The sequence below is a fragment of the Miniopterus natalensis genome, chromosome 2, assembly GCF_054644295.1.
Source record: "Miniopterus natalensis isolate mMinNat1 chromosome 2, mMinNat1.hap1, whole genome shotgun sequence".
NCBI lineage: Eukaryota > Metazoa > Chordata > Mammalia > Chiroptera > Miniopteridae > Miniopterus > Miniopterus natalensis.
Window position 1 is genome coordinate 140,453,242 of NC_142082.1, and position 69,123 is coordinate 140,522,364.

Here is a 69,123-nt window from a genome sequence, read left to right on the forward strand (position 1 = left end):
ATCTGAGTCCATCGCCTCCATTTTGCACATGAGGAAAGCCAAGGCTCAGGAAGGTTCTACAGTCAGTTGGTCACAGGGCTGCCCGGAGAATGCAGGTTCCCTGAGCCTCACCAATGTCGCTCCTCCTGCTCTCGGCGTCCACCCCCTCAGCCCACAAGTGAGGAAAGGGAGGCCCGCAAGGGTGGTGACGCGCCGAGGGGACACGGTTGGTGTCTGGCAGAGGGGCTCAGCCTTTACAACTAAACACACTCTTCCCAGCCTATCACACAACTGCTCTCAGGAAAAAATGTCCTGCCCAGTAGAGACCAATGTGCTGCTTTGAACACCTGATGGCCTATGAAGTGTGCCTACGGCTCGTAAAAGTATAATTGTCATAAATTTGACACATCCCAAATGAAAGACTCTATTAAACATTCACTGCTTAGTTAGCAATGATTTCAGTGGCTTCTTTTTTAAGAATTTAAAAGGCTTTTAAAGAAGTGTTTGGAAGACTCATGATTTTTGATGTCAAAAGAAGCTGTCCAGAGAGTTCTGAACAGTTTTTTCCTTCCACTCCTCTTCTCCCTCCTCCTCTGCCTCCCTCTCCTCCTTCCCCTTCCCCTCCCCTTCCTTCTCCTTCTTCCCCTCCCCCTCCTTCCTCTCCTCCTTCCCTTCCCCTCCCCCTCCTTCTCCTCCCCTCCCCTCCTTCCCCTCCTCCTTTCCCTCCCCCTCCCCTTTCTTCCCTCCTCCTCTTCCCCCACCCCCTCCTCTTCCTTCCCCTCCCCTCCCCTTCCTTCCCCTTCCCCTTCCCCTTCCCCTTCCCCTTCCCCTTCCCCTTCCCCTTCCCCTTCCCCTTCCCCTTCCCCTTCCCCTTCCCCTTCCCCTTCCCCTTCCCCTTCCCCTTCCCCTCCTGTTCCCTTCTCCCTTTTCCTCCTTCCCCTTCCTCTCCCCCCCTCCTCCTCCCTCTCCTTTTTCTTCTTCTTCTTTGGAGGTGGGTGGATAAAAATTCCTGTAGGAAGCAGTCATCCAGAATGAAGCCCTTTGGCCATTCCTTCCAAAACAGGCATTTTTGGTACCCACAGATCTGAAGGCATCTTGAGGAGCTTTGTTGCTAGACTGAGAAACTTAGGTCTCTTGAAGTAAGAAACTATTTGGTCTTTAAAAACTCCACTTGTTTCCATGCTCTTCTCTCTCTCTCTCTCTCTCTCATTATTTTTTGTTGGGGGGAATATTTCTCCACCTGCTTCTTCCTACCATTATCTTCAGCCAACCCAACACAGGAAGCCTGGAGAGCAATAAGGAGGTCACATGGGGGGGGGGGGGGAGGCAGCTGTAAGTGATGGGGCAGGGGGAGGTGGGGGCTGAGGGTGGGAAGAAAAGTGTGGACTGAAAGCAGCTGATGAGACTCCCAGTGGGCACGTGGCATGGGGACACTGCTGAAGAAATGGCAGGTGTCCAGATGGAGGCACTGGCTGTGAGTGATAGCTGTGAACGCAGCAGCCCAGTATAGAACTAACAGGAAGGCTCCCCAAGAGTGAGAGGCAGGGTGAGAAGAAAGCAGCATTAAATCTGGGAAAACCTGGAGGGATCTCTGAACTGTGACTATGATGACCACATTTTTCTGAAATCACCAGGACTGGATGGAATATTCTATAGCTGTCTTGTCTTTCCGTGTTGGGGTGGCTATATATATGGTAACAGGCAAAAGTAAGAATATCGGCGCCTAGAACAAGGGTTGAGGCTGGGAATGGCAAGAACCTTCCTTTGTGGCTCTCTCTGTGTGAATGCAGACATGTGGGTGAGAACACACATGCACACATGTCAGAGTGTTTCAGTAGCTGGACAGCATTTAGCAAACAAGGCACACCCTCTGGGGCCTGTCGTAGCCATGATGAGAACTGAATTCATTCAGCTGTGGACTGATCCCTTTCAGAGCCGAGCCAGGTTGTGTAACTTCCTGTTGCCTGGCTCAGAGGTGCTGGGACCCCATTAGAAAATTGGAACTACATGTGACTTTTTGGTCACCGCAGAGGAAAGTGATGTTTGTTGAGTACTTACTATGTGCCAGGCATGATGCTGTAGGCTTCCTTTGTTGGTTGCTTGGTTGCTTCATTACTTTAACCAACATGAAAGGACCCCCTGTTGTGTGCTGGGCTGTGTCCCCACCCTCATTCCTCCTCTGTTTCTGGGGTCTGCCTTGTTTCTGAGCAGTGGTACCTCCTGCCTTCCTGATGAGCCTGGCAGTTTCTGAGTTCCAAAATGGGCTTCTGCACAGTGGGGCACTGGGTGCTTCATACTGTTGGTGGGTCTGGCTGCCCACGAGCCTGGCTTCTCAGTCAGAATTAGTTTGCCCAGGGCACAGTAAAATCAGTAGCTATCGGGTTGGTGGTCAGAAAAGGGGATGATTGAAAAAACAATTAAAAGGGAGGTGTTGGGTAAGAAAGGAAGAGGGGCCCAGGGCTATGATGGAGAACTGGGTCAGTGGCTGGGACTATAGATGAGCGAGCAGTTTTAACATATCATTTACAAAGAAATGGCCTGGAGGAGATATTGAGCAAGCCACTCCTGTTGGGAGCCTGGAAGTCTCCTGTCCCACCTTCCCTTGGAGCCGCCGGAGCAGTTCTGATGGACTGCGCCGGGCTTGGCAGGCCGCGCGGGCTGCAGGGCCGGTGCAGCTGCCTCAGGGGTTTCTGCTGCAGGCCGGCCTGTGGACAGCCTGCTGCTGGCCATCCTCTCTCTTTCTGAACTGTTTTCTTGGTGTTACTGGATGTTATGGGTGTTGGCCCTTTGAGCAGCCTGAACTCAGCAGCAGGAGCCGGAGGAGAAGGGTTTGTTGTTTGTTTTGTTTTGTATTTGAAATGGAAACACTTGGTTTCCATTCTGTGGTTGTGTGAACAGGGAGCTTGAGAGACTAGCCTTTCGGGCCTGTGGAGGGAAGCCCTGGTTTGGTGTGGGGGGAGGTGGGACAGAAAGCTGAGACAACGTCCAGGTGAAAGCTTAGGGAACAGGTACGTGTCACACTGTGAAGGCTCAAGCATTGCTCGCATCACATTTGCATCAGAGAAAAGCTGCAAGTCCAAACCCCAACCCCTAGAAATGATTTTTGGACTGGAGACTTATTCCCTGAGTGACTGCTCTGTGCTGAGGGAATGGAGGTTTAGGGTTGAGATAAATATGACCTTGGCTCTGATGGGCAGAAATTCAGGGGCATGGCTCATTGTAACACAAGAGACTGTGATGAGGCCATAAGGAGGTACACACCGTGCTAAGGGAGCAGATGGGTGGGGGAAACTAATTCTTACCTGGAGAATCTTGTGTTAGCATCCACATTTATTTCCTACTGGTGAAACACTTCACCCCCGCTCTGCTTAACTCTGGGAGCTTACTTTTCTGTTCTTCTGGCCAAGGGAGCTACCCAGCCAGGGCCAAGGGACATGCTTTTGAAAACCTACGAGGAAAAGTATTCGGGAGCCTGGGCTTGCTGGCAGCTTGTTAAAAGGATTTTGTCCTATAAGTTCCTTGTTCTGCTCTCAGAGACAGCAAAGTGAAAACCCATTACATCATCAGGTCAATATCCTTGCGAGACAGTGGGGATTCAGTACAAATATTCCCATTTTCTAGATGAAGAAATTGAGGACCATGGTGGAAGTCAGCTGCAAAATCACAGCCGGATCAAGTGTCTTAACTCCCATTTCACTCCCTTAAAGAAGACAGAACTTATTATCTAGACAAGCACATTGACATTATGTAAAAGGTGAAGTTAAAAAAAAGAAAGAAATAAAATGTTATATAACACTTACATTGCATTCTTCCACCCACCACCTTTCCAGAGAAGAGACTCTCCCTCTTCAACTTGACTTTCAAAAACCAGTGAATGGGTCTAGAAAAGGGAGGAGCCCAGTGGAGACCCTGAAAAGGGAGACCTGCTGTGAAGGCAGAATTACAGAGCACAAAAACATGCAGAGTGTGTGCCCTGCACAAGCCTGGCGTACAGTAGATGCTCAATAAATGTTAAACCCGCCCCTCTCCCCGCAAACTGACGTGGCCTTGGCACAGTCAAGATGGAGTAATGGACAATTAGGGCGTAGTTCAGATATCCATAGATAATGACACATTTGACTTTGGATTGAGGCTTTCTCCAAAGCTTTTAGCTTTATAATTTATTTGCATACTTAGGGTTATATAAGCCCAGTTGAGGAAATAACTAAAGGAGACACACGGATTTGCTTCCTTCAGCATTCTCTTATTGCAAATCAAACCTTTCGGATAACTGGCTCCCTGTTCTTTACCCTCATTGCCGCCTCACCACGTAGTTAAGACATAGGATTGGAGACCTGGGGGAGGTAGTGCGAGAAGGTAAATCACACTGAGTTTCTTTTGTTAACTAGGAACTGTGCTTGGCACATGCATTTATTATCTTGTTCCGTTTTTACAACAGCCATGCTCTTCTTCTTATTCGCTTTTCATAGATGAGGAACTGAAGCTCAAAGAGGATTGTGGATTATTCAAGGTCATTTAACCAAAATATAATGAAACTGGGACTTAAACTCAAAGCTTGTGTTTTGATATGATTGTGTGCTAACTCTGTCCTGGGATCTGTGAAATACAGGATCTGTAACTTAGGTGACCATGTGGAGTTCACGGTCACAGCACGTGAAAAGAAAAGATCTCTTTGCTGCACCCGAAATAATGATACCCAACATTTGTATTGTGCATCATGGTCTCCAAAGCACTTCAGATGAACTTCCCATTTTATAGCCAAGAATACAGGACTGAGTTTAATTCAATGTCACAGAGACAGTAAAAAGCAAAACTGAAACTCAAACAGAATTTCTGACTTTAAATTTAATTCTGGTTCTCCATAGTGCCTCTCACTTGTGTTTGGCCACACAGACAAAAGAAGGACTGGGCTTGAGGCTTGAGCTTAGGTGTGGATTCTCTGTGCGCTTGGTCAGTTGATGGGCCTCCTGATATTCCTCCAATCCTGGGTATCATGGAGGAGCCTGACTTCTTAATGGCTCAGCAGAATCACTGGGCAAAATGTGACTATTGACTGACTAAATCAAGCTACGCTTGGATCTTGGAGTTGTGGAAAGCCTTTGATTGCAACCTTTCATTGGGTGCCCGGAGTGAGACAGGCCCAGAAGAGGAACTTTCCTTAAGACCCTCAGCTCCTGGTTTTCATGTAGAAAAATGACAGAGTTGATGGTTAAAAAATCTGGTTATAGGAAAGAAAATTCTCTCAACAATGCCTGGTTATCATGCATTCTTGCTGTGACACAGGAAGGAAAGAGTTAAGGTAGTTTGAAGAACGACAACTCTTTTGCTGTATCCTAGGCTAACTTCTTTCTGTGAGAGGATGCTTATTTCCCCACATCACATGCAAAGGCACTTGCTGGGGCAGAGGGAAAAGCAAGGAGAACTCTAACCCTGGTATTGAGGGGGCTCCCATAGCCTCTAAACCTGTTACCTCCCTTACCAGCTGAACGGGGGTGGCGAGCCTGCACAGGCCCGAGTGGTAGCTGGCCTCCCTTGGGTTGGTCCAGGGCAGGGAGCAGCATTCTGCAGGAGGTCCCTTTCAGATTGAGAAACCCACATTCTGATCTCCTCTTCTGATGATTTTACAAAAATCAAATTGCATGACAGATGCCTAGATAAACAGGAGAAGTTTGCAATCAAAGCAAGTTCTGGGATGGGGCTGATTGTAGATTTTTAATGGCTATTAGCTTGATAATCACACACCAGGAATAGCTTCCAGGCAGACCAAACCCATGCATAAGTGGGCCCACACCCATGCACACCCAGCACCTAGTTAGCAGAATAAAAGGGGACCCTGACAGTCTCCCTATAGCAGAGTTGTGTCTCCAGCCTTAACTCTTCTCAGGGACCTTCAACTTTCCTTGCTGGGCAAAGGCATCATGAGTTGTCAGATCACGTGCAAATCTCGAAGATCAGGAGGTGGAGGAGGATTCCGGGGCTTCAGCAGTGGCTCAGCTGTGATCTCTGGTGGGAGCCGGAGGTCAGGCACCAGCTTCTCCTGCTTGAGCCGCCATGGCGGTGGCGGAGGGGGCTTCGGTGGAGGCGGCTTTGGCAGCCGGAGCCTTGTTGGCCTTGGAGGGACCAAGAGCATCTCCATTAGTGTGGCCAGAGGAGGTGGAGGCTTTGGCTCCGGTGGTGGATTTGGTGGCAGAGGAGGTGGCTTCGGAGGTGGCTTCGGAGGTGGCAGCGGCTTCGGAGGCGGCGGTTTTGGAGGAGGCGGCTTTGGTGGAGGCCGCATGGGAGGTGGCGGTGGCTTTGGAGGTTTTGGGGGGCCTGGTGGCTTTGGGCCTGGAGGATACCCTGGTGGAGGCATCCATGAAGTCTCCATCAACCAGAGCCTCCTGCAGCCTCTCAATGTGAAAGTTGACCCCGAGATCCAGAATGTGAAGTCTCAGGAGCGGGAGCAGATAAAAACTCTCAACAACAAATTTGCTACCTTTATCGACAAGGTGAGTCACGAGAAGCTGGGACCACCCGCTGCTTGGGATGCCCGGGCTTCCAGTGCTAACTGAAAAGCAAATCAGAGATTTGTTTCTTTCAGGAGCCATCAGTGTAGCCTTACAAGCCTGGGCTATTAGCATTGTCCCAATGGGAAAGATGCTCCTTCGTGGGCTACATCTTCCATAACAGTCTGCATTTAAGAGTTATTTGTGTTTCTGGCTTTGTTTTTGCCTAAATGAATATTTATGGAAAATTCTGAAAATCACAGAAAAGGTGATATAGATAACTAATGGACTGATGGGTTCAGGCTATGTGACAGCAGGTTCTGGACGGGATTGGTCTCTTCTTCTGAGACCGTCTTTCCTTTCCTAGGAGTTATTACTCTATTAAATTCTGGGAAGCTGAATCTGAAATATCTGCTTGGGGATGAATGGAATTCCTGCCTTGAAGAAAAACATTCTCAGTTTTGAGACCCATAAAATCTTTATTGGTGTCACTTTGAGGTGTTATAAGGTTTTCTTCTATTTCAAGGCAGTTGAACCTGTCTAAGGAATTTACAAGGCTCTTAAAAACTAGACGGAGGAGCCCTGCCTTCCTGTGCTCTCACACTCATCGCCCTTAGGAGCGGTGCCAGTGGATGCCTGCTTTTGGTTTTCCCCAGAATTTATGGGACCTTTGCTGGGAATTCAACTAGGTTGGAAGGGAAATGGCCTGTAGTCTGCAGACAGACCAGTGGATGGTGAAGTAGGAAAAGAGAGTTCTGTGCATGGAGAATTCTGGGTGTAGTATTAAGAGTCTGTAGAGCTTTCCCAGTGTGGAGGCAGGGAGCTCATAAGTGCTGTCTGGCAGGTTATGGCCTCCAGCTCGGGAGGGTGAAGCGGTGTAGACTTGTCCAGGTCCCGGAGCAGAGCAACCCAGAGCTCATGTCTTTTCCTTCTGGTCATGACAGGTGCGGTTCCTGGAGCAGCAGAACCAGGTGTTGCAGACCAAATGGGAGCTGCTGCAGCAAATTAATGTCAGCACCCGTTCCACCAACCTGGACCCCATCTTTCAGGCGTACATCGGCCAACTGAAGAAATATGTGGATTCGCTCTCTGCGGAAAGGACATCACAAGATTCAGAGCTGAACAACATGCAGGATCTTGTTGAGGATTATAAGAAGAGGTAGGTGGCAGAGTAAAGACTGAGTGGAGATAAATATTGATCTGAGCCACTTGATTATCCCCCTGGCAAGCCACTCATCTCCAGGTTGCACTTGTGGTGACAAAGGGGAGAGGCATCGAGATCTTTGCCAGTTTCTTGTGAGGAAGACATTTAGGGCTTTCGAAATCATCTTTTTTTACAGGTTTGAGAGTCAACTTACAGGAAAGCATCCTCATTTAAGATATCATAGTTTCAGTATAGACAATTAAAAGAGTACTTAATATTCCAAGAAAACAGAGTATTTTTGGTGAATCCACTAGAAAAAGGCATAGACAATAGAACTAATCTAACAGTTATGTCCTTTGGGTCCCAACAGGTATGAGGATGAAATCAACAAGCGCACAGCTGCTGAGAATGATTTTGTGACACTTAAAAAGGTGAGCAAGAGAATGTCATGGCTGGGGTGGGAATGGGGGTGCCTCAGAAGCCTGCTGTGTCTGAACGGACAGGCTGGGGAACAGCTCTGAGTGAAGAGAGCAGTGGCCAGGGAAGGGGGGGAGGTGTGTCCATCACTGGTTCTCTTGGAAATAAAAGCGTTTCTGTAGTTCAAGCTTCTGGACACAATTTCAAAGATGTTGTGCCATTTGCTAGAGCCCTTTGCATCAGTAACTTTCTTAGGACCTATATTGGATCATGAAAGATGCAAACACAGAGAGCACTTAATTCTTCTAGAGAGCTGAGGAAAGAATGGGACCTCCCTTAGAATGCCTGCTGAAAGAGGCTGTCGGTGGTGCTGACAGAGGTTTGAGCTAGAACGCAAAAATGTGGGTTTTTACAGAGGCCTGGTTCCTACAGAGACTTTGGTATGAAATCCAGAGAAATTCAGGAGAGGTTGGGATGGACAGACAAGATGGGAGAGTTGAGGACTGTTAAAAACCACAGAGGCCATTATGTTCCACAGTGTATCAAGCAAGGGGAGAATGGTCGACAAAGCTTGGTCTCATCAAAGCTCTGATGGTCTCAGGGGGTGTGATAGTGAACATGGGCATGGAGCCCCCAGGAGAGGGGCATAGTAGACTCCATGCCCTACGAGGTCCCATGAGAACATCGCTCATCTGGAGGTGCCTGGGATATTGGAGAGCAGTTAACAGGGACTGGGCGGAGTGGAGAGCAGAGAGAGGGTGGGGCCCATACCCAGAGTGCTGCATGGTTGGTGAATGAGTGGGGGGCATGAGTTTCACCAGAGGCCCCTTACCTTTCTTACAGGATGTGGACAATACCTACATGGCCAAGGTGGAGCTGCAGGCCAAGGTAGACGTGCTGAACCAGGAGCTTGAGTTCATGAAAGTCCTCTTTGATGCGGTAAGGAGGCTGCTCCTGGATAGAACCTTGCTTCCCACCCTTCCCACCAAAGGAAAGTCCTTCCCAATTGGTGAAAAGGAGATATAGGTGGGGTTTATGGACTGGCTGACTTCAACTTGCCATCATTCCAGGCTGCTAAGGGGTTTCTATGGTGTAGGTCTTAGAGAAAAGAAACTTTCTCTGATGTCACAGGAAGTAAGGCTCAAGAAAGACTAGGGCCACTTCCCCTTACTCCATTCCCTGATATCCAGCTCCCTTTAGGAAAAGACCTGTCCTGTTCCCATTCCTATGTCTAGTATACTTCAGAGGTTAAATGTAACACACCTCCCTGCTCCTTGCCCGAGTAAACATATATGATTCCTGAAGCAGAAAGTAAAATTTAAGGCATTTTCCATCCACCAGCTTCTTTCTGGGGGCACTAATCAGAGCTGCATAAATGGTGAAGGCCGTTAACTAGGAGCTCAGAAGTACAGAACCCTCTCCCACAATTCTCAAGACAACCTTGGCAGGGGCCCAGGAATGGTGGCTATGGCACTTTAAATCCCATGCAGTGCTGAGTCTGAAACTCTGTGTATTTCCCAAACATCAGGGAAGGGGTGCTGCCCCACTGGGCAGGGAGCCATGGCCAGACTTCCTGTATGTTGCAGGAGCTGAACCAGACACACCAGACCATCACCGACACCAATGTCGTTCTGTCCATGGACAACAACCGCAACCTGGACCTGCAGAGCATCATTGCTGAGGTCCAGAGCCAGTATGAGGAGATTGCCTACAAGAGCAAGGCTGAGGCCGAGGCCCTGTACCAGAGCAAGGCAAGTACTAGGAGCTTGGGGAGAGCCAGAGCTTTTCCTAATCAGCCTGAAACTGTACAATAAGAATTGTTGGCATTTTTATCTAATAGAAGTTAGGCATCGTTCCCCAGAAAAAGTGTCCACAGTACCTCACATGCCCTCAATCGAGATTGGCGCTGAGTCCTTCTGGGGGTGTAGATGGTTCCCCGCCTCCCACCAATGCAGCCATGACACCTGGCTTGGTTGACCCTCCCTGGACAGTATCAGACTTTCCCTGACTCAAGCCAAGTTTCCTCCCAGTTGCAACCGTCTTTCTCTTCCATACAGTATGAGGAGCTCCAGGTCACTGCTGGGAAACACGGAGACAGCATGAAAGAGATCAAGATGGAGATCAACGAGCTGAACCGCATGATCCAGAGACTAAAAGGGGAGATCGACCACGTGAAGAAGCAGGTGGGGCGTGGCCCTGGGGACTGGTGCAACTGCACTGGTTGAGCAGGGCTTGGGGTGGGGTGGGGGCTGTGTATAGGTGTGTGTGTGTGTGCATGTGTGTGTGTGTATGAGAGAGAGAGAGGGAGGGAGAGAGAGAGAGAGAAACTGAGATGCTCTAATCTAGCTTATGCCCATCCCAAATGCCTTGGGGTTTAACATAATTTAAGGCTTATAACAATTTTTACAGTGGCTTAAGAGGCATTCTAAAGCAAGGAATAGTGCAGAGAAAAATCGTGTCCACTTTTTGATTGCTTACGCTAGTGAAAGGGAATAATTACAAATAAAGCAAGAGGTCTTTGGACTTGCGTGGATTGCAGCCACAGCTTCCCACTGCAGCACAGCCCTGAGCGCAGCCGCTGCGTGGTGGAGGGGCAGTGGGTGTTGCAGGGAGCTGGCACAGGGTTGGACATTAGCTTTGGAAGAGGTCATGTGGGACACAGAATCTCTTCCATAAACAGCAGAATTGGTGAAGCAGGCTACATCAGATGTTTCCATTTGCAAGTATAAAACGGGATAACAATTCTGGCCCTGTGGCGTGAGGATCAAAGGTCTTTATGGGGAATTCATAAGGGTCCAGTCAAAGGTCACTTGGGAAGACAGTGCCCCAGAGACAGCAGCAAGTCTTAGCACAGTTGTTTGCAGCTTGCATTAACTCCAAGGTAGGCCAACACTTCTAGCGCCAGTGTTTCTGGCTTTCCACACCCTAAACGCTTCTGTTCCCTTTCTGCCAGGCAGACTCCATTCTCTAAAGAAACCTTTTCTCTTTCCGTTCTAGTGTAAGAATGTGCAAGACTCCATTGCAGATGCTGAGCAGAGGGGAGAGCATGCCATCAAAGACGCCAAGAACAAGCTCACTGACCTGGAGGAGGCCCTGCAGCAGGCCAGAGAGGACCTGGCCCGGTTGCTGCGTGACTACCAGGAACTCATGAACACCAAGCTGGCTCTGGACGTGGAAATTGCCACCTACAGGAAGCTGCTGGAGGGCGAGGAGTGCAGGTGAGGGGCTCTGGGAGGGCAGAAAGGACCCTAGTTCGCCCTCCCTTCTCTCTTAGAGCCACGGCTGGAGGCAAAGGCAGGGAAAGCAAGATGAAACAGGGCTTTCTGACGGCTGAGAGCTCTGCTTATGTCCAAGCAGAGATTCAGGACATAAAGCATTATTTTACAGTGGTAGATTTATCGATGTGGAATGACTAAGGAGGCAGAGTAAGTTAAACGAAGCTAAGCAATAAGTTAATTGTGGCCTTTTCTGAAAGAGAAAACAAAATGCTTTGAAAACAGGTTCGTCCTAGACAGTTTGAAACCTTGCTTTCTGGGTCTGTGGGGTGCATTGTGGCTTGGAATGGGGAGACGGTGGATTGAAAGGGCAGAATGGCTGGGGCATGCTCACTCAGAGCAGGAGCCAGACTTAATTCTTTGCAGGTTTCTGGAGGGGTAAACACAACCATTTGTTAACCTCCCCAAAAGGAAACCTTTCTCTCCAATGTGTTTGAAAAAGTTGGTCTGTGTTATTAGCCCCCCTAGTGATTTAATCTGGTCATAAGCAACTAGAAGGGGAAAGCTGCCCTGGGCCCCCAGCAAGCCAGTATGACAGAGAGGGAGCTGCTTGGCTCGGGCTGTTCTGAGCCTGTCTGTGCGGCCAGGCCTCCTCTCCCCAGCTTGCAGAAGCAGTGGGAAAGATTTCAGGTGAAGCAGAGGAGGGTGGGGCAAGAGGGTGGGACAGGGAGGCTGTACAGAGCTGCAGTTCATTCTGAAATGAACATTCACACAGTGAGGCCTCATTTCAAAATTTCTGATGTGACTTGGATTTTGAATATTGGACTCCCTAAGATGGATTTAAATACAAAAATGGGGTGCAAAGTCAAAAGCAAATTTGCCTTTTGATCATTTTTATCAGAGCAGAAAACTCAGATGGGTTGTGATGCCAGGCAGTGTGGAAACGGGCGGCTGGTTGCATCTCTGATCTGGCTGCATCTCTTCTGTGCTGGTTGCAGCACAGAAGAGGGGGGGCTCTTTAGGGCTCTGGGGGCTGATGTCAGAGGTTCCCTGCGCATTTGCAGGTGGCACTTGGGAAACAACATGTGTGCAGACCTGAGTGCTCTGCCCTGATTCTTTTCTCTCTCTCTCCTACAGGATGTCTGGAGACCTCAGCAGCAACGTGACTGTGTGTAAGTTGAAGGGTGGTCCTATGGGTGGTGTGTCGGCTGAGGCAGGCTGAGGCAGCCAGAACTTTCTGCGGTAACACCATCTCTCTCTGCAGCTGTGACAAGCAGCACTGTTTCCTCAAACGTGGCATCCAAGGCCGGCTATGGAGGCCATGGTTCTGGAGGTAGAGGATCTGGTTCCGGAGGCGGCGGCGGCGGCTTCAGCTCTGGAAGCGGCAGTTACGGCTCTGGAGGCCGAGGGTCCGGCTCTAGAAGTGGCGGCGGAGGGGGCTACGGCTCTGGCGGCGGCTCCAGAGGAGGCTCTGGAGGAGGATATGGTTCTGGAGGAGGCTCCAGAGGAGGCTCTGGAGGAGGATATGGCTCTGGAGGAGGCTCCCGAGGAGGCTCTGGCTCTGGAGGAGGTTACGGCTCTGGAGGAGGCTCTAGAGGAGGCTCTGGAGGGGGATATGGCTCTGGAGGTGGCTCTAAAAAGGGAGGGGGAGGTTCCGGCTCTGAGAAGTTTGGCTCTGGTGAAGGTTACTCTTCCAATGTGAGCTTCTCTTTTAGATAAACATGGAGCCCTCCTCTTGATTCTCCCACTCCAGAATGTAGAAGCTTGTCTCTGTACATCTAATGACAGCAAAGCAAACCTTGTCATCCGCCTCTGATAGCATTTTGGGGGAAAGGGATGCCCACATAGAATTTTTGAAATATCTCCTCTCCAAACAAATTAGTTGAAGCCAGTGACACCCTCTGTCCCCTGGGGAAGAATCTGCATTGCCTAGGTGTGTGCTTTCAGCCCTGGCCCCATTCCCGGGCCCTCTTTGCATTGCCCACTAGGGGGTCCTCCTCCCACCCCAATAAGTATTCTGTTGAGCACCCCACTTCAAAGCCTGCGCCTTTCCTCTGGCAGTGCCCCCAGGGAAACCTGTGTCTGTGTATATAGCCTGCCTTGCTGGCTTTGCATCTAACGTGCTGTGGTCTTGGTGTCTGCACAATAAACTTCATTTGCAATTCACAGCATGTGATGTGTGTTTCTTGTCAAGCCTTGGCAGAGTGGGTAGCCAGGAGCTATTACTCACTGCTGTCTGACTTCAGACACCAGAAAATGGAGAGATTTGGGAATGGTAAGAGCGAGGCTTCCTGGAGGAGGGCCGTGTTGCCTGAGGCAGCATGGCTGGGAAAAGCCCAGGGATTCTTCCTTCTGGAAGCCTTTAACAAATGGTGATGAAGAAGGGCTAGCCCTGGAGTCAGGGGGTGAGTGTGATGTTCTCAAAAAGGTGTTAGTCAGGCATGGGGACTGTCATATTGCCAGGAAATCGACAGGGGGATTTGTGAAAAATTCTCTTTTCCAGAAACAGCCACTCTTCTTGAGCATTTCCCATAGGCTGCCCCCAAACTCCTACCCTTTCTGACAAAAGCTCTGATCTGAGGCCCCTCCTCCTTGGGGCAAAGCAGCTGAGCACCCAGCTCCCATTAAGGCTGACTGCAGCTCTGAGGCTCCAAGCAGAGTTGCCTCGGCCTGACCAAGGTCCTGGGCTCTCTGTGTCCTCCAGTCCCATATCTAGTAGGAGGCTCTCAACAAGGCTAAGGAGACTATCTGGGGAAGTCTCTGGGACTATAAAGTGAATTCCAAAATAAGACACTGCTGTTTTCACAGACCACCCCCCCATCAAAGAAGTCTCTCAATACATTCAGCAGATAATGGGCCCTTCTTTTCTCTGCTCATCCAGAGCCCTCTGGGAGCCTCTGTCCCTGGATATCCCAAGCAGGGTGGCCTCTCCTGTAAGTGTGAAGATGATCTCAGCCCTCTCCCCTCAAAGGCCTTATCACCTGACCGGGACCTTCTGGGGAGCTTAGGAATGGCTGGGCAGGTGGGATGGGCCCTTGGAGTTGATATTAGACTGACCAGAGTTGCACAAATGGGAGCTGGTAGCTTAGGTTGGGTCAGATGCAACAGATGTGGCTTAAAACAGCTCAGAAAAAAATACTGAGGGATTCTTTTCTCTAATTCTACTCCAGCTTCAAAACCTCGGTGAGGCCTTTGTTGAGTCTGAGAGCCTCTTCCTGTTCCTAGAGGTTGTAGAGATGTTTTTGAGAAATGCAGTGGGAGGCATCAATAGGCAATAAGTGGCTTCACCTGTCCCCAGACCAGCCAGCCCCAGCTGTGAGGGTGCCGGGCAGAAAAAGCTCTGAAGGCTGCAGGTGGCAAGGTGACAATACATGAAGCTGACTATTCTAGGGTGATCTGGTGCTCAGAGAAGGGCCCTTGGTCAGGTGGGAGAGGTCTGGGGACACAAGGTCATAGACTGGGAAGAAATGCGAGAGGCCGGGCTGTTTTAGGTTATATGTATCATGTAAACATGAACATGGCCTTAAACAGGGACTAGCATCCCAGACACTTAGGGCTGGAAGGGAGTTTTAGCAGTGAGAGAATTTGAACCTCAGATTTAGGTCAGAAAACAGGTAAGATGCCAGGTGGCATAGAACCAGGCCTCCACCCCTGACTCATGCACTGTTGGAGGCTTCAGGGATGGTGAGCCCTTTGATAACTTTCTGAGGGCAAAGAAGCTGAGGCAGGTAAGGGGGAAGATTTTATTCCTAACTACTTGAATTCCTGAGACTCTCAGTAGTGTGAGTTTCCTATGGCTCACAGCTCCTCACTCCTACCCCACCTGGAGCACAACCCTTGTTTTCAGATCTTCTCAGACACATGTTACTTTCATGTCAAACTCTGAGCAAAATTAGCTATGTAGGTTAATGTGGAGATACAGGCCTGAGGCTGGAAAGAAATCTGGCTGTAAGCTGGTAATGGAGTGAGGAGCCAGTTCAAGGAAGAGATTCTCCTTTCCCTTCTAAGACTCGCAGGAGGCTAGTCCGGAATCTGGGTCATGCCCCTCCCTCCGGGCCTCTGCCCATCTTCTCCCAAATCTGGTAATTAACTTGTAAGGTTCCGGGTTTCAAAAAATAGATGGATGCAAGCATAAGGTTTTATGAGCTCTATTTCCATAGGTAACTGGGCTAAATATTTATATTCTGATGATGTTGCAGAATATATCCCTCCTGTGGTTCCCTCCCTTTCTCTGCCTGGGAGTCTAGTATGAATTAAAATCAGCCTCTTTCCGCCCCATCACTAAAGTCTTTCTTCCCTGTCATCTTAAATGAGAGTTCTTGGACAGCTCACCTCCTCCAGGAAGCCCTGTTGAATGGAGAGCACAGGCTTGCTGTGAAGTGGGGAAGGCCTTGCACTGGGAGTCGGGGGACTTAAACGCTGATCTTCATCTTGGGGGGAATGATTGTGGGACAGTACACTAATCATTTCTTCTCCCAAGGCTGATTTCTGCATCAGTTAAAGAAGATGGAATGAGGTTGTCTCTGTGTTTCCCCCCAGGCTCTGATGAAAAAACCCTTGTCTGTGCTGCTGGGTACGCTCATTCGATGAACCTCCCCGACAAGTGGGGGATTTGGGACACAGAGTCAGGAGAGAGGCTTAGAGACACAGTGTGTGGATGGGTGTGAGAACCTGAAGCTCTGTGTTGTTTTCATCCTATTTCATTTCATTTGATGTATTTAATTAAAATATTTTAAAATTTGAAGATCTAATTAGCTTTATTAAACGATTTGTGAATTGGGCAGCATCCTGTCTAGCAAGTAGAGAGGAGGCCCTCATCCCATTTCATTCTAGTTCAGTGTTTGTCTGTTGGACAGCGACTGTGGGCAAGGCACTGCCTTTGGCTATTTTGAGGGTACCAACACTCCTAAGATGCTGCATCCCATAGGGAGTTTACACTCCAGTTAGGGGATGGATGAGAAATTTGCAGATAACTATTAATACAAGAGCTACTCTGGGAGTAGAAGTGGTGCATTAAAATCACCTGGGAACCTCATTTAAAATTCACATTTTTGGTTCCAACAGCCTTAGTGCTTTTCCCTTAAGATTGGGAACAGGCAAGGACACCTGCTGTTACTACTCCTATTTAGTATCATACTAGAATTCCTAAGTATGCAATAATGCAAGACAAAGAAATAAAAACGTATAGGTTGGGAGGAGGAAATAAAACTGACTTGATTCATATATGATGTGATTGTCCATGTAAAGATCCCAAAGATTCTACACAAAATCTAGTAGAACTAACTTGTGTGCTTAGCAAGGTTAAGGCTACAAACTAGTAATAAACAGTTGGAAATTAAAATTAATAAAGCAGTGTCATTTACAATGGCACCAAGAAAGCATAACATTCTTAGATATATAAGTAAAAAATTTGTGTATCATCTATATGTTAAAAACTAAAAAAAAAAGTAATGAAAGAAATTAAAAACGACAACATACACCTAAGTTGATGGAGAGATATACCATGTTCATGGGTTGGAAGAATCATATTGTTAAGATGTCAGTTCTTCCCAAATTCATCTATATGTTTGATGAAATTGCAATAAAAATCACAGCAAGATTTTTTTTTTTTTTTTTTTGCAGAAGTTGATAAGTTATTCAAAATGTACACAGAAATGCAAAGTACCTGGACTAACCAAAATAATTTTTTAAAAAATATGTCTTTATTGATTTCAGAGTGAGGAAGGGAGAGGGAGAGAGAGAGAGAGAAACATCAATGGTGAGAGAGTCATTGATCAGCTGCCTCCTGCACGCCCCCGACTGGGGATCGAGCCCCCAACCCGGGCATGTGCCCTGACCGGGAATCGAACAGCGATCCCCCGGATCCTAGGTTGATGCTCAACTGCTGAGCCACGCTGCCAAGCCCAAAATAATTTGAAAAAAATATTGGAGGACTCAGACTAAAATGGCCTACAGTGGTCCCCCCCACCCCGCACTTCCCCTTCCCGCACCCCGCCACTTTCCTGTGTGCGCCAAACTAGATAGGTTAGCCCGCCTCCTACCTCAGCGTAGGCGGGAGCGTGTGCGGTAGATAACTCCTTGCCCGGTTGTGTTCGGGGCTCAGGCTTTGCACTTGGACTCCTCTGGGCCCGCCGGCGTAGAATAAACCTCCTGAACCCCGAGCCTCCGAGTGCCTCTTGGTCTTTCCCTAAGGTGACCGTCTCCGGTTCCGCACAAGACTACTTGATTTCAGGACTTATTATAGTAATCAAGATAGTATGGTGTTGGCCCAGCTGGCCTGGCTCAGTTGGTTGAGCACCGTCCTGTTCACCGAAAGGTTGCTAGTTTGATTCCCAGTCAGGGCACATGCCTGGGTTGTGGATTTGATCCCCAGTTAGGGCACTTATGGAAGGCAACAATCATCCGACATTGATGTCTGTCTGTCTGTCTGTCTCTCTCTCTCTCCCCCTCCCTTCCTCCCTCTAAGCATGTCCTCAGGTGAGAATTAAAAAAAGAAAAATGTAGTATGGTGGTGGTTAAAGGATAGATACATATATTGGTGAAACAGACTACATTCTAGAAGAAACAATAACAGAAATGCTTTGTGACCTTGGGTTAGGCACATGAACCATAAGAAAAAAAGATTAAAAACTAAACTTTATCAAGATTAAAAACTTCTCCTCTGTGAAAGACACTGTAAAGAAAATTTTTAAAAAAGCACAGCCTGGGAGAAAATATTTGCAAAACACATATCTGATAAAGGACTTGTATCTAGAATGGACTTGTATCTAGAATATATAAAGAATTCTCAAAACTCACCAGTAAGAAAACAAGCAAATGAATAAAAATGGGCTAAAGATTTGAACAGACACTTTTTCAGAGGAGAGAGAGATGGCAAATAGACGCATGAAAAAATGCTCAACAGCATTAGTCACTAGGGAAATGCAAATTGAAGCCACAATGAGATACCACTACAATCTATTAGAATGTCTAAAACAAACAATACCAAGTGTTAGAGAGGACGTGGAACAACTGGAACTCTCAGGCATTGCTGTTGGAAATGCAAACTTTTACAGACACTTTGGAAAACAATTTGGCATTTTGTTATAAAGTTCAATATACACTTACCCAGAATACCCACTCCTGGACAGAGGAGTGCATGGTTTCACATTTCCCCAGCAATGCAGGGGAGTTCCAACTGCCCCACCTCCTCTCCAACAGGTATTGCCAGTCTTTGACATTCTAATGGATGTGTATGTTGTCTCATTGTGGTTTCGATAACATTTTTTCTGATGGTTAGTGACGTTCAACATCTTGTGCTTATTGGACATTTGTACATCTTTTGGGGAAGGTCTGTTGAAATCTTGTACAGATTTTTATTGGGTGTCTTGACTTGGTGAATTGCTGGAGTCTTTTATGTATTCTGGATGCCAGTCCTTTCTCAAATATTGGAAATATTTTTCCCAGTGCTCAGCTCATCCTTTCATTTTCCTCATCTTGCAAAGAGCGAAAGGTTTTAATGTTGATGAATTCCAGTTTATCAACACTTCAAAATATTTTGGGCTTCTGGTGTCCTATCTAAGATATCTTTACCTGCCTAAAGGTCACAAATATTTTCTCCTGAAATGAAAACCTATGAAGGAAAAGGGAAAAAATAAAGAGTGTTGCACAGTCATATTCTGCCTCGCTTAGGAACCCACAGTCCCTCCTCCTGCCACTTTTGTCATAGTTACTCCCTTCAGCCTTGACTTGGCCTGTCTTCCCACCTTTGTCTCACTTTTACCCTTCTTGTCTCCTGTGACCCATCTCAGGCCCCCTCCTTCCCAGCCCTCACATCAAGTGGGGCTCCCCCAGTGTCTCTATAAGGACTACCTTCTGCTCCTGCTCCCAGTTTCCCCCTAAACATGCCCAAGGCTCACCACCCCGGCAGGGCTCCCAATCCACGTCTACTCAGTATTTATGGATTCAATATCTGATTCAATTCAATATTTATGTATTAAATTCTAGGATCAGTCAGCCTTGATTCAAATCCTACCTCTACTACTAAATGAATTGCATCCTTTGGGCAAACCACTTAATCTTCTGAACCTCAGTTTTCACTTCCAAAAAATGAGAATAATCGTAGAGCTGTTGTGAGGATTAAATGAGATTGCTGCCAGAAAAAGACGCGTGCTGAAACATTTATCTTTGCAAAATACCAATGGTAAAAATGAACATTTATTTTCATTCCTCGAATGGCTTATATAACACCCTGGTTAAGCAGCAAGGACAGGTGTCATTATCGCCCTATTTGACAGACAACAAAACTGAGTCCAAAGAGTCAACACCTACAAAACTAGGAAGTGGTGAAGCTGGAATAAAAAATCAAGGCTGTGACCTTGCGTCGCAAACCATTTCCACCGCACCCCCCTGTTTTCGTCCTCTCCCTGGATCTCCTCCCAGTGATGGGACGGAGGTGCTCACACTGAGGCCTGGCTGGGCAGGGAGGGCACAAGATTACAGGAGGGGGGACATCGCAGCTTCTCTGCTTGGTCTGGAAGGGGAGACCCACTGAGAGAGCGGCCCCGCCCCGCCAGGGCACGTGTGTACACAGCTGTGCACAGTGACTGCGGCCACACGCAGTCTCAGGTGGAAGACGAAGATTAAGGGTCCGAGGTGGGACTGCTAGTCAGTGTGGGCCCCGCGTTTTCCTGACCTAAGTGAGAGGAGACGAGCCTGAGGCCGGAGCATTCTCTCAGGAAGCCGCCCTGGTAGCTAGGGAGGGACCGAAGGAGGGGACCGGGGTCCTTGGCCGTCTGAGCTGCTGGAGGAAGGGCTGCTCTCACTTCCCTCGGAGGAGCTGGCAGCCCCACAGGGCTCCACTGCTCCTGTCATGGAGGCAGTGTCTGCTGATGATTTTAAACTTGGGAAAATAGGAAATTAAAAAATCAACTATCACATAAAACAACTATTGTTAACACTTTGATATATATTTTTTGAACATATTTTTCTAAAATATTTAGCTTTAGTCAGTTTTCAAAAAGAAAATAGCTATGCCCATAGTTGACCTCCAGCCCTATTGCAAACCTATTCCCCGCCTTGGGCTTAGTGGTCACATCAACTACTCAATTTTTTTTTTTTTTTTATATCTTTATTGATTTCAGAGAGAGGAAAGGAGAGGGAGAGAGAGAGAGATAGAAACATCAATGATGAGAGAGTCATTGATTGAGCCCACAACTGGGGCATATGCCCCCACCGGGAATCGAACCCCGATCGCCTGGATCCTAGGTCGGCACTCAACCACTGAGCCACGCCCGGCCGGGCCCGATTACTCAATTTTGATTTCTCCTTTTCTCACTTAAAGTTAAAACCAATGATTTTTATGTTGCATAAACAAACCCTGTAACCATAATTTTTATTAACTATGTCCATTGATGGACTTGATTTACTTAACCATTTCCTATTCTTTTTTGGTCATTAGTTTTGGGGGAAATTTTTTTTTTGTAGGAGGCCAAAGGAAGTCCCACCAACCATAGAAAACCCGACTGAACGGGTCTCTCTGAATCACCATTCTTTCTCGATAACTATTTCTAATTCATCAGTGTCATTCTCCTAAAGCTTCTAGAAGATCTATCGTGAGTTTCAATACCACTCTGTTAGAAATTAAAAATGTTGAAATATGAACAATATCAAAAAACACCCTGAGAGCTTTTTGGGTATAAATGCATACACCTCATGTTACTGAGGTCAGCTGATAGTTGATAAATAATAATAAACAAACCCTGCTAACTAAGCAACAATTATTTGATATATTTCCCAAGTAGATGGTGCTATTTATTTTCTTGTCACTTTTAGTTTATGGGAGACAAACCCATGATCCTATCCTTGGCCCGCTGCCAACTCCAGGAAATATATAGGGGAGCCATCCGAGCTCCAGCAGAGAAACACTGAGACGCCCCTTCCCATCTTCTCGGTGTCACTCTCTCCCCTGAGTCACCATGAGCAGGCGGGTCTATGGCTTGAAGGGCCAGAGTGGAAGGTTCAGCAGTGGCTCAGCCATTCTGCCAGGAGGGTGCTGGACATGGGCAGGGAGCTCGCTGTCGGTCCAAGAGAGCAGCCAGCACTGCCAAGGTTACGCTGGGAGGGGAGGTTACAGTAGTTGGAGTCTCGTTAGTCCTGGTGAGAGCAGGAGCATCTGCCCCAGCGTGGCTGGAGGCTTGGCCCATGGCAGCAGCCTGGGGAGCCTCACTCTGCGGACGCTGGCTGTGTGGTCTTAGACAGCCACTTTTTATCTTATGGCCCTATGTCTTGTGGCCTTATGGAGGGATTTGAGTAGAAAGTTCCAAAGTTCCCTTTGCATCTAGGGTTCCATGCTCACCTCCAGGCAGTCAAGACCCCTGAGTTCCATGGTGGAGAGATGACCCAGATGGATGGATGGTGTGGGAGCCAATGTTCCTTTATGGTACACTTCAGGGAGATGCCCCTGAGTGCTGTGTGTGAGATGCATGTTCAGCAACCTAGAAGGCATGTAAGGATGCCCACAGCTGCTCTAATACTCCCTCTGTCTCCCCACAGTGGTGGTGTCAAGTACAGTCTCCACTCCCAGTGTGACCGTGTCTGGCTTCAGCTCAGGGGGCAGAGTCTCCGTGAGGGGAGGTAGACCCCTCAGGAAATCCACTGTAGCATCTGGGTCTGCATGCAGGGCTGTGGGCTCTTCTGGGGCCAGCAGGCACTCCCAAGGACCCGGACCTTAGGTTAGGAATTCTGGAGACATCAGTTCTGGTGGTGGAAATGAAGAGCCAAGTTCAACAGGAAACCAGGGCTCCAGCTCAGGGCACAGAAACCTGTAGGTTTCCCTTCCAGAGGCAAAGTTGAATCTCTGGACCGGATCTTGTGGCATCCATCAACTTGAGTATTTCACAGAGTACATACCTGGTGTGGCCCTAACTTCACCTTTGGTAATTTGGAGACAATCTCCTGGGTCAAAACAAGTTCTTTTTGTTTTTTGTAATCATACATCCAATGGTTGGGGCCCCATGAAAACCCGTCACATGCAGTCTCAATGGCTGACAGGCTGTTGGTCACCTTTCTCTGCCTTGCCCTGCATCCCCGTCACACTCTTAGTCCAGCTCTCCCTTTCTGCGGTGCCGAAGACGAAGTTCTCCTCTGTCTCGGTCCTGAAGCACAGCCATGCACACTTCCTTTTCTATGATCACTATCGGTTCTCAGTTATCCACCTTCACGGATGTCAGTCATTATACTGATAATCTGCAGCCATGGTTTATCAAGAACTTGTTCTGATGTGATTTTCTAAAGCCCCATGTGATCCAGTCTGGGGCATCAGGACTCGGCCTTCCATAGATTCACAGGCCCTGGGTGAAGACATCTCTCTACCACGGGACTCAGGGGGTCCTGACAGCCTGGAGGCGGGCATAGGATCTTAGATGCACAGGGAACTTTGGATGAACCTTAGAACTTTCTGCTCAAATCCCCTCCATGAGGCCACAAGACAAGAAGCAGCTTGTCCAAAACCACCCAGTCAGTGCCCACAGACTGAGGCCAGGGCCCCGGGCTTCGGCTGCGAAGAGGGAGAGAAAGACCCACGGGGATCTGGAGGGTGTCGGCACACCAGTCTACCCCCCGCCCCCCAAGAAAGCCACGATGGATCATCCGCCTGAAAACAATGTGAGCGGAGGCTGAGGTCATGTGTCCCCCCTTCTCCAGGGATGACAATAAAAATGGAAGAGAAGCCAATATGTGTTCTGATAGTATCCCAGATGGAGTCCAGTTTGAAATAAATGTCCAGCATGACCTGCTGGGCGACAAGGGTCATCAAGAGAGCCCTGGGCCACCACTCTCCATGGAGATCTTGCGTCCTATGTTTTTTTTTTTAAAGAGTTGCCTACTTCTGCCTCCAATGCCGCCTTAGCCCTCTCCCTTCCCCACCACACTTTCCAATAAACTACATGGGAAATTCATCCGTTAGGGACCTTTTGTGCACTGGCCAGATGGGCTCTGAGTATTGTTCACCCCCATTCGCCACCCTGCAACACACACACACACACACACACACACACACACACACACACTCTCTCAGGTTCTCCCCACTCGGTTATCTCTCTGGCGGAAAGCCATGCCGTTTCTATTTAGCTTTGGAAGGTGGGCAAAAATGACCCCTCCTTTCCCTCTTTATTGGGAAAGCTCCATTTTAAAAACATTTAACTTCAGGTTCTTGAGCCCTACTTGGCAGCCAAGCTGGAATCATTATTGCCTAATTAAGGGTTAATAGTGTTGCTATTGTTGTTATAAGGATTGTTATCAGGCAAATGGCCAGAGGGTGTTTAGTGGAAGCAGCAGCTTCGGGCTCAGGTCTGGAGGCAACTCTGTCGCTTTGTCTCCTGCTTCCCCCAGAAAGCAGTTCCCAGCCCAGCACACCATGGAGTCCAGAGCGTGGGATTGAGAGGGGTCTTCCGTTCCCTGTCCGGAGCACTTAGAGGAGGGAAGGTGGCCAGGGAGGGTTGGGGATAGCTCAGTGTCTGAGCAAGCCCTAGGCTCCTGGAGTGGTAGCATTCATTCGATAATCATTAATTTAGCACCTACCATGTGCCAGGCTCTGTTCTAGACATGGTTACAAAAGGTGACCAAGACCGTTGTCTACTGGGAAGGTGGGCCAGTGCACGTGCACTCAGAGTGCAGTGATATAAGTGTCATCTCGGGGACGTGCCTGTCAGGAGTAAGGGGTCAGACCAGGCAGATGGGGAGACGTCCTTGATGAGGAGCCCTCGAAGCTGATGCCTGAAACTGGAAAGATGCGGAGGAGTTAGCGGGGTAGGGAGTGTTTCAGATAGAGGTGCTCTATCCCCTGTGAGGAAGCCCAGTCTAAAGTAGGCGGTCAATAAATATAGGCTGAATAAATGAAAAGGAAGTTGACAAGAGCATGGCTCTTTGGCCCTTTTAAGGGAATGAGGTCTGGCAGAGCTTGGAGATAAAAGTGGCGGGAGAGGTGGGCTAGGCCAGATTACGAGATGAGAGCCTTTCTGGGTAGACTGACCAATTTGCTCTACTTTCCTGGGAGGGGGATACAATGGGAGACATCTGTAGTCCTGTCAACAATAAATAAAGAAATAAAAAAACTCCAACCCAAACTGAAAGTCCCACGTCCTGAGAACTCACTCAGTCCCAGGCAAACCGGGGCCGTTCGTCATCCTGTTGCCACGTTACTTCAAGAGATTTGGACCCCGTTGCGCAGTTTTAAGCAGTGGGGTGGTACAGGGACAGGGTGATATCTAGCTGACAGGGTGCACCCGAGCCTGCTGTTCATTCCCCAGTGTCCTTTCTTCTCTTCTGCTACCAGAATAGAGCCTGTAGATGAGACCTGGCTACCCACCAAAAGATTACCTTTCCAAGCCTCTTTTGCAAATAATTCTGGCCATGAAACCAAGTTCTGGACAATGGAATGTGAGCTGAAATTATTCACTGCTCTCGATTATAACCTTAAAAGGCAGAGCCCCTGGGAGTGGGTCCAGGCTCCAGGGAAAAAAGTGTGAGGAAGGATAAGAAACTCTACAGGCTCAGGCCCCGCCCCAGGCCTTTTGACTAAGAATCTCAGAGTTGGGGCAATGGAATATTTTAAAAAGATTTCAGGCTGTAATGGTTAAGTGCATGGGCTCTACAGCGGACTGCCTGGCTTCCATTCCCGGTGCTCAGCTGTGTGACCTTGGCCAAGCGACTTAACCTCTCTGTGCCTCAGTTTCCTTACTTGTAAAAACATGTTAATTGTACTTCCTTGATACGGTTATTTTGAAGATCAGTGTGCTAAGAGCTGTGCATGGCACATAATAAGTACTCAATAAATGTCTCAAGATGATAACACCTTGCAAGACTATAGTACAAGGTCACAACCAGGACATTGACATGGATACAGTTAAGATATAGAACATGTCCATCACCATAAGGATCTCTCCTGTTGTCCCCGGTACACCCACTTTCCTCCTGTGACACCCTTTCTTTACCTCTTGTAACCACTGATCTGTTTTCCATTTTTATATTTTAGGAATGTTATATATATGGAACAGGTGGGGACAGGTGGAGGTGGGCAAAGTGGGGATAAATGGGGACTAAAAGAGACTTCGCTTGGAGTGATGAGCACATGATGCAGTGTGTAGATGTTTTATTGAGTTGTACACTTGAGGCTTGTATGGTTTTGTGAACCTATGCCACCTCAATAAATTCAATTAAAATTTTTTAAAAAAGAAATGATATGTTTTAAAATTTTTCTCTTGAGACTCCTTTGACCCATGGGTTTCCAGTTTGATTCCTTGTGGTCAGAGAATATACTCCATAATTTCAATTCTTTCCAATTTGTTGAGATTTGTTTTATGGCCCCAGTATAGCATATCTTGGTATATGTTCTGTGGGAACTTGAAAAGAATAGTTATTCTGCTTTTGTTGGTTAAGATACTCTAAAAATGTCAATTAGATCCTTTCACTTGGTAGTGTTAGTGAGTCCTTTTATATCCTTGCTGATTTTCTCTCTAGTTGTCCTAGTGATCGTTGAGAGAGGGATATTGAAGTCTCTAACTTACCGTGGCTTTGTCTATTTCTTTTTTCAGTCCTTTCACTCTTCGCTTCATGTGTTTTATATTATAAATACACGACTTAAGACTGCTGTCATCCTTTTACCAGTTTAAGTGAAGTGAAGAAACCTTAACTCTAACATCCCTTTACCCACTCTCACTGATCATATAATTTCTTAAATATTTCTTCTAAATACATTTACAGTCACATCAGACAGTGTCATAATTTTTGCTTCAACGATCAAACATAATTTAGAAAATTCAAGAGGAGAACAGAGGTCCATTGTGTTTACCCCTATTTTTATTACTACGTTCTTTCCTTCTTCCTGGTGTTCCAGGGCCTCTTCTTTTATCATTTCCTGATGAAAGAGACCTCCCTTTAGCCATTTTCACAAGGCAGGCCTGCTGGCAAGAAATTCTTAGTTTTCCTTCATCCAAGACTGTTGGGGAACACCTGTGCGGTGGAGCCTCGGGCCCCGCTCTGCCCTGGATGCGGCGGAGGGGGTGGCGCTGCAGGGTGTCGGTGGCGCTGACTGGAGTAGAGTGGTTACTGCCCGTATGTTTTCAGTCTTGCTGCGCTGCCCCATTCCTATAGCTTTGGCTAGAGAGATTAGACTTTTGTTAGTTGTTTTTTTTTTTTGTCTGTTTGCTTTTTTTCTTTTTTTTTTTTAACACCTGTGCTCTTCCCAGTTGCTGCTTTCTACTGCTCCGAGTCTGGAATATATGAAACAAATGGAAACCCAGGGAGCTCACCACCATGTCATTCCCTGGCTCCTGGGGTCCCCAGCTGGTTGCCTTCTTCTCTCTACCTTTCAGAGTCATCTTACATTTGTCTTACGTATAATATCCAGGCTTCTAGTAGCATAAGTGAAGCGGTGGTGTTCACACTGGCTCCCCAGCTGAAGCCGTGTAAGATAAAGTGTGTCTGCTCCATCTGTCAGGGTGAGAAATACGGAATATTCTTTTACAACGTGATTTTATTGCTCCTGGGGATGGGGGTTAATTTCCTGTCTCCATCAGAGACACCTGCCCGAGAGGCCGGGGTGAAGGCTGCGACAGCACCGCCCTGTCGGGAAGCAGGGCTGACTTAGGGATTGGGTGAGATTAATAAGGACTCAGCTGGCATCGCGTTTCCCTGTGGAGAGCGTGGCGGGATGTGATATGTAAGGACCCACTATTTAAAAAATCACTTAAGAAAGTTTTAAAGGCAGGTGCTAAGGACTCTGTCCCTAGGGAGGATGATTTTTGGGGGCCCCTCAGAGCCTTTTTGCACCCCAGGACTTCCTGAGAATCCCTCTGCCCCGTGGTTCTGGGCAGTGGGTAACTAGAGGGAGGGTGGGACTTGGCCTCAAGAAACTTTCGGGCTGCGGGGAAGATGGGCACACGCCTGGAACGCAGGTAGAGACACCGAGTCAGAGCAGAGAAGCGGTACGGTCTGGGGAGCCTGGGCAGATAGGAGGGGCTGGATTGAGACGTGCCAGAGGTTTCCCAGGACGCCCTGGGGCAGGTTCGCAAGGAGAGAGGCCAGGGTGGGAGAGAGGAAGCGAAGGCCGGGAGAGTGAGGGGCTGGCCGCACTAACGCTCACCCACCGCACTGCTGAGCTGGTGCTCACAGCCTGAGCACTTGCTTTCAGCCCTTAGGGAGCAATATTAAGGCCTGTGGCAGCAGTTTGTAGTTCTGCAGAGACACAGGTCTGACTCAAGTCTCCCTCAACTCTGGCGTGCTGAAAAGAGTCAATTAAGGAGTGATTCTGGCTGGAACACAGCATCATCTTCACAGCACAGCTTTGTTGACCTTAACTGGTGCCTTATGAAGAAATTGCAAAGGGATAAATCCTTGTGTCTAATGAAAAAAGACTGAAAAGATTGCCAAGTGACATTGCTGGTAGCAAAACTGAGACTAAGAAAATGATTATTCTTAACTAGAAAATAGCTGTTTTATATAGGAAAAACATTAGAGGTAGAATGCTATTGTGTTAGGATGTACAGTATAATACAGCAGAGGGCATCATCTCTGCAGAAATAGACAAGAGGGATTGGTGAACTATTCGTTCCAGCACTCTGGCTAGTGAAGTAATGGCATTTTTATGGAGGAAATTATGTACTGTGAATATATTTGGGAATTGGGAATACTTTGGTAATGTCAACGATCTAATGAAATCTAAGTGTTTGCCCTCCACCTGAAATGGTGAAGTAGGTTTCTGTCTTATTAACTGATGACCCCAGAGCCTAGGACAGTACCCGGAACAGAGTCAGCCCTCAATAAAAGTTTGTTAAATGAGTGGATGGGTGAATGAATGAGCAAGTGAATGGCTGTCTGTCTGGCTGGACAGACAAGTAAGGCCTGCATAGTAAGGCCCTTCTGAATGGAGACAGAGCCCAGCCAAGGGAGTTCCTCAAGGCTGGGGCCTAGGTTATGTTGGGTGTTTGCATCCTTTGGAATTCATGCAAAGAAGGCTCATGAAATGTTCGCTGTCCTCAACTGTCTGAGGCTTGGTTTTCCCATCTGTAAAATGTGGACCATCACAGCTCCTCCCCAGGTCAAATGGATTAAATGAGCTTCTATATGCTGAGAATTTCTTAATGCTGTAAAGCACCAATGTCAGCCACCACAAATGGTGGCAATACCATTATTTCAAGGTCAAGGGTGAGGGTGGTGAGGAGAGGCAGGAGCAACGTCAGTGTGTGCAGGGCAGCCTGGCCAACACAGAGGAGCAGGAGATCTGCCTTGGAGGCCACAACAGGGGCTGGCAGCCAGAGGGCTGGGTTGTATTCCTACTCCTGGCTCATTGCCCATGGTCCTGGCCACCATGAGAACTGCCTCCAGGAACCCTGGGAAACTTGGCTGTGGAGTCTCTTCCTAACCACATAAAAGCGGTCCCTGAAGCAGCCCATCTGATGCTGGTACAGCTGTGAGATCTCTCACAGATGACACTGTCAATTAAAGGTCTCCCCTCTGCATCTCCGCAATCTACCCTCTCCCTTCCCCACTCTCTGGGGAAGGGCAATTGAGTCTGTGACAAACCTCCCAGCCAAGATCTTTCTAGGGATACTTTGGCCAGGTTAAACACCCTGTGTTGATTAGATAAGACTCAAATTACACGAGCAAAGCTTGCAAACCCATCACTTTGAGGGTTTTCAAGTTATTTACCTGATATCTCTAATTTTGTTGGGAGAAAATGATTCCTTGCTCCCAGGCAAACTAAACCCACAAATTAGAGCAGTGGCTCCCTCTCGAGCCCTATAAAGAGGGAGACCAAGATCGCAGCCTGGTGACTTGCATCTCAGCTAAGGATTAGCTTCTTATTCCAGCTCTCTGGCCTTTCCAGCATGAGCCGCCAATTCGCCTGCAAGTCGGGAGCTGCTACCAAGGGGGGCTTCAGTGGCTGCTCGGCTGTGCTCTCAGGGGGCAGCTCGCCCTCCTACCGGGCAGGGTGCAAAGGGCTCAGTGGGGGCTTTGGCAGTCGGAGCCTCTACAGCCTGGGGGGCGCCCGGAGCATCTCCTTCAACGTCACCAGCAGCAGTGGGCGGACAGGGAGCTATGGGTTTGGCCGAAGCCGGGCCAGTGGTTTTGCTGGCAGCATGTTTGGCAGTGTGGCCCTGGGGCCTACGTGTCCGTCTGTGTGCCCTCCAGGTGGCATCCCTCAGGTCACCATCAACAAGAGCCTTCTGGCCCCCCTCAACGTGGAGCTGGACCCTGAGATCCAGAAAGTGCGCGCCCAGGAGAGGGAGCAGATCAAGACTCTGAACAACAAGTTTGCCTCCTTCATCGACAAGGTGAGACTTTCTGGAGAAAGCTGAGTACAGAGCCCCTTCTTCCTTCCACTTTCACTGCCCTCGGGGCTCCCTGTCTTAGGTAGAGGAAAGCAGGTCACCCCCCAGGATGCAGACACAGCCAAAAACAGGGCAGGGAAGAACTGGACAAACCCTGGACACCAATGCTGAGAAATGAGATGGCCGGAGGGGTGGGAGGAGCTAGAAAGCTTAGTCTGGGAAGGTCTCCTGGAGGCAAGGAAAGTGGGATGAGTTGAGAAGGAGGAGATTGATGATGTGTGAATCTTAGAAGCCAGACAAAGGAGAGGCCCATGGCAGCCTAGGATGTCTAGAATGCCATAAGGCCCAGTTCCCCTTCTCTTGGGACCCGGACCAGCTCAGACTCTGGTCAGAAGACAGAGTCATAGCCTGTAATACATCCAGACTATAGGGTGAGGCACATGGGGATCAGCAGTGCACTGGAGTAGAGGTTCCCCAAAGTGGTCCCTGAACTGGCAGCATCAGCATCACCTAGGCACTCATTAGAAATGCACATTCTCAGGCCCACCTCATGCCCACTGAACCACAAACTCTGGGGGTGGGGCCTGAGAATGTGCATCTCTAACAAGCCCCCAAGGTCACACTTGAGTTTGAGAGCCACTGATGAACAAAAAGGCAGGAGTGTCTTGGGAAGGACACTTACTGAGCTTCAGGGTGTAGGGGGCGCTTCCTAAAGGTGACAGTGAGGTAGGGTGGTCAAGCCTGAGCAGGAATTTGCCAGACAGAGGTGGAGAAAGGTAACTCAGGGAGAAGGAGCAGTCACATGCAGCATGGGGCTTGTCTGGAGAGCGGGACACCTGGGTTCATGTGTGGGCCAGGTGAATGGTGGCAGAGGAGCTGACCACATTGTGAAGAGCATAAGAAAGAATTTGGACTTGACTCTGTATGTGATGTGGAAGCACCAGAGGGTTTTCTGCAGGGAATGGCATGTTGATAGGCTGCCACTTGAGAATGCTGGGGAATGCTCTGAGGTCACAGAAAGTTGGACAAGAAAGCAACATAGGAGGGGCTGAGGCCCCAGGTCAGCTGAGCACCGACCTTTGGCTGGGCTGGGAAAGGCCATGACCAAGGAGACAGAGAGTAGGCAGAGCATAGGTTGGGCCACTGGGTCTGAGCAGAGCCACCCAAGAGTATGAGGCCAGTTCAGGCCAGTTTACATGTCTAAGGACTTGCCTTACAGCACTGGCCCAGGCTGACCATGGGCATTGGACCGGTGCAGGGAAAATGAAGATGTTGAGGCCCCTCCTGATCATAGAGGCTGCTCCCAGAAAGAGAACCTTTCAGTCAGACAAAGGGCCTGGGCGAGGAGGAGCATGAGGCTTACTTACCCTTTAAGCTAATGCAGCGTAAGAGAGCACAGCTACCATCCGGGAAAGGAAACCCCACAGCCTTTCCCCATGACTGAGTGTCTGTTGATCTGGGTTCCAGGTGCGGTTCCTGGAGCAGCAGAACCAGGTGCTGGAGACCAAGTGGGAGCTGCTGCAGCAGCTGGACCTGAACAACTGCAAGAACAACCTGGAGCCCATCCTGGAGGGCTACATCAGCACCCTGCGGAAGCAGCTGGAGACGCTGTCCGGGGACAGGGTGAGGCTGGACTCGGAGCTGAGGAACATGCGGGACGTGGTGGAGGACTACAAGAAGAGGTGAGCTGGAATCCTGCTCCCCAGGCTGACCACCTCCTGGGCTGGGCTTTCCCAGCCTGCACTGAGACATCTGCCTCTGGCCTCAGGAGCATTGAGCTCAGGTGGGAGTGGCCCATCTTGACCTCTTCTGCTTGGAGAAGACTTTCCTGACAGGCAACCACCTCCTGGGCACATTTTCACCTCTCCCCATTTGAGAAACCTCAAGTGTGCCTACCCCACCACAGCCTCTTGGTTCCCGAGCTCACTCGTTTTGCCTCTAAGTTCCAAGAAAACTACCTGGCATAACAGGGAGCTGGGATTTCTGTTGGGCTTCCTTTCTTATTTCCCTCAGGTCCTGGATATTTAGGCCATGCTTCTTCTTCCTTCCCCAGGGGACAGTTCTGGCTACCTTGGAACTCATGCTTGGATATGAGGTGGAGTTATTGTAAGGGTGTCACACAGCTGGGTGACAAAGGAATCGTGGCTGAAAAGGGCAGCAGAATGTTCATGTGATTTGGACACTGAGTGGGAGGAAGAAGAACCTACTCACTCTCCAGGCAGCAGAGGAAATCTAGATCCCAAACCATCCGGCCACCTGGCCTTGGGAGGGGATTGCTTCAAACCCTGCCCACAGATAGTCTCGAGTTGGACAGATTTGCAAAGATGTAGAATAATACCTGTTAAAAGATACGCAACATGAGCATCTTCTTTCTCTTTTCACGATGAGAACACACACACACACACACACACACACACACACACACACACACACACACATCCTGCTCATTGTGTCACTTTTCCTGCAGGTATGAGGAGGAAATAAACAAGCGCACAACTGCTGAGAATGAGTTTGTGGTGCTTAAGAAGGTGAGGAGGGGGTGCATTATCCCTTGGCCACCCAAGGAGTGGAGTGTGTAGGGCGGGGGAGGTGACATCGGAGAGGAGACTGAGGTCTGTGCTCCCTACAAGGGCTTGGAGCAGAAGCGCCAGATGGAGGGATTTGCTGCTAGGGACATGTTGGGACACCTTGTTGTTTATCTAGAGCACATCACTTTGTCAGTCCCTCTGTTTTGTGTAAATGGGCAGGAACCCAGACATGGATAGTCAATCCCCAGATCATGCCCACTTTGGTTTTGGTAACAGGATATGCTTTAAGAGGGGCTACAGGCTACCTTCCAACTCTTCCTGATTCTGGCAAATTGCCGTGGTTGCACTGGGCTCTGACTGCTGAATGACAGACTGTGGGGAGGTGGGGGAGCAGGACAGGGCTCTCTCCCATACCTTCTTGTTGAGAAATAGAGGCAGTAAAATTACTCCATTTTTGGATGGAGCAGAAGGAGTTCAGAGGCACCAGGAACTTGTTTAAGGTCTCACAATGAGTCCTGGGTGGAAGTCAGGTTCCTGCCCCCTGGGTCTTGACTCCATTCCCTGAGGCAGCTCGTCACAGAGCTGGTGCTGGGGTGCCAGTTCCCAGGAGAATGCTGTCTGGGTTTGAAGAAGGACGACGTCAGGGGCTCTCTGGATTCCCTTAGGATGTGGATGCAGCTTATATGAGCAAGGTGGAGCTTCAGGCCAAGGTGGACGCCCTGGATGGAGAGATCAAGTTCTTCAAGTGTCTGTATGAGGGGGTAAGGCTCCCCCCCCCCCCCCCAGCTCTGTCTTCTGGAAGGACAGATGTGAATGAGCAGTTATTTACTCATCAGTAACTTTAAGAGCCCAGGAGATCTCCGGTATTTGGATGCTGGGAACTTTGTAGATCAAAGGCAAGAGTGACATCTATCCTTATACCTCCAGATGATGGGTGCCATGAGTCCCAGCCTGGCCTCCAGTGTCCCGCTCTCATATCCAGGAAGCCGTGGGTCCTTAAGGGGTTCCCACTGACCTTCAGTGGAACACATTCTCATTCTTGCCTATCTTCTTTCTGCCACTTGAGGCATTTCCTTGGATCTTGGTCAGGAATCCCCGGTGATGGGGGTGGAGAGTCCTCAAACCCTTTCTACTGCCTTTGTGACCATCTGGCTTCAAGCCTCAGCCTGTTGGCCAAGCATCTGTGGGCTCCTGTGTCCTTAGTGTCTCTTGTGTGGTGTCCAGGCTGTTTCTCCTCCACCTTCTCTACTTCTGAACAGTCTCAGGTGACAGACACGTGGGCTATTTTCTACTTGGGCTGCTTTAAGCCTACTTAGCAGTTTTTGGGTATGGTGTTGGAACCTCTGGGCTGGGGAGCTCCATTTTTATAAGCTTTGGAGAACGCAGCTGCAACTGTTTGGGAGGGTTTGGGGACTCCCCTCCTGGGATAGGGCCATCACCTTGGTCTCTTCCTCTACTCACAAAAGACATTTCATGCTTCCTTGTTTCTCATTCAGGAGATCGCTCAGATTCAGTCCCACATCAGTGACACATCTGTCATCTTGTCCATGGACAACAACCGGAACCTGGACCTAGACAGCATCATCAATGAGGTCCGCGCCCAGTATGAGGACATCGCCCTGAAGAGCAAGGCTGAGGCTGAGTCTCTGTACCAGACCAAGGTGAGGCTGCACACCTCTCAGAGTCACGTGTTCCGAGGCCTCTGGTCCAGTCCCATGGCCCACCATGGCCCACACACTGGCTGGGAGCATAACACTCACCCTGGCACTGGGGGAAGCCCAAAGGGAGGAGAAGATGACATTTTGTCTTTAGGACCCACTTAGACTATGGCAGCCATGGGAGGACACACAGAGCTGAGTGCAAATGAGTGTGGTACAAAGTCATGAACACGGGGAGACAGAGGTTAGGGAACTAGGATCAGACGGGGCAGATCAGGAACAACTTCTGCAGGTAGAATTTTGAACTGAGTCTCAGAAGGAGGAAAACGTAGGTAGTTAGCATCTCAACTCCCTTGTTAATTATAATAAATTAGGGGGTCTCTTCAGTGTGATATGAGATTAGGTAATTCCTACCTTTTCATTCAAGTCCAACTCTAAAAATAAAGGGGGTGTTTGAGTTCCTTAGATCTTAACTCCTCTAATGGGTTGTGGGTGGGGAGATAATTCTTTAGATAAGGTAGTTTCTCAGATCTAGTCCAGTGTGGTAAGACCTATGCACTGGTGTGGCAGGTCCTATGGGGACAGAAGTGCACCCAACCAGGGGATCTGGGAGGCTTCTGCAGGAAGTGATTCTGTACTGACTGAGTTGGAGCTAGCTAGGGAGCAAGGTGGGATGGATAGGGAATGGTTTTCCAGGTGGAGGGAGAGATTCATGCAAAGACTCAGAGCCTTGAGAGCATGTGGGACATTAGGGAACATGGGACTGTTTGGCACAGATGGAGAGCTAGGTAGGCGATGGGCAGGGGCTGCGAGGAATGAGTCTGGAGAGGCTGGTGGATGCCTGATCTCAAAGCATCTTGATGCCATACTAGGAGTTTGAATTTGACTTTGACTCTGACGGGTGAGAGGCAGAGGAGTACTATAATTGGGGTTAAGTGTTATAAAGTTTCAGTGTGGAGGGTATGGGACTTTCAACGGTCTTTATGGCCAAATCTAACCATCAGTGAGATCAGCTGTGCTTAAGGAGAGTAAATAAATCCAAGCATTGAGTGGGACGCTACAGATAGGCCTGGTGAAGTTGGAGACCCCTACCCACCCTGCCACACTCCCTAGGCAAAGACACAGCCTGCCAGGTCCTGAGTCAAGGTCGCTGCTTTGGTCTCTGTCCCCCTAGTTCCAGGAGCTCCAGCTGGCAGCTGGTCGGCATGGGGATGACCTCAAACACACCAAGAACGAGATCTCAGAGCTGACCCGGCTCATCCAAAGGCTGCGCTCGGAGATTGAGAATGTGAAGAAGCAGGTGAAGGGGCTTTAGGGGATCCTGGCTCACTCCCTAAGAGGGGTGAACTGCCCATCACACAACTTCCCCATGCTCCTCCTTTTGGTTCTCCATCTCAGAACCCCCTTCCTCAAATGGAGCCCTTCCTCTCATTCCCCACACTTAGCCTCCATCTGAAGATTGGGAATAATTGGAAGGATCTTTTCAGAAAGCCAGGGGGCTGAGGACACCACCCCTCTCAGTCCCGGGCTGGCAGACTCCAACACCATGGATGCCCTAGGAACTGGGTCAGGAAAGAGGAGGGTACAACCACTGTGAGCAAACTGGGGGTGAAGTGAGGCTCAGAGTGCCTTAGAACTCAGGGGGATGCTACCTCCTGGCCCTCAGTGCTCCAACCTGGAGACAGCCATCGCCGATGCTGAGCAGCGGGGTGACTGTGCCCTGAAGGACGCCCGGGCCAAACTGGACGAGCTGGAGGCTGCCCTGCACCAGGCCAAGGAGGAGCTGGCCCGCATGCTGCGGGAGTACCAGGAGCTCATGAGCACAAAGCTGGCCCTGGACATCGAGATCGCCACCTACCGCAAGCTGCTGGAGGGCGAGGAGTGCAGGTGGGTGATGGGAGGGATTGTAGAATGTTAGAGCTGGAAGAATTGCTGGAATCCTCTGACTCAGTATCCCAGAGTGTGAGGGGCAGACTGCTGGAGGGACTGGAGATACTTTTCAGGTCACCCTCAATTACAGCCTGAAACAGCACATGATCAGATGACAGAGATTTTCTTTATAGTTCTCCTAGTCTTCAGTCTGGAGAAAAGCTCAGCATGGTGCTCGGCATGATACCTGCCACTTGCGAGTATCCCTATTTATAAGGAGTGCAGATCCAGGTTCAGTCTCTGGGCAGACCACACATCCAGCAAAAAAAAAAAAAATTTTAAATGTTTAATTTTTATTATATTTATTTTCATGCATACTGTTTTGTTCTTGTTTGGTCAGGTAGTAGGTACTGGTTGTCTATTTATCCTGGTGATATAAAACTTCCTTTTAAGAGAAGCATCTTTTTGTTATAAAAGGCAGAGTCAATGGAAAATACTAGCTGTATAACAGTATGAGTTGTACATGGTCGTAGCAACACTTGGGAAGATGGTGCATGAAGCACTGATGTTTAAAAACCCTGTTCTAATTTAGCACCATTTTACACATAAGACCTGGAGAGGACAAGTTACTGGTCCTAAAATCATCGAGCTAGTCCACTAGTGGCAACTCCTGATGCTCATATTTCCACATGGGCTTATTCAGGCTGTAGGAATGAAAAAGTGGGCTAAGGAGAAACTTGGCAGGAGGGTCCCTGGAGGTGGTGTTGCTACTGGGGGCTCCAAGGTTGCAAGTTCATAGGTCTCTAAGTGGGGAGAGTAGACTGAGGGTGGAGAGGGAAATGCTTAGAGACACTCATGTGCAGTGGGCGCCTGGACATGAGCTAGTCTGGCTGAGGGTCTCAGGCCGTGGTGAGGGCAGCGGATTCCCTGTGATGGAGAGTCACCTGTGCTTTTCTCTCTGTGCAGGATGTCTGGAGAGTACACCAACTCTGTGAGCATCTGTGAGTATTTCACTCCCTGGAGGAATGTTTTTAGTCCATTAACAAGTGCAAACTAAGTGGGTGCCTGCCTCCAGGACCCTGTGGGACAGCCCCGGCTCAGTCCGCCAGAGCTCCATTGTAGTAATCACCTCCCTTGCTGAGACCTGGGGCTTCCGCTCTCATCACATTCTGGTCTTTCACACTGGCCCTTTCCCCCAGAAACCTCTCCCATGGGCCCCTTCCCCCAGAAACCTCTCCCACAGGCCCCTTCCCCCAGAAACCTCGCCCATGGGCCCCTTCCCCCAGAAACCTCTCCCATTAGCCCCTTCCCCCAGAAACCTCTCCCATTAGCCCCTTCCCCCAGAAATCTCTCCTGCGTGGGGATGAAACTCTCAGCTTTCTCAAACAATGGAAGCCTGGAAGCCGTGAGCAGGAAGAACTGCACCTACTCACTGAGCACACTAGTTTTAATGCTGGCCCTACTGGGCTCAGCTCGGTCTCCTTCTAAGATAGGTCAGCAAAAACGCCCCTAAACCAACCAATCAGGAAGTTCTTCGAAAAAAATTAATATTGTCTTCTAAAGCTAAATGCAAGACTTGCCTGGGCATCATCTGTTCTTCAGGGGAAGTCCTTGCTACTCCTGTTTGTTCAAAGAAGAAGTTGCCGGATTTGGGGGTCCTGTGGGATTTGGGCTGTTTCTCCTGGTGCTTGAGCTGCTCAAGAATTGAGTGTGTCTCACTAAACTCAAGTTCACGATTGATGTGAAGTATTTGCTCAAGGAGGAGACGTTTAAGTTAGTCGGGACTGGGAGGTTGGAGGGGACTTAGGGCTACCCCTTTCCTGGGACACACACTTACTCCTCCCTCCGTTCTCCTCAGCGGTCATCAGCAGCTCCACAGGCGGGACCCCTGGCGCAGGGGCCGGCTTTGGGTTCAGCGGTGCGGGCACCTATGGCTACCGGCCCAGCTCTGTGGGCTACAGCATGCTGTCTGGAGGCTGTGTCACTGGCAGTGGAAACTGCAGCCCTCGTGGGGAGGCCAAGACCAGGCTGGGGAGTGCAAGTGAATTCAAGGACACCCCTGGGAAGACCTCAGCTCTGAGTTCCCCCACCAAGAAAACCATAAGATAAAGAGAAAGACAGCTGACGCCTTGCCCTGGTTTCGTCTGCACTCCCTTCTCCAGAAAATTCCTCTGCCACATTTCCTATTGGTTTTCTTTGCCACTGGCATCTCCTCTCTTTTATTTCTCTGCCTGTCTTAATGTCAAACCAGGATTCTGGCCCATCCTTCCGCCTCTGTACCAAGGAGCTCCCTAATCAGCCTCCCCTTCCTGAATCCATGTCCTTGCAGAGGAAGGATTTTCCTCGAGGGTAACCCTTCCTGCTGCCCCTTCCATGTGCTGGTTTAGGGAGTTATTTGGCATGCGCTCCATGGGGACAGGATTGCAGACCCACTGAGAGACCTGTAAGAACTGTCTCCTGTGAGAACAACCCCAGCTCAGGGGAAACACCTGGGTGTAAGTTATACCTTGCATGGTCCCTGCAGATTCTATAGCCGGGAGTACCCCTGCAGGCTGGTGCCGTCAGTGAAGGCATTTGTGCTGTCAGTATGTGGGTTCCTGTCCTTGTTCAGACCTTGGCTCCCTGCTTCCCGTGTTTCACCAATAAACTTGTAAAACTCATGCAGGATCAGGATGCTTCTCTCTCCTAAGGGAATCCTCATCTCAGGCCACGTCTCTTCTATATGTGGAGGTCAATGACCTTGGAGCCTGGGGCATCTGAGGTCCAGTGTGTTCCATAGAGTCCCAAATTACCTTTAGATCTGAATAAAAGAGATCCTTGCACAACTGCCGGATCCCACTGTCATCTCCACTGAATTTTGTGATACTCAGGATTCATCTCTGTTCCCATCACCAACAGATGCATCTTCTAAGCCATGCTTTCCTTAGGCCAATGCTCCAGTGAATGGGCAATCTTTAGAATATTTAGATTATCAGCAAGGAGAGGGAGCCAAAACTTTTGGCAGGATTTCAAGCTTGTCTAAAGGTAGCAGAAGGCCAGTTCCAGAAGCCTGGGGCTCAAGTTATGGCTGTTCTCCTGGAAAAGGCCAAAGGTAGATTCTCTTTAACATAATGACCAATGTTTTCTTGATCCTTGGAAGTTTCAATGGGTTGAGTATGGATGTGAATGTATATGTGTCTGAGTTGTGTTTAAACATGGGGCCACCTCTGTTACACACACCACAGCTTCCAAACCATTCTGTGCTCAGAAGATTTCTCATAGGTCCCCAGGCCATGCTGCTGCTGTCAGGATGCAACAAGATACAAAGAGCAAGTGAAAGGCTGGCACACATTCAGGCTGGGCTCACAGGGGCACCTGAACAGGCTCACAGTAGATCCAGAGAGAGTCCTAGACTTCAAGTCAATAGCTTTGAATTTAGATTCAGACTCTGCAAGTAACCGGGATCATGAGCAAAGCCTGCAACCCTTTGGAGCTTCATTCCTTTAGCTATAAAATCAGCAGAATAATACCCCTCGATTGTTGTCAGCCTAAAATGAGACAATATAAGGGTGTGTTTACAATGCCTGGTGCAAAGTTCATGCTTAATAAAGGTTAGTGGAAACAGAATCTTGTCCTCAATCTTTTTGGTTTAAAAACGTGACTTCAGAAAAGGGAACCCGCAAACACTGTTGGAAGGATTGTAAATTGGTGCAGCCACTGTGGAAAACAGTATGGAGATTCCTCAAAACATTAAAAATAGAGCTACCATATGATCCAGCAATTCCGCTTCTGGGAATTCATCCATAGTACTAGTAATAGCCAAGATATGAAAACAACCTAGCAGTCCATCAATAGGTGATGGATAAAGAAGATATGGTGCACACACACACACACACACGCACACACACACACACACACACACTCACACTCACACTGGAATATTATGCAACGATAAAAAAGAATGAAATCTTGCCTTTGTGACAACACGGATGGACCTAGAGGGTATCATGCTGAGTGAAATAAGTCAGACAGACAAATACCATTATGATCTCACTTATATGCAGAACCTAACAAAATAAACAATGAATAAATAAAACAAGGCAAAAGCAGACCCATAGATGTAGAGAACAGGCTGATGGCTGCCAGAGGAGAGGGGTGGGTGTGGGTGTTGAAAGAATAGAGGCACGAGGGGGAGAAAGAGCATGAATTGGCCACAGAGCTGCATTGCAGATGCGCTACAGGTAAAAAACAACAAACCCCAGACTTAACTTCATTAGCTCACTGAAAGAGGTGTTCAGCTGCCAGCAAAGCAATTCACAAAATTCCAGCTTTAGAGAGAATATTATAAATAACATGCCAGTTGACACACTGCCCGTAGGAGAACTGGCTGACAGAACAGCCTCAGGGAATATACTCTTGGGGTCGGTGAAGAAGCTGAAGCCAGTTCAGTGAACGCTATTGTCATCTATCATGTACCTGGCAGGTGCTAGTGCTGGGGATAGAGTGACATATAAGCCTAGCCCATGCCCTTAATGGAGACATAACTATAATAAACGTAAGTGCCACGTGGTGAGATATTGGCAACAAAAGAAGACACCGAAGCAGCGCAGAGGAGAGTGGGGTTCTTCGGTCCTGGACTGAGGAGGCAGCACGTGCAGAGTTTGCAAAGGATAAAGCTTACTACCTGGCAGAAGGAGGGAGCGGGCACTGTAGCCAGAGGCCCTAGCATGGTGACAATAGGTCATGATTGCTGGGCACGAGGTGGAGACCGAGGCGGGTCGGCAGGTGGAGAGGGGGGTGCGGCGGCACCTGGAGCTGGGGAGGCAGGAAGCAGCCCCGTCAGAGGCCCTTTCAAGTCTGCTGAGGAGCTGGGATTTTGGGCTGCAGCGCTTGTGGGAGAAGCTAAGACCTTGGGAGTCCTCCTCTGCCATTTACTGTGTAATTTAGGCAAGATACTTCTGCTTCACGAGCCTCAGTTTTCTCATCTGTAAAAGGGGTTAATAATAGTTCCTCATAAAATTATCATGAGAATTAAATTTAATGAAAGAATGTATGAGAATTATTTAATTCAGTGAATGGCACATAGTATGCTGTTAAACCATTGTTACTCTCATCACTCTTAGTATTACTAGGATAGACTATTCTTTCAAGAACTAAGTGAGAAGGGAAGCAGAGAAGGTCTAATAGTGACCAGAAGCTTCTGTGATGAACATGAACTACAGATGAAGAGCACTGGCTACTAACAGAGATTTCTACCGTCCAACTTCTAAGCTTAGATCCGGATAATTAGCATTGACTGCCTCGACAGACAAACCCTGAAATATCAGTGGCTTAACTTAATAAAAAAGAGGTTTATTTCTCACTCACAGTCCAAGGCAGGCTAGGGCAGCTCTCTTGAATGGTTTGCCCAGTAGGACCTGGGCTCTTCTGCAAGGCTACAGGAGCAGGGGAAAGAGAGACGGAGGAGGCACATGGGCTAACTGCATCACCCTAGAAGTGACCCATATCCATACCATTCACATTTAATTGGACCCAGTCCCCCAATGAACCCCAAAGGAGGCTGGGATATGAAGAGAAGGACACTTGGTGAGCACTTGTAGTTTTGGGCACAACCTTCCTCAGGGTAGATAACATCGGTCATCAGCCTGAGAATTCTTTCTCCCTTGAGCAGTGCTAGGATGATGTTGGCACATGCTCTCGAGTTTAGGCAAAAAGCTTCCATTTGGTTTTGACAATGTAACCCTGGGCATATTGCCATAAGCATATCAGACTGCATAGTATATTCATTATATGCAGATCTCTTTCATGTTTTGAGATGTAAGTATGTTTGAATACAGGGAATTTAAGTTGATTTATGGTGAAATGGAGATAACTTGCTCAGTGTTTCTTAAAGTATATATTCCTTTATTTCTGATACTAGGACAGCCTTCCTCCCTTTTGTCACTGGCTTTTAAAAAAATAACTGATTTATAAATATATTATATGATCATATTAGAAAATTCAAAAATATTAAAAAGTGGAAAAAATAAACCTTATTCACAATTCCACTTCCTAGTCACTGTGTGTGGAAAAGACTGAATTTAGCAGCACTCTTTGCACAGCAGAAAGCACGAAGCATAGCCGGGCAGGCGTGGCTCAGTGGTTGAGCATCAAACTATGAACCAGGAGGGCACAGTTTGATACCCCGTCAGGGCACATGCTGGGATTGCAGGCTTGGTCCCCAGTGGTGGAGCATGCAGGAGGCAGCTGATCAATGACTCTCCTCACTGATGCTTCTATATCTTTCTTCCTCTCTCTGAAATCAATTTTTTAAAAAATCACGAAGCATATTAATGATTCTAAAAAGTCTTGCAGTAAGTCCCTTTAACCTTTTTTAACCCATCATGGAATCCACCCCTATACATTTCCCCTACATAATACATAACAATTTCCCAAGAACTCGTGTTCCAGGCAAAAAAGACCCAATATAATAGGCAACACATTTGCAAATGCTCAATACAGTGGTTTTCTCTACTTTACGTTGCTGAGCTCTGGTGTCAGAAGGTTGCTGTTACCCAGCACTAATGGCAGAGGTGGTCGCCAAGGGCCTGAGAGGCAGGTGCAGTGAGAAGCCTTCCTCTCAGGCTTCTGTCACCTTTTGATCTGCCCACACATCTGATTCTGCTGGAACTTGATGTGTCACTGTCTCTTCATAATCTGTGAGAAAGGTGAGCTGGGTTTGAGGGTTGTGAGGAATTCCTGATTCATCCAGCTAGTCAACCCCTCCTGGGGAGATAAGCAAAGGTCATCTTACTTGTTCCCTAACCCTGGGCAGAAGTGGTGTGGTCCCAGACGGATGGATGTTTCAGTTCCTCAGAAAGTTTCCAGAAAAAAGGAGGCTTCAGAGGCTCCCTTTGACAGCCAATCCTATGTAAGTTTTTCCTGTTTCAATTTTAATCCCCTTCTTACTTTTTCTATTATCAATGACCAGAATTAATAAACTCTTTCTTGTGCTTGCAGGAAAAATAAAACTGGCTAAAATTATGGGTGAGCCTGGCCGGGCGTGGCTGAGCTGTTGAGTGTTGACCTAGGATCCAAGCAATTGGGGTTCGATTCCCGGTCAGAGCACATGCCCGGGTTGCGGGCTTGATCAACGATTCTCTCATCATTGATATTTCTATCTTGTTCTCTCCCTCTCCTTTCCTCTCTCTGAACTCAATAAAGATATATTAAAAAAATTAAAAAATTAAAAATAAAATTATGGGTGAAGGGGGAAATTTTTTCATGAAATAATGGAAAGCATAACCTTGAGCTTCTTGAAGGGCCTGCTGGTCACTCGGGCTTACTGACATTGCCCCTCCCCTCCTCCAAGGGGGTGAACTATAGCATCTCTTCTTAGGCAGCACAGGGGGCCCAGCTTCCTCCCCATGCAGGTTCCCCCAGACTCCTCTATCTGCTCATCTGTGGCTGGTGCCATCCCCATCACTCACGATGCCCCACAGCCTTGTCCCCCAAGGGGTAAACACCTTCACTGTCATTATGCCCTGTGATTGGTTCGGTGGAGGCTGTGTCAGCCAGTCACCCTCAGGTTACTCCATCCGTGAGGGCCCACAGGGAGCCCAGGCTCCCGGGTACAGCAGAGGGCATAGCAAGGAGCCTCGCCCTAAGCTCCAGTCGGCTTCATACTCGTCCTGAATGTCCCTGGTGCCAAGGCCTGGGCCGAGCATGGGAGCAGCAGGGGAGGGGGAGACTGATCCAGGGAGCTGCCAGTCTGATGGGGGAAATGGGACACACACTTGGGACTCAGGCTGAGCAGTGAAGAAATAGACTCCAACCTGGGGCTGTTTCTAAGAGAAGAATTGGAGGCACCTTAAGTTGGAGAAAAGGAAGTTGGGTTCGATCAAAGAAGGATACTCCTGTGCTTATATGGAATGAAGCTCTAGAATCTGGTTCTTAACTTCAGATCAGAAGAGTCTTCCTCAACCCTTCTTGGCCTTCTTCCTAATAGTTTGTCACATATTGATCCAAAATCAGAGATGCCAGGGCAGGAAATGTCCTGACCAGAGGCTCCTTGGGTTAGATGAATATTCCTCTTCTGTTATTAGGGAACCCGCCCCCCCGAAAAATACCTTCAGGAAAGACCACCTTCCTAGAGCTTCCCCACACCATCTCCCAGGACATCTTCCCACTGTCCCAGATAGTATCTCCCTGCTCTTATTCCACAAATGCTTTTCTGGAGAAACATTTCAGCCACAAGTCACCCCCTGCACTTGTGACCAGGGCTCTCAGTGACTTTAAGCCTGTCACTGTGCCCTGCCTCCCCCAACAGACTGAGAGTTCCTTGCAGATAGGCCAGAAGCTTCAACTCCCCGGACTGCCTTCCAGTGCTCAGGACCCAGCCGTCCTCATTCAGAAGCCAAAGGAAGCGGCAGGGGGCAGGCTAAGGATGATTCTCCGGAATATCCTTGACCCGGGTTATGTCCTGGAGCAGAACCAGCCGGGACATCTGCTTCCCGGAGCTTCTCTCTTCCCCTCCCACCAAGAGCGGCCAGACCCGCTGGCAGCTTCCCCAGGAGACCTGGGCAGCGATAACCCCAGTAATTGGAGGGCAGCGAGTGGAGATAAGGCAGCCAAATTATTATAATGCAGGAGGTGAGCAAAGCAAATGCAGGGGTCTGGGCCACTTTATAGGGGATTTATGGGGACTTCGGGGAGGAAGAGACAAAAATCTCAGCGAGGGGGTGGTAATTTCCTAAATGAAGAACCCAAGAGGCCCCCAGGTGGCCTAAATGATGTTTCGGACCCGCAAATTAGGCTGACTCCAGCCGGCCAGGCCCGCGCTATTTAAGGGGCGAGCCCGGGCAGGCGGCCCAGCGCCCTCCGCTCCCGCTCCTGCCTCGCATCCCGCGCCCGGCCCGCAGCGCATCCTCGCCCCGCATCGCAGCCTCGCCCCGCAGCCTCGCCCCGCAGCCAATCCTCGCGACCATGAGCCGACAGCTGCTCCCTTTCCCCGGCGGGGAGCGCCTGGGCTTCAGCGGCTGCTCAGCCATCATCTCGGGCAGGGTCAGCAGCAGCTCGGCCTCGTTCCGGGCGGGCGTCAAGGGCGCCGCCTTCGGCAGCAGGAGCCTCTTCAGCCTGGGCGGCGGCCGGCGCCTGGCCCTGAGCGCCTCGGCCCGCGGCGGCGCCTTCGCGCTGGGCCACTGCGCGGGCACCGGCGGCCGCCTGGGGGGCTTCGTGGGCACCGTCTTCGGCAGCGCCGGGCTGGGCCCCGCGTGTCCGTCCGTGTGCCCGCCAGGAGGCATCCCTCAGGTCACCGTCAACAAGAGCCTCCTGGCCCCCCTCAACGTGGAGCTGGACCCCAAGATCCAGAAAGTGCGCGTCCAGGAGCGGGAGCAGATCAAGGCGCTGAACAACAAGTTCGCCTCCTTCATCGACAAGGTGGGTCCCGGAGCGTGGCCCTGTGCTGGTGACGGCTGAGCGCGGGGGCTCCCTTTGCCGCGGACGGCTGTGTAGGAAGGTGGGGGAGTCACTTACCCTTCCTGCCTCCCTTTCCTGATCTGTGAAATAGGCACAAGAGTGGCCCTTACCCAGGAGGGTTGTAGGGAGGCGAGTTGGATGTGTGCCGGGTGCTTAGAGCAGTGCCAGGCACACACTCCCCTAAACCACGGCTTCCTTCTTTCTTTGCAGGAGACCCTGGGAAGGGGGGTGGTGTCTGGGGCAGGAGATGCGTGGCATGGGCCCTCCGAGGCCTCTCAATGTCAGACAAGGAGGTGGGGGACACATCCAGGACAGGGACACTGGTGGGACCCAGGCGGGCGGGTGCTACAGGACATGATGCTTGGTGAATGGGGAAGGACTTGGAGGGTAGGAAGTGGGACGAAGTTGTAAGCCAGGGTGATTTTTAGAGGAGGTGTTCAGAAAGGTCCAGAAAATTGAAGGGTGAGCCTGAGGGAGAAGGTTTAGGAGGGCATGTGAAGTTACATGTGTGTGGTGTTATATGTGTGGAGGGTACCCAGGGACTGGGGTGACAGGGAAGATATCTCTGGAGATTCTGAAGTAGTGACCCCGATGAATGGGGAGGAGAAAGAGAATGGGCTTCTCTTCTCTCCACCTGGGGCAGAAGGTCTAGATCATGAGTGACACGGGACATAATACAGTTTCCTCTGTGCCTGGTGCTGTCCCAAGTGGTTCTTGTTTATCAATGTGCACCCCGTGGTTCTGTTATCATGAGGAAACTAAGATAGAAGGAGGCTACGAACCGTGGCCCAGTGATAGATCAGACAGCAATAGACTGTGTCCCTCACCGAGGTGCTCGGGAAGGGGAAGGGAGTGGTTGGGCGGGAGAAGACAGGAGTAGAAGAAAGGACAGGCGTCGTTTCTTCCCCCGTGTCAGTCTGATCTTCCCTGCATATTTCCGCCTCTCCCTCATGCCAAAGAGATGGGTGGGAAGAGGAATGCTGCTAAGGAGCAGAGTGCCTGAGTTTATTTAGTCCAAAAATGTGAAACCCTTGGTCAAGTAGGAAGGAAGCTTGTAAAGATGTGATAACCCACTTTGAAAACCAAAGAAACAAGCCCACCAACAGCCATTTAGGCTGCACATGAGAAAGAACTTGCTAACCGCCAGAGTGGCTTTCCAATGCCATCCCCCCTCATTGCTTCCCATTTTCCTTCACTCTGAAAACACCAGCATTTATAGCAAAAGAAGCTCCCTCAATCACAAGATAACCCACGGGGGCAGTCACAGCATTGTTCAAGCCCACTTTCCGATTTCTTTTAGATTGGATCTTGTTTCTGGTCCTGGAGACCCAGATAGGCATGTCCCCCTCACCGAATGTGCTCTCTAATGAGCCTTGCTCTTTCCTGCCCCACTCCCGCCCCAGGATGACTGCTTCTGATTTCCGGGGCCCTTTCCCCACTCTTGAGAGGCAGCCGCATGGGGATTCTGGGTTATGACCACCTTTGGGTTCCAGGTGCGGTTCCTGGAGCAGCAGAATCAGGTGCTGGAGACCAAATGGAGCCTCCTGCAGCAGCTGGACGTGAACAACTGCAGGAAGAACCTGGAGCCCGTGTATGAGGGCTACATCAGCACCCTGCGCAAGCAGCTGGAGACGCTGTCGGGGGACAGGGTGAGGCTGGACTCGGAGCTGAGGAACATGCAGGACCTGGTGGAGGACTACAAGAACAGGTGAGAGGAAAGGCAAAGAATACGCCCCTGAGGGTCTCAATTACAGATGAGGCTTCCATTTGGAGCCAGGATTTTTGCCTTCTGAGATCTTTTGCTGATCCCATTGCAATTTCCTTTCCTGAGGGGAGGGAGAGAGATTGACAAAATGAGGCCTAGGAAAGAAAAGAGCTACCCCAAATGGTGCTCCAAATTGCCTAGGAAGTGCTATGCTTAATTTTTAATATTGGAAATGGAGGAGTGGGAGGAAGAGAATTGTCTCAAAACCAGATGGACAACCTACGTGCTTCGTAGCTCCTCCAGGGTGAGGTTTTCTGTGGAAGTTCCCAGAACATGAGACACTCCACCAATCTTGGAGCAAATCTTAAAGCTAAGCAAAAATGAGGTTTTAAAACTTTTTCATGATAAGGCATATCTGCACTGCCGAATGCCACCATCAAAGAGAATAATTGGGAATGTACTTGGAACCAGAGATTCCCCCTCTCCTCCCAAGTTGTGCCAATGAGGACAGAGTGACACATTTGAGCTCAGTGTCATCTGATATTTGGGTGGTTTGCTTCCAGGTGCTAGGATTTCTGGGTAGGTGACTCTGCCACAATTCAAGGGGTGGTGATGGTCAGAGCTGGGCAATTTCTCTTGTTCCACGTTTGATCTGCCTGTTCATCCCTATTTTGAAGTCCCCCCACCCTGCCTACTCCCCTCACCCCCACCAAAGCAGAGCTCTGGCCTGAGCCCTGCATGGAGATCCTGAGGGAGGAGGGGACATGGTCCCTGACCTCTGGAAGCACACAGATTGTGAGGACAGGCTAAAAGAACACTGTCAGACAGCTCCTAGCCAGTGGAAATGGACTCAGTGTGAACTGAGATTGAATGAAAGTAAGATGGGAATATTGGAGCCCCATGGAGATTCGAGCAGAATTCTGGGGAGAAGAGAGGGCTTCCTGGCATAGCCCAGATGTCCAGTCAGAGGCATCCAAGGACTGTGCTTGCTCTGAGCCTTTCGGAGTGGAAAGACCAGGTATTCCGAATTACCACTCAGTAGTCGAGTGACCATGGGTGAGTCCCTTGATCCTCTGTGAAGTTCAGTTTTAATACCTCTGAAAATCAGATACTGATACCTGCCTTGCTGCCTACAAGAGCTATTCAGAGGGAACAGCCAGATAGTAATGTATTAAGGCATTTTCCCTTGATGTCGGAAGTCTTGGATTTGGATCTTAATTTCATTATGAACTAACTTTATAACCTCAGGCAAGTCTTTGCCTCATTTATAAAATAGAGAAATAATAATAGAACCTACTTTATAGGGAGGTTGTGGCTATTAAATGAAATAATGTATGTGAAGACTTTAGTGTGATGTTTAGCCTGTAGTAAGGGGTAAAAAAAATATCAACTGCATTTATTATTATTATTTTAAAATTAATTGTATCATTATCTTTGTCACCTGTGGGTTCTTAGCCACTTTTTTGGTACCTCTCTTATGATATATCATTAAAGATCCTAACCATAAGCCATCTTTGTGTTAGAATTTTCAGTGTACTGACCTTTCTGTAAAACTATGAAATTCTAAGCCCTGGCCGGGTAGCTCATTTAGTTAGAGCATCATTCCAACACACCAAGGTTGTAGGTTTGATCCCCAGCCAGGGCACATGCAATAATCAACTAATGAATGCATAAATAAGTGGGACAACTAATTGATGTTTTCTCTCTCTAAGTCAATAAAAAAGAAAAAAACTACCAAATTCTAGAGGACAGGCAGTGTGTGTCTTAAGCACCACTGTTTACTCTGGCAGTGGTCAAAATTTTTCTCATAGACACTCTAAAATAATTTTTATTTTACTTATTAATTTTATCTTTTAAAAAATACATCTTTATTGATTTCAGAGAGAGGAAGGGAGAAGGAGAGAGAGAGAGATAGAAACGTCAATGATGAGAGAGTCATTGATCGGCTGCCTCCTGCCCCCGCCCCCCTACCTGGGATCGAGCCCGCAGCCTGGGCCTGTGCCCTGACCAGGAACTGAACCGTGATCTCCTGGATCCTAGGTCGATGCTCAACCGCTGAGCCATGACTGGCTGGGCTAAAATAATTTTTAAGTATTCACAGTTTAAAAAAATCTCCTCATAATCTAAAAAGGTTGACAAATTTTTTTATCATAAATTTAAGTCATTGCAAAGGACATAATTTCCAGTATATTATGTATATTGCCATTTACAATGATAAGGGCTACATGAACTCATTGAAATGTGTCCACTTGGATCTAGGTGTTATGGCAGTTTAATACCCACCATCATTTACCTAAAAAATTAATAGAACACCATAGAAAGCCCTTTTCTATGATATTACTGCCTCTGATTCTTCATTCAGTATATTTGACTATTTATATCACATTTGATAATCAGTGAGGCAGATAAATAATCACAGAGTATTTCATGGAAAACCTTTTATCTCAAGATTAGAAAAAAATAAACTTATTGTAAATACAAAAAAGTTAATGTGAACAAGCTCTGCTTTAAAAATTACAAATTTTACCTTGATCCTTTCCTCATTTGAACTCCAGTTTTCATGCCACTTTCCCCACATGATTTTGTTCCAATGTAATGTATTTTATGTCTCAAAGTCTCTTGTTCACCCACAAAATCTGCATTCTACTTGAAATTTTGGAAATTTTCTTGTGATCATATATTTTTAAACATCTAACGATTATTCTGGGTTGAGTTATACAAACAACAAGATGTATTACTAATTTTGTTAAATAAACATTAAACATCAAAAAGTAAAAAATAATTTTGGAAATAATTTCTTAATGAGTTGAACAGGGAAGATTTTTTTTTCTCCCCAGGTAGCTTAGCTATTCAGGTATGGATAGTGATTCTTGCTAGAATTAGACAGGATTCTAGTCCTATATTTTTTCATTCCTAAGTGCTAGGAAACTGCTCATTCAAATAGATTTTAATGGGAGGAGTTTTGCAAGAGCAGTGTTACTCAGTTCTTTGAATGCCTTTCTAGTTTTTCTGCTTTTTTTCTTCTATAATACTTATTTTCCAACATGCTATCTAATTTACTCACTTGTTATAGTTATTGTTTTTCTCTTGCAGTCCATGAAGGCTGGGATGTTTGTTTAGTTCATTGATTTATCCTCAGTGCCTGCGAAGTACCCACATTCAATGGTTGGGTGTCAAAATCACAGTCTGACTCATTACTAAAGAGCCTTTTTAAACAGGCTCTCAGCTCTCAGCTGACATCTCAGTTCCTTCTTTATTTTTGTTGAGAACAAAAATGGAAAAACACCTGACCTGTAAAAAGGATTTGTTTCCTAGTCAATAAAGTCATTTACCTTCCAAATTTCTGGGAAGTTTTTCAAAATCACAGTTTTACCAAGAGCGATCAAATGATCACTGTTTACACGACACACTCTGTTCCTCAGGGCATTGTGTTTAATTCAATAGACCAGAAAGGACTGGGAACATGAAAACACTGTTAGTATTCAATACATCTTTGCTAATTTAAAAAAATAATGTTTTATTTCACTTTTTGTAATGTGTACCCCCTTCCCACACACACACTTTCCAACACTTTAGAGCTGCAGATTGAGCTCATTCAGTTTAGAGAAAATATCTGCCATCTAGCTTAATTGGAAAGCCAGCTTTCCTTGTTAAGCCAGAGAAAGAGGAGTTGCTTTTTCTCAGAAAAAGTCTGATTTAATTTCCAAATTCAAATAAAAATATAAATATGCATTTTGGGGACTATTATAAAAATCCATCCAGCAAATGGCTAAGAAGTACATCTTGTAAGTAGATTATTGAAAGAATTCAAGGTTTAAATGATGTATATTTATAATTATTATTATTAGAAATAATGTAATTATTATTTTATTAACTAATTATTTATGTTCTAAAACAAGATGAATCAATATATGCTTTCTCATGGTTTAACTTTTAATTATGGATTGTAATGTGTTTTGCAAATTATAAGCTGTTTATAAAGTCAATAGTACTACAGAATGCACTATTTTTCTTTATCAATGTATGTGTGCATTGAACTCTGGTGTTTGGTTTCTATAAGTAAATAACAAAAAATCATTTATAGCAAATGAATGTCTTTAATTTTGGTAGCCATAATGACCAAAGTTTTCCCATGTATTTTATGAAATAAGAAGATGTACACTGCTGAAAGCCAGTCAGTCCGCAACTAGCATGTGCTTTTATTTCTCTTAGTAAGAGGAGGATAAGGCTGAACTTTTTCTAAGATAATATGAGATAAAGATCGATTGTAATAGAAGCAACTATTTCATAATATAATGTGATAAAAAAGTTTTAAATTATCTTTTGAATAACACACATGGACTCTGAGATAAATCATAAAATTTGTTTTCTGTGTTTTATGCAGTATAACTAGAAAAATCTGGCAGCTTTCAGAAAATGTTCTGGTCCCATTCACTAACATGCACTACTCCAGCCACCCAACAAGGCTTTTTTTTTCTTTTTTTTTTCTTGGCAGTCAGCTACATGCCTTAGGAAGGAGTAAAAGCTGAAAAGATGTGTTCATGTTAAAGTGTATGAAAAAATCCATTTTCTAGCATTAATTACTTCTTTCCAGTGTCTGTGTTGTTTGTTCTTACAAATGTCCTGTAATACATCCTTTGACAATAGCAAGGGAGGGGATAGTGAGGCGAAACGATCAATACTCTTACTGCCCTAATCCACAATATATCTGTATTAGGAACATCTCACCCCATCCAAACACCTGTTTCCGTGACCTTGTTCACCTGGACAGGCATATGAATGGGAAACGGGTATAACATACAGCTCGGAGGCCGCATAGTGTTTTGTTTGGTGCCTGCAAGGTTTTGCACGCTGGGCTCGTGCACAGCACTGAGACGGCAGGTGGAGGAGGGGTGCGCCTTTCTGCCGTCTCGGAGAGGGCAGCTGCGAGAGGGAGGTGGGCAGTGGAACCTGCCTGATGGCCCCCTCACAGATGAATTCCCAGGCAGATCCATTTTAGGGCAGTCTGCATATGAACTAAGGAGCTGGAAAATTATTCCTTTAAACCTGCCCTTGTCACATTCCCTTGAGGAAGGCTGTGTATGCCCAGGGGTACATGGCTCCGGTTTGTAGACCACTGCCCTGCAGCTCTCGGCACAGAGGTGGTCACTAACTGCTAAGTGAGCATTTGCAGAACTGAATTATCCCAGTGACCATCCTCTCTCCTTTCTCTTGCTCCCTGAAGGTATGAGGTGGAGATTAACAGACGCACAACTGCTGAGAATGAGTTTGTGATGCTCAAGAAGGTAAGGGGATCAGGAAGGGCTGGAGAAAGCCTGGAGGGCTCCCTGAGCACTTGGCTCAAGAAACGGACCCTTAGTCCCTTGGGCAGGGTCTGAGATTCCAGTTTTCCTGCTCTTCTCTCCAAGTCCCTTGCATGCTTCTCCCAGAATCTGGCAGTTTGAAACCCACACTTCTGGTCCACCACGGCACTGCCCATTAGTTGGTTTGCTCTCAGGGATGGGACCTCCCTGTGAAGCATGGGGGTAAGGGGTGGAGAGAGGAGGGAACCTGAGGCTTCTTGTGGCAGGGAGGGGGGAGGGAGGAAAGGAAAGAGGCAGGGAGGGGGAGAAGGAGGGAGGGCAGCTGGCGCTCACTGTGTTCCCCAGGACGTGGATGCCGCCTACATGAACAAGGTTGAACTCCAGGCCAAGGTGGACTCCTTGACAGATGAGATCAAATTTTTCAAGTGCCTCTATGAAGGGGTAAGGACCTCACTGACCTCCTTGCATGGTATACCCCTCTTACAAGTGGTTTTTGGGCCTTGACCCAGATGCTTTTGTGTACTGAAGGCTGGCAGAGAAGCCTTTCAACTTAGTGCAGCTGAGGCTCTACTTATGTGCTGAGCGATGAGGTGGGCTTTGAGGAAACCATGATGAAGAAGAAATTATTCCTGTCCTCCAGGAATCCACAGTCTCAGAGATGTGAGCTGTGCTAAAGCATGAGGGGCCTAGAGAAGCAAAGGTCATTGACAACTCCCTAGAGGTCTCTGAGTGCCACTTAAGAACTTTAGACTTGATTGTATGGGGGAAGGTTGGCTGTTGCTGCAGAGAGTGCGGGATGGGGTGGCAGCAGTCCTGAGTGCACGGAGGAGAGGGTGGTCCCACATGGGCTGAAAACCCAATGCGTGCATCTTAACACCCAGCAGGCACTGGCACTGTTGGGCTCTGCTAGGGAAGGGCAGAAAGGGACAGTGAGGGTTTTACCAGGGAGGATCAGGAGACATGCTCCCCTCAGGGAGATCCTCTAACTGGCTCCACTCCCCTAACTGTCCCCCAGGAGATTGCTCAGATCCAGTCCCATATCAGTGACACATCTGTCATCCTGTCCATGGACAACAACCGGGATCTGAACTTGGACAGTATCATCGATGAGGTCCGTGCCCAGTATGAGGAGATCGCTCTGAAGAGCAAGGCCGAGGCTGAGGCCCTGTACCAGAGCAAGGTGAGCTGCATGCCAGGTGTGCCGAGGCCCAGTGACTACTGCCCTCTCACCATGTATGCATGTATGTGCTTGTGTGTGCATGTATGTGTTTGTATGTGTATTTAGGCTGAATGGAGATCTCCTTCGTCTTAGAGTTGGGCCTTGTCATCTCTCTCCCCTCCTCCCTCCTTTGATTGTGTCTACACTGCTTGGATAATGTGAACAGCATGTGGCCCTCCCCGTCCATGTTAAACACCCTTAAGAAGTGGATGCTCAACTGTCCTGTGCTCTTCTTCTCTTGTCCCCCAACCTCAGATCCAGGAGCTGCAGGTCACAGCGGGCCAGCATGGGGATGACCTCAACCTCACCAAGGCTGAGATCTCAGAGCTCAACCGGCTGATCCAGAGGATCCGTTCAGAGATAGGGAGTGTGAAGAAGCAGGTGGGCTCTATGCAATGAGTCAGCTAGCATGGTTTATTGAGCATCAATCCATATGGGACCAAATATGGAAAAGGGCCCCTCTTTCAGGCATTTGTAATTCATCAGGAGAGGACAGTCTGAGCAGGTATGGAAGGACAAAACTTCCACCCAGTGTGTGGCACGCCCCCTAAGTGCTGTAGGAGGCTGAGGGGCTGGAGCTGCCTGCAGGAGGTGGGATTACACTGGGATGACAGGCAGAAAGGAGAGGGAAGGGGCCTGGTGAGGGAGCCAGCAGGAGCAGTGGACATGAGCAGGCACGTGCATGGCATGTGTGCAGGGAGGAGAAGCATAGACCCCGAGCAGGAGGTCCATGGCCCAGATGGGTGGGGTGGCAGAGAGCAAGACAGCTCTGGGTAGAAAGGGCTGAATTATGGGCGCCTTCAAAGCTGGGCAGTGGGGTTAGACCCAATGCAGTAGGTAAAAGGGAGGCATTGGGAGGTTTCACGTGATGAATCTGCTGGAGGAAAGAGGGCTGGGCAGTGGATTTTAGAGAAGATTGGGGAAGAAAGAGCCTCCTACCCTAGCCTTGGCCCAGGGCTCTGCTCCCTGTTCCAAGGATGGGACACGGTTTTCTTTGTTCAGGCAGCTGGGTCCTAGGTGTCTCGGCTGAGGTTGTGAGCCGCTCACCCCCAAAGCCATGGGTGTTTGCATGGCTGGGGGTCTACCTGACAGAGAGGGGTGACACCACCTGGACAATAGTCTAGAATTCCATGTGGCCTCAGGAACTCCAGAGGAAAGGGACATACCTGAAAGAGAAACCAGACACTTAGATCCCACCAAAACCTTAGCCAAGTGACCAGAACACACACGTGAGACTAAATAGCTTAGGAAGCTCCCCTCCCCTACCACCCTCACCTCCCCCAGCTTTCACATGGGCGCCACAGAGCCCCACCTGCAGCTTCCTCCTGCAAGTTATGTTTCCACCCAACAGCAGATGTTTGTCGGCTTGTAAAACCTGCCAGTTATCTTCTAAGGCTGTTGCTGTGTAGCATGATTCTCTGCGAAACTTTGGAGGCCAGACTCTCAGTGTGGCAGGCTTATTGGACAGACATTTTATTAATAGGAACTTTATTAGTCCTTGATTATTTTTTTCATGATTTATAGGATCTCCCAAGACAACCTTTACACTGTGAGACAAAGTTAAAGTCAGCTGCTCAAAGACTTGTCAGGATTGGTCTTAGAATCTTATAGCCCATGATACAGACCAGGAAGGAGAGGGCAGGGGCCACATGCCCAGGTGCCCACCTTCTCAGGGCTCTTCCCCTCCTCTGTCCCAGGGTAGGAACGCTCCACCTTCAGGTGCCAGGGCATGAGTTAGGGCTCAAAATGCCCAGTGTGGGGGAAGGACAGATTCTCCTCTAGTGATGTCCAAAACTGGAGGAACCAGGAGGACCTCAAAGCATTTACCATCCATCAGGACCCAGAGAGGAGAGGTCTGAGCAGTATCTCAGAACTAGGCTCTGACTCAAAGCACTGAATTCGTTTGCCCCTCAGTGCTCCAACCTGGAGACAGCCATCGCTGATGCTGAGCAGAGGGGTGACTGTGCCCTGAAGGATGCCCGGGCCAAGCTGGATGAGCTGGAGGCTGCCCTGCACCAGGCCAAGGAGGAGCTGGCCCGCATGCTGCGGGAGTACCAGGAGCTCATGAGCACAAAGCTGGCCCTGGACGTGGAGATCGCCACCTACCGCAAGCTGCTGGAGGGCGAGGAGTGCCGGTGAGCCCAGATATCTTTTGTCTGGACCAGTTATCGCTTCCCATTAGTAGACAGATTGAAAGCATACAGTTTGGTTTTGTTCAGGTCCTACTGAGGTAAAACCTTATAGAAAATGGGCTTTGACATGGTGCAGTAGGAAGGACCAAAATTAGACAGCAAGAAGAAATGAGTTATAAATAATCCCACAGAGGTGGTAGCAGAGGAAGTACTAATGTCAGCATTGTTTGAGAAACAGCATCACTTGGCCCTTCGTGATGCTTTCTTAAGAGTGGGTGCGGAGGGGCAAGAAGGCCTCCAAGAGTCATGTACTTTCAAGGTCGCTCTGGCAAAGTTGGGGCCCGGTGAGAATGTGAGCTCATTCCTCTAAGTTGTCTAAGACCAAGGGCATAACTAGAGGGATGCGGAGGCATAATTTCTTACACATGAGATAATCCCCAAACCACTTTGCCTCCTTGTAGCAGATTTCTCATCCTGGTTCTCCATCTCTTAAGAGGTCCCACTGGGGTGTATGGGAAGGAAAGAGGCTGGGATGGGGTGGCAGGCGGGATATTCTGAAAAGAGAGGCTCATTCACAGGGGGCTACCTAGATCAATGGGGTGATGGTTTACGAAGGCTTTGTCTCTTTTTCTTCTCTCTTCAGGATGTCTGGTGAATATCCAAATTCCGTGAGCATCTGTAAGTACCTGCAGGACCCATCCTGCCCTTGCTCACCTACCACAAGTCTGAGTTCCCCTAATTGCATGACACCAAAGAGAAAGCAGAATACTGGAGTGGGTTCAGGGCAGACTTAGGGGCACAAAAGGGGAGCTGGCTTTAGTGACCAAGAAGAAGCAATGGAGGGAGAAAGACAATGTCATGAAATACAAAGAATAACCTGTCGAAAATCATGATACTCAGTAGTGTACAACTGAGTCTGTCGTAAGCAAAAGGCTTAATGGCTACATTCTGCTTCTGCTGAGGCCAGACCCAAGTAAAGGCCCTGAATGACAGCAGGAGGTTATTGAGGGAAACCTGAAGGGAAAATGATGAAAAAGAGCTGAAATCCCCTCCTCCAGATTGAAAAGCTAGGGAGAATGAGGGGAGGTGCTGTCTAGGACAGGCAGGGACACTCCAGCAGCCCAGGCCTCCACGAAGGCCTCTCTTCTGTGGCCCTTCCGGTGGCAAATCCACGGATAGAGCCTGCAGAAGCTTAAAGCCAGACGGTGACAGAGTGACACAGACTAACAGGAAAAGGCCGAAGACATGGGCCAAGTGCATCAGAAATGACCAGTGCTGATGAAAAGCTCAGAGTAAACTAAAAATGCACAGCAGAGAGAATCTGTCTCTCTGTGAAGCCACCACAGGGGAGAGAACTAAGGGAGTGGCCAGGATGACCGGGCTGGGGTCTTCTCTTGCCCATTCCAGCTGTCATCAGCAACACCGGAGCTGCGGCAGGAGGGGCTGGCTTCAGCGTGGGCTTCGGCGCCTCCAGCAGTTACAGCTACAAACCTGGGGCGGACCTCAAGACCAAAGGCAGCTGTGGCAGTGAGTTCAAGGATCCCCTCAGCAAAGCCTCGGGCAGCAGCTGTGCAACCAAAAAGAAGGCCTCCAGATGAAGGGCAGAAAGCTGCAGAGCCTATCCATCTCTCCTCCTTAGGGCCCTTTCCAAGTCAGGGAGTGCTGCCCCGTAACTGCAATCCCAGTCCCCTCCCCTCTCCCTGTTGTCCTCAGCTGGCTGACACTCCTGTGTAGGAAGTCCAGTCATTGGGGGCCCCCAGTGACCTCCTCCTGGACCACCTCTCCCTGGGTCACTGCCCCAAATGTAGAGACAAGACACATACTCAGGTGCTTCCTTGTGACTAGATGCCAGCCTCTCTGTCCCATGTGCCTTTCTTGGGCTTTCACCGCCAAGGGGTTCTTTGTCCTCTGGTTGGGGTTGGGTCCAGTTCTCTGCTTCCCCTGCAATAAACACTCAATGCCATTTGATTCTCAGTGTCAATCTATTGCCCAGGATGCCAACATCTGCAGGGACCTGTGACCTTTGCTGTCTGGTTCAGGCCCGGTAGGCACAGGGTGAGAGCTGCTCCTAGTAAATGGCTGAGGTTTGTTTCTGACACACCTCTGGGCAGACTCAGGGCTCCCGTGTTCTGGGGCCCCTATTCCACACACTGGCCCTGTGAGAGGGGCATTGTCAGCCTTGTCGCAGAGATGCTCACACTCCTAGGAGCAAGGCATCAAGTCATGCCAGGACTGTCAGCATTCGAGCCTTGGCCTGGCTTCTCGATCTGGTTTCCACCTGGCCTGCTCCCCCACAGTGGCCCTGCTTTCTTCTTCATGCCAATTCTTTCTACCCTGAAGTTTGAGGCCTGCGTGTATGTATGTGTATGGCTGTGTCTGTATCTATTATGTACACATAATAGTGGCTCACTGAACAAATCCTTAGTGAGCCAGGCAGTGCCAGGCCGTGGGAAAGCCGCAGTAAACACATGGGTGCAGACCTTGTCCTCAGAGAGCTGACAGTCTGGCGGGGACAGTAAAAATAAGCAGCTAACACAGGAATAAATAATACACTGTCAGTAGTGATAACTGCTCTGAAGAAACACTAAGTGCGGTAAGAAGGGTGCTCTTTTAAGTATGTGTGTGTGTTTCTGCCACAGTGTTTGTTTTCTCAGAGTCAGTTTGCACAGTTGACTTGAGCAAGGTGCTAAGGAGCAGAATCCTTAGGGGTGAGCCTGCCTTCCAAGGATGAGAGTGACATTCAAGGTGCCCATGACCCCTTCTCCCACATCGTTACCTGTCCTTATACTCCAGTCTTTCTCCAAGCAGGCAGGACTTTCATGCCCATGGACCTTTGCAATTATGATTTTTCAATTGCAGGAATCATGTCCCATTTAGTGAAAGCCTGCTCATCCTTTGTGGCCGGGCTGAAATGCCACATCCTGAGTTCACACATTTCCTGCTCCCTCCAGGGGGGCTCTATTAAGTCATCAAGCATTAAATGAGAAGGAACATTAGAGCTGATGGCCCACAGCTCTCCCGTCCCTTCACTTTATGGAGGAGCAAATAGAGGTTTGGATCACTAAGTTCATTGCCCTGCACACCCACAACACCGTTCTCAATGTTCTCAACTGTGTCACACTCTGTGATTTCTTTTCCTGGTGTCATGTTAGTGGCACTCATGCCTGTCCCTTCACCCTACCCCCTCTCAAGTCTGGTGCACCGTCTGGTGCAGCTAACACAGGAATAAATAATAGATGAGAGTGACATTCAAGGTGCCCATGGCCCCTTCTCCCACATCGTTCCCTGTCCTTACACTCCAGTCTTTCTCCAAGCAGGCAGGACTTTCATGCCCATGGACCTTTGCAATTATGATTTAAGACACGCAGGAATGTGTGTCTTAGTCTAGTTTACCTTCACTGGGGAGAAAGAGTTCACGGTATACACATGTCCTAATGATTTGGCATGTGGATGATAAAACATGTTAGGGTTAAAAAAATTTGTGTTTTCTCTGCATCAATGTATGTGCAATTTATCTAATTTATCAACCAAGCTGGGACAGTTTTGTTTTGAGATGCATAAGGCAGTACTATCTCAGGCAAGTGGCCCCCTGGGTCTAGCACACTGACTGAGCAGCCATACACCTGGCTCCAAATTCCAGCTCTTCTAATGACTAGATGTGACCTCGTGCAGGATTCTGTCCTTGTAAAACAGGATTGATACAAGGTGGTCCTTACTGAGTGCTTCCAATATGCCAGTCACTGTCCTCAGCACTAATTCTTCTAAGCACTTTATGTCTGGCAACTCAGTGCGCTCTCCCAATAACCTGATAGGGATTATTGCTATTGTAATAACTCATATCCCACTGATGAGGATACTGAGGCTCGGAGGGCTTAACTGACCCACCCAACGCTACATGGTTAGTAAATGGCGGAGTTGGGAGTTGAACCCCAGTCCAATTCCACAGTCCACGTTTCCAGCCACTGCACCTCATTACCTATCAAAGTTCTAACCTTAGGGGAGAGTTGAGAATGTGAAAAGGGATGATGGAAGAAATACAGTACCTGGAATACAGTTTGTAGCCCATAGATGTTAGTTATCATAATAATCGTTATTAATGCGTGTTTGTGAAGCTTTCTGTGTTTGCCAGCCGAGCACTCGTTCGCGACCAGTTGATTCACAGGAGGACTGTGCCCAGATACCTAGCTGAGATGGGCTGGGCGCAGGGCAGAGGGTACCGGGTCTGTTCATAGGTGCACATTCCCATCCAGACACCAACTGCTTATTTCCAAGCAAGTAAAATAACTCCTTGGTGTCTGTATTTTGTGCAAACACTGCCCTCTGCCATCAGTCCCAGGCACTGCACCTTCTATCTGTGCGGCCCAGGAGACTTCCCCACAAAAGAGAAGGTGGTGGATGATCTTGGGCAGGCTCTGGGCCCACCGCCGAGCTGCCAGCTGGGGAGAAGCTGGTTCGCTCCGGAGCATGCCCAGGCTAGTCTCAGCTTCCGTATTGCCCAGGACCTGGCTCTTGCCTCCCCTCCCTCTCCTCTCTGACCCCTCAGGCAAGTGGCCCAGGAGGCGGGTGGTGGTGGTGGTGCTGCTGCCATCTGAACCTCCTCACCTCTAGTCAAAACTCGGGGACTTCAGACAGCTCTTCCTCAACAGGAGCCTGAAAATGTTGATCTAGGTGTTGATCCGGAGGCCCTGGGAATGAGAGCCCTCATCCCTCATTAATAGCCCCCCAGCCCCACCTGCACTATGTGCAAACTCCTGCCTGGCTGTATTAGGGTGGGAGGGCTCTGAACTTTCTCTCTCTGTCTCTCTCTGTCTCTCTCTGTCTCTGTCTCTCTCTCTCTCTCCATATAATCCAGGTATGGAGACACTGGCAAGGCACAGCCAAGGGGTTACAGAGGAAGGAAGGGATCAGAGCTGAACACTGATGATCTGGGAAGGCTTCCTGGAGGAGGTGAAAGGGACACAAAGTCACCCTGTGTAAGGAAACACACTTTGCACTCAGGCAGTCAAGAGTCTGAATCCCATTGTTGGTTCATTTATTTTTCCACTAGTAACCATGACTTGAGTGACTCAGTCACCCTGCTCCTGTGTTTCCTCATTTGTACAGTGGGAAAAATAAGAGTATTTTCCTCGCTGGATTGGTGTGAGGATGAAATGAGTTAAAATGTACCAAGCAAGCTCTCAATAAATGATCTCTCCATATCTACACCTGAGGGCCCCCTGCCAGGCCAGTTTCCTGCTCGATTCCAATCCCAGGCCAGCAGCTCTTCCCCCATCGCATTTTCCTCAGCCCACGCAGCCCCCATGTCTACTGGTAGCATGCAGCACCCCTCCTTGCTCCATGCTGCCCCGCTGTTCCTTTTCCTTCCCATGTTCACCAGTGTGCTCCAGTCCCTGTGTCCACTGCCTCACACCTACACACTAGTGTGGACCACTCTTCCCCACTCCCTGATCTTCAGGTTCATTTCACAACCAGTCTTCTTTTTTTTTTTAATATGTTTTTATTGATATTTAGAGAGAGAGGAAGGGAGAAGGAGAGACAGAAACATTGATGAGAGAGAAACATCATCGATTGGCTGCCTCCTGCATGCCCCCACTGGGGACCGAGCCCACAACCCCAGCATGTGCCTTGACTGGGAATTGAACTGTGATCTCCTGGTTCCTGGGTCGACACTCAACCACGGAGACAAACTGCCGGGGCTCACAACCAGTCTTCTGAACTGACAGCTGTATGTCACATCTTGTAGTCAGGCGGTAAGTCCCACTTGCCTCAGTAGGGGCCCCATGACACTGTAGAGATGGGGACTTGGTCTGCAGGCCTCCTTCTCTACAGAGAAGGTGGCCAGAACTTTTCAAAGGGACAGGGCTGTGGTGTCAACTCAGGATGGAGGAGCTCACGCTCTGCCTGCAGCCTCAGGGGCCAGGGCTGAGATCCGCCCGAGCCTGTTCATCCCTGGCAGGCGCTCATCCCGGAGGGTGGTGCTTAGGGCCCTGGCCCAGCGGTGGGGAGGCCCCTTGCGATCTGCAGGTAGCTCCTCCCTCCCTCACGGGCTGGGCTAGAACTGCTGAGGGCTCAGTTCAAGCCCCCGCCCCCAGCCTCTGGACTCATCCCCCCCAGCGGCTTAGCCTCCCCTCGGGACAAACCCACCCCTCCTCACTGACCCAGTCCTTCCTAGTTCCCTTTTCCTAAAATGCTCAGTTGTTTTTTATCTTTATTTTTTGACGTCCTACTTTACATTTTCCCTTCCCAGTTTTTACCTTGCCTGCGGCCATCGGGCCCTTTTAGTGCTTCTGCTCTGCCTGGGTGTTTGTCCCCTCGGAACCCTGTCCACGGGGCCCAGCAGGCTCAGTTATAACTCGGGCACAGGAAGGAGCGATGGCCGTTCCCCACGCCCGCGCGGGGGTGACCCTCTCGCTCCTGTTGGGACAGCGCGCTGATGGGAGATAGAGAGCCTGTCATTAGTGGTGACTGGCTTAATTGCCACCTACTGCTCAGCCCGCTTGTTTGCTTTGGAAATGGGTAAAGGAAGAGGCGGATAAAGCGTCAGACTTCATAGTCACGATCAAAAGATTAAGGCATTTCCCCAGCCTCTCTATTCTCTTTTAAAAAAAAAGAAAAGAAAAGAAAAGAAAAGAAAGAATCATACAACAAAGGGGCTTGGGGGGTCAGAGCATACCTTACAAGCTTCTTGCAGAAGTGGTTGGAGGTGGCAGGGTCTGAGGTAAGGAATTGGATGAAATAACCCAGAAATGGAGGCCTGGTAGTATTTTGAAACAAGCAAATGGAAGAAAACGTGTCCTTCTGAGAACAAGACCGTGCTTGTCCGACATACCTCTGTGCATTCGAGCTTAAGGAAAAGCGCCGGCTGGTGACGAGGCAGATGGTGGGGGTAGGGATTGAAAAAAGCCCGGAGAACTTGTCTTTTAAAAAATGAGGAAAGCAAGGGAACTAAAGACTGCTTGATTGACGCTGAAGGACTAGGGATCTATCTGTCCAGTCATAAAGCCTAAGAAGCCAGGGTGGGGGTGAGGGTGGGGATGGGGGGGAAGAGAGCTTAGGCCATGAGACACAGGCCAGGATGTGCTATCTGCAAAAGGACTCTCAGGCTGGGAAAAATGAAGAGTCTGCAGGTTCCTAAGTCAGAGGGATGCAGGGTAGGGCAGTTATTAGTGGACAGAGCCCAGGGTGGACAGAGGGGGGAGATGGGGGACCACCATTTTCCCCAGGGCTCAGAGAGGAAAAGACCCAGGGTGACAGAGCTCAGTCAGCCCTGGAGGAGTAGGGGAGAGCTTGGGGGTGGGGGAGCCAGTAGACTGATGGCCCGCCCCTTGAGAGCAGTAGGAGTCTGGCCAAAGGCTCCAGCTCACCGGTATAAAGTGAGCCTATCCTTGAGATTCAGGCCAGCCACCCAGACTGTCCCGAGGGCCCTGCGGTGAGGGGCGAGTGGGGCCTGCAATTCAGCTCTGCACTCAGGCTAAGGGCTGCATCTTTGCCACCGGCACAAAGGTGCCCTGGGGCCCTGCAGCTGCTGGGTTACACAGCTGTCAAACTCCTCTCTTGAGGCAGGAAGGAGGGGACATGCCCCTCCTGAAGGAGGCGGCAGCAGATGGAAGGGAGGAGACGCTAATGCTGAGGAGTTGACAGGAAGGCCTAGACTCAGAGAGGTGTTTGTGGAGAGACGCCAAGGAATGCTGCTAGAAAGTTCTACGACTAGCTGTGTGAGGGAACCACCGCCAGGTGGCAGGTCACTAAACATCCTCTGATACGTTGGAACAAGCAGAGGCTCATGTACAATGTCCTCTGCGCTAATGTTCGGAGCATGCTGACTGTCTGTCTGGGGTTTCACCCAGCACAGCTCCTGCGTTTGATAAGTGAGAGTGAAATTGAATTTAAATTGATGTGATTGCTACCTGTTTTCTTAATAATCTGGAGGATTCGTGTTAACTTGTGTAGGGGCGGGGCAGGGGGAAGAGGGACTAGTAGGGATGGGGAGAGACCAGTGAATTGCTTGAATATTAGGTTACACATACCTGGAGAGATGTAACTTCAATGACCCCTACAAACTACTGGGGAGTCTGATACTCTGTACTCGGCAATACAGTGGGTGGTGTTAGGGTGATTGACCACCCAGGTTTTCCAGAACTGTCCAGATTGTGGCACTGGACAAGCCACCAGTCCTGGGAAACTGGGACAGTTGGTCAATGTAGGGCCCCAGACCGTAGCCATGGGCTCTGCCCTAACACTTGGGTACATATCCCATTTGCCATGGGACTCAACATTCCAAGATCCAGAGAATTTCATGCTAGGAAAGTGAAGGGTGTTGGGAAGGGAGGGGAGGGGATGGAATGGGAGAAGAGCAGATGAATCTATTGTTTGAGACAGCTAACTTTGGACAAGGGTGGAAAAACAGGCCCCTTTCAAACTGCTTCAGACAGGCAGATAGCATTATGATTCCACACTGAAATCATTTTCAAATGATCAGATAACTCAGTTCCAAGTCTTTTCTAATTCTAAAGTACCGCAGTTTATCCCCAAATCTTGTCACCCCAAAGTTAGCTCAGAAATCCTTCAAGCTTCTTCCTCTTTCCATTAATTACCTTGATCTACAGAATGCCGGTTCCCTCGACTATGCCCGAGAGTAGTCAAAAAACAAGTGGGCTAGAGAGAAAGGGCCTTAGGATCCATTCTCCAACCAAGCAGACAAGACTTTGGACATGTCCACTTCAGATTATCCATGGCACTGATTTCTATTTCCCTCCAGTGTAGTATGCTCTGAGGAAAGGGATTTTACACTCCCCCCATCCCCAGGAATATACTTAACTAAGACGGCAGGAAATCATGGCACAAGTGGACTCGGCTCCTTTGGGGGCCTTTTGAGGTCCTGTCTCTCACAGCTCCCCTTGTGTAACACAGAGCTTGTTCTTTAACCTAAAGCACTGGCTCAGTGATGTTTCTTCCCCTCCCAAACCTCGTATGACTCCACACTGTCTGCAGGGAGGAGGGAACTGTCTCAGCCACCATCTTTCTCCCATATACTCTGCTCCCCGAGTTAAACCTTCCCTTCCAGTCCACTGGGCCGCTCACTGCCTCTCGGACGCACTGTGCACCTGCCCAGTCTGGTCTGCCTTGTGGTTCTCAATCTCCACCTCACAGAGCCCAAAGTATTTTATTCTGATTTTTAAAAAGAATACGAATTTTAGTAACAACTGCTCATCTGAGTCACTCGTTTAAGCATTATTGAGTATAGGCATGTGGAGTTAAACTACAACAATCACAACGGCAAAACAACTCTCATGGGCTTATATTTTATCTCCTCCAGTTCAACTTCAGTTTTTAGAGGGGAAGGAGAAGGTCTTAGATGTCTCCCTCCCTCAGGGTCCAGCTCTGAGTAGTCCACACAGTAAGCACCCAATTTAATACTTACTGCATAAACCAATCTCTTCAAGCCTTGGGACACTCATTAGTCCAGTGGACTCAAAGACTGGGGTGTGGAGTGTCATGACTAATTAAAGGGTAGCCAACAAGGTGAAAATTGGGACTGTCAGAGATCTTACTGTGTAGGCCAAAGAAAATTCCCTGCAATTATATTCTCTAGGAACCAGCTGGGAGGGGCAGGCACCTGTGTGTGGCCGCAGTCACAACACTGTTGTCTGGAAACCCCCTCCTTCTGCTTCACAACTACCACTGCCACCGTCATTATCACTGTCACTGGACCCTTACTTGCCAACTGCCAGCAAAGGACCGGCACAGAGAGGCGCTCATTGAGCGTGTGCGGAATGCGCACAGAAAGGCGCAGGGACCCTAGCCCCAGTCCTGGGTCTCCCCAGCCCATCACTTTGGAAAGTGGGTGGCTCAGTGCATTCTGGGGGCAACATCTGGCAGGTGCAAAGTGAGAAATCAACATTGACTCTTGTTACTACTGTCACTATGACCACAACTGGCTTTATTGCTGCCACCATTACTCCTACTACTGCAGGTCATACTTCAGTCCCCGCTGCCTGGGAGTGCCTGCTCTGAGCCGGCCCTGTGATGAGTGCAGTTGGGGGTATAAACCTGGCCTTCTGGAGGCCCCTAAAATCCCAATCACAACAGTTCCTCCTTCCAGCGCACCTCTAACCCCTGTCCACGGTGCTTTTCAGTTATCCTGGAGCTTTGACCCAGGATTAAGTTCTCTGTGTGGAGTCCTCTCGTTGGTCTTCAGGCTCCCTGGGGTCTGGGCCATATGTTAGTCCTCCCCAGTCAAGGGACTCACTCCCGTCATCATTTGTTGATGTTTGGAACATCAGCGCTCACACACAACCTGGTTTAGAAAAGCACAAGAGCTCACTTCAGTTACACCCTTTCATGCCCTAGGGCTAGGCCCTGCCAGGGAGGCTGGGAGGCAGGGTCCCTGGAGAAGGAGCTTCCACTGCTGCCTCTGGGCTGAGAGAACACGAGGAAGGAAAACCCTCCAAGGCAGCCAGGCCTATGTGCATCTTGCTGCCCAGCTCACTCTCCCCCTTTCCCTCCCCAGCAGTGGAGCAGTTGTCTACTACCTCTGGCTGATCCAAATGGGCCAAGGCTCCTCATTTTAGTTACAGAAGTGATCAGAGTCCTGTGTTAGGGCAGCTACCAGCTGCTTGATTTTGAAATAATTTTTAAACATTTTTTACCCCTCCCTCCACCTTCCCACAACCACCTGAGCTATAATGGGCTGGCCTCTTCTGTTCCAAGATTGAGTGGCTTCCTGGAGTGATCAGGAAATTGGCAGAACAGCCCACTCTGAACCCAGGAGGGAGCCTCAGGGTCTTGGTCACTGGGCAGAGTGTTTTCCCAGGGGGTGTCGGGGCAGATGCTATCCCCAGGGATAGAAGAGCTCACATCCCAGCTCCTGAGGCTGCTCCATGGTCTGACCTCCTAGGATGGAATAGATCACCTTGTCCAGGAGAAAAAATTCAGCTGCAGTAACCGCCAGCTACCTGAAAAGGTTCTCACTGCTGAAAAGGTAACATCAAGGTCACCACTACCTAGGCCCTGCCCAGTACAGAAAGCCCCAAACAGCACCCCAGTCATCTCCACTAACTTCCTGGCATCTGTCCCATTGCTGGACAGCTGTGGTCCTTGGAGAGCGGCCCTTGAATCTTGGGTCCAGATCTTTGAAGACATGCATTATGTCCTTTTCAAGTGTCCACTTCTCCAGCATGAACACCCCAGCTCCTCTATAAGACGAGATAATAGGGAGATGGGGCCTCTAGGGAGGAGCCTGGGGTTTTGGATAAGGCCTCCTTGCTGATAGATAAGCTAGAAGGAGGCAGCGCTGGAAAAGTGAAGGTAGGAGATCTCTGGAGGGGATAACTCTCTAGGTCCCTAATTAGGAGCTTAGATAAAAGCCCAGTTAGACCCTCCAGTCTGCAAGGGCAGCATATTCCTCTCGCTATCAGAGGCACTTTGTTGCTGCAAAGGGCTTGGCGATCACTGTTCCACAAATTGCCCACGGCCCCTGGCCCTTTAGCAGGAGGAAAGGATACAGTGGAGAGACGCCCTTTTCCGGTGTCCAGGGCTCAACAGGATAAAAGGAGCCAGCGCCCGGGTGTCCCATCAGTGTTCTCTATCTGTCGGTGACTGTTCTTCTCCACCTCTGACAACTCCTTCTTTCCTGCCATGAGTCGGCAACTGAGCATGAAGTCTGGTGGTGACAAGGGTGGCTTCAGTGGCTACTCGGCAGTGGTACTGAGGAAGGCTGTGGGTGGTGCAGCTTCTCACCGCGGGGCTGGCAAAGGACCTGGGGTCAGCTTCGGCAGCCGGAGCCTCTACAGCTTCAGAGGGGATCGGTGTGTTTCCCTCAGTGTGCCTGGTGGTGGTGTTCGGACTGGAGGTTACAGCTTCTGCCCTGGCTCTGGGTATGGTGGAGGCCGGGCCCCTGGCTTTGCTGGCAGCATCTTTGGCAGTGCGGCCCTGGGGCCTGTGTGCCCATCCATCTGCCTACCTGGGGGCATCCACCAGGTCACTGTCAACAAGAGCCTCTTAGCCCCCCTCAATGTGGAGCTGGATCCCAAGATCCAGAAAGTGCGCGCCCAGGAGCGGGAGCAGATCAAGGCGTTGAACGACAAGTTCGCCTCCTTCATCGACAAGGTGGGTCTCACGGGAGGAAGATATGACAGTTCAGTGAGGTGGGAGGGATTCCAGGCTTCCTGGGAGTGGGTAGAAATGTGAGTGGAAAGGTTGCAGCTGGACCTCAAGAAGGGCTCCCTGATCATAACAGAGGGAAGAACAGACCTGTCAGCTAGGTGGCACAAAGAAATAAATGAATGTGTTGCTCTCTTTGGGGATTTTACAGAGAAGGGTGGGGAATTGGGTAAAGAGTAGCCATTTAGAAACCTTGAGAGAGAAATGGTGGGTTTCTGGAGGATGGTGGATGAACCTCTAGCTCTTTAAAGAAGACAGAAAGTTAATAGAATCAGCACTATTTAGAGGGAAGGGCTCATGGTACAGAAGACATGTGTATGGACATGAGGAAGAGCGTCTCCTGGGTGCTGGCTCAGGTGACAGAAGAAAGCTGTGGACTCACATTTTTTAGTGATCAATTTTGTCCAGAAGGCTATGGAATGAGCACTTGCAAAGGATCTTGTTTATATGGAATTCCATGAGGAGGGCCGGGACTTGAGTCAAATGACTTTAGGAAAAATCTATATAACCTGGAAAGTCAATGGTGTATATCCACGGGGTCTGACAGTGTTTGTGGTGGTTCTAGGTGCGGTTCCTGGAGCAGCAGAACCAGGTGCTGGAGACCAAGTGGGAGCTGCTGCAGCAGCTGGACCTGAACAACTGCAGGAAGAACCTGGAGCCCATGCTGGAGGGCTACATCAGCACCCTGCGCAAGCAGCTGGAGACGCTGTCCGGGGACAGGGTGAGGCTGGACTCGGAGCTGAAGAGCATGCGGGACATTATGGAGGACTATAAGAAGAGGTGAGCAGGAACCACCAAAGATCATCTGGGCTCAGCCAATTTTTGAGCCACTTTAGGAAGGGAGGGAGCAAACACCAGAATCAGGACTCACAGCCCTTCTCTGGTTGTGGGGGAAAGACCTACCCTGTCTGATGACTTCCTATCTGGTTGCTAGGAAGAAGTGCCTATGCTCACTGGTCCACTGACTGGTTCAGTGACCAGTTTGGGGAGCCAATAGGCACCTGAACATTTTTCTAAGGTCCAGCAAGTGGAATGTAAATGAGGTAACTCAGCCTCTGCAGTGCTCACCACTAGGAGATCTTGTGGGAACTCTATATCCTGAGCATTTGCCTGACCAGAGGGAAGACAAGGTTACTTGGCCGTTGGGACTGAGGCCTCCACTATCTTCTTTCCTGGACAACAGGTATGAGGTGGAGATTAATCGGCGCACAGCAGCTGAGAACGAGTTTGTGGTGCTCAAAAAGGTAAGGGAGAAAAAAGCCTAAGGACTCTGGTCTCTCTTATACCCACATCCTAACCAAGTCTGCTCAGGACTTCATCTAGGCCTCCTGGGGAGGGGCTGGTGCCTGAATGGGGACGGAGTCATAGTTCTGGTCACCAGCAGGTCGATGAGACAGGGCATACACCCAGAAAATGGACAGAGATAAACAAGAGAGAATTCTGGTCTGAGAATTAGGGAACTCTGGTTCAGCTCAGCCTTCCTGTGTGACTTGAGGAAACTCACTTGACCTCTCTGGGCTTTGTTTTCTCCAGGTATAAGAGAATGAGTAGGCTTCATCATCCT

At 49.0% G+C, this 69,123-nt stretch overlaps 4 protein-coding genes across 6 annotated transcripts in view; all 4 read left to right on the top strand.

The window, feature by feature from the left end:
* The first annotated feature begins 5,897 nt into the window (after positions 1–5,897).
* KRT2 (keratin 2) lies at positions 5,898–13,275 on the top strand. 2 transcript variants are annotated; one of them, XM_016201103.2, is made up of 10 exons: positions 5,898–6,467; positions 7,409–7,623; positions 7,979–8,039; positions 8,869–8,964; positions 9,612–9,776; positions 10,083–10,208; positions 11,023–11,243; positions 12,378–12,412; positions 12,505–12,693; positions 12,748–13,275. In XM_016201103.2, the coding sequence occupies exons 1-10, from the start codon at positions 5,898–5,900 to the stop codon at positions 12,957–12,959; spliced, it is 1,890 nt and encodes a 629-aa protein (XP_016056589.1). In that variant the 3' UTR covers positions 12,960–13,275. The 2 variants fall into 2 exon arrangements, with proteins under 2 accessions (XP_016056589.1, XP_016056587.1); XM_016201101.2 differs by having other exon boundaries at positions 12,505–13,275.
* Positions 13,276–29,104: 15,829 nt separating this feature from the next.
* On the top strand, positions 29,105–37,712 carry LOC107528172 (keratin, type II cytoskeletal 73). The gene is made up of 9 exons (XM_016201107.2): positions 29,105–29,551; positions 31,016–31,230; positions 32,016–32,076; positions 32,742–32,837; positions 33,573–33,737; positions 34,909–35,034; positions 35,401–35,621; positions 36,570–36,604; positions 37,462–37,712. The coding sequence occupies exons 1-9, from the start codon at positions 29,105–29,107 to the stop codon at positions 37,710–37,712; spliced, it is 1,617 nt and encodes a 538-aa protein (XP_016056593.1).
* Positions 37,713–44,546: 6,834 nt separating this feature from the next.
* On the top strand, positions 44,547–56,995 carry KRT72 (keratin 72). Of its 2 annotated transcripts, XM_016201051.2 has the most exons (9): positions 44,547–44,999; positions 46,532–46,746; positions 51,968–52,028; positions 52,392–52,487; positions 53,062–53,226; positions 53,521–53,646; positions 55,180–55,400; positions 56,041–56,075; positions 56,805–56,995. In XM_016201051.2, the coding sequence occupies exons 1-9, from the start codon at positions 44,547–44,549 to the stop codon at positions 56,993–56,995; spliced, it is 1,563 nt and encodes a 520-aa protein (XP_016056537.2). The 2 variants fall into 2 exon arrangements, with proteins under 2 accessions (XP_016056537.2, XP_087670036.1); XM_087813910.1 differs by lacking the exon at positions 53,521–53,646.
* Positions 56,996–67,034: 10,039 nt separating this feature from the next.
* The window catches only part of LOC107528170 (keratin, type II cytoskeletal 74-like), an 8,076-nt gene continuing 5,987 nt past the window's right edge, over positions 67,035–69,123 (top strand). Inside the window, exons 1-3 of the mRNA XM_087813911.1 lie at positions 67,035–67,505; positions 68,125–68,339; positions 68,743–68,803. Coding sequence (XP_087670037.1) covers positions 67,035–67,505; positions 68,125–68,339; positions 68,743–68,803 — 747 coding nt within the window. The remainder of the gene's footprint in view (positions 67,506–68,124; positions 68,340–68,742; positions 68,804–69,123) is intronic.

Excerpts from the sequence above, each read along its gene's own strand:
- KRT2 (XM_016201101.2), top strand. The coding sequence starts at position 5,898 with ATGAGTTGTCAGATCACGTGCAAATCTCGAAGATCAGGAGGTGGAGGA. Across the intron at positions 8,040-8,868 it reads ATTTTGTGACACTTAAAAAG|GATGTGGACAATACCTACAT; the intron begins GTGAGCAAGAGA and ends CCTTTCTTACAG. Across the intron at positions 11,244-12,377 it reads CTGGAGGGCGAGGAGTGCAG|GATGTCTGGAGACCTCAGCA; the intron begins GTGAGGGGCTCT and ends TCTCTCCTACAG.
- LOC107528172 (XM_016201107.2), top strand. The coding sequence starts at position 29,105 with ATGAGCCGCCAATTCGCCTGCAAGTCGGGAGCTGCTACCAAGGGGGGC. Across the intron at positions 31,231-32,015 it reads GTGGAGGACTACAAGAAGAG|GTATGAGGAGGAAATAAACA; the intron begins GTGAGCTGGAAT and ends CTTTTCCTGCAG. Across the intron at positions 35,035-35,400 it reads TTGAGAATGTGAAGAAGCAG|TGCTCCAACCTGGAGACAGC; the intron begins GTGAAGGGGCTT and ends CCTGGCCCTCAG.
- KRT72 (XM_016201051.2), top strand. The coding sequence starts at position 44,547 with ATGAGCCGACAGCTGCTCCCTTTCCCCGGCGGGGAGCGCCTGGGCTTC. Across the intron at positions 45,000-46,531 it reads TCGCCTCCTTCATCGACAAG|GTGCGGTTCCTGGAGCAGCA; the intron begins GTGGGTCCCGGA and ends TTTGGGTTCCAG. Across the intron at positions 53,227-53,520 it reads AGGCCCTGTACCAGAGCAAG|ATCCAGGAGCTGCAGGTCAC; the intron begins GTGAGCTGCATG and ends CCCCAACCTCAG.